The 72,089-nt window shown below is 47.1% G+C and overlaps 1 protein-coding gene across 1 annotated transcript; it reads left to right on the forward strand.

The window, feature by feature from the left end:
* The first annotated feature begins 23,497 nt into the window (after positions 1 to 23,497).
* LOC125548067 (UDP-glycosyltransferase 73C11-like) lies at positions 23,498 to 25,556 on the forward strand. The gene has a single exon (XM_048711756.1). It carries the CDS (start codon positions 23,887 to 23,889, stop codon positions 25,468 to 25,470), a length of 1,584 nt encoding a protein of 527 aa, XP_048567713.1. The 5' UTR covers positions 23,498 to 23,886; the 3' UTR covers positions 25,471 to 25,556.
* Positions 25,557 to 72,089: the final 46,533 nt, after the last annotated feature.

Below are 72,089 nucleotides of genomic sequence, written 5' to 3' on the forward strand. Positions count from 1 at the left end.
CGGCTCCGGCGAGCTCGATGGAGCGGTGGGGAGGCGAGGGGAAGTAGATCCGGCCTCTCCCGGCCGGATCCGGCGGCGGGGAGGGGTCCGGCGACCGCGGGGGTAGCGAGGAGGCGCAGGGACGGCCGGCGACGAGCTCCCGCCGGCGAACGGAGAGCGGGGCGGCGGCCGGCGACCTGGGCGGCGGAGGCGGCGACCGGACGCGGGGAGGGCGAGCGGCTCCCGGGCGGCAGGCGACGGTGGGTGCGCGGGCCGGGGAGGGCCCCGCGCGGGCCTGGCGGGCCGACGGCGGAGTGGCGGCGGCGCGACACGTGGCAGCCTCTCAGTGGCCGCGGGCGGCGGCGGACGGGGTGTCCGGCGCGGCAGACATGTCCGGTGCGGAGAGGGGTGATTTTAGGGTTTCGGGGGAGAAGGAGATCCGGATTTCGGAGGGGGTCTTTATATAGAGGTAGAGGGAGCTAGGAGTGTCCAAATGAGGTGCGGTTTTTGGCCACGCGATCATGATCGAACGCTCTAGATGATGGAGAGGCTTTTGGTGGGTTTTGGGCCAACTTGGAGGGGTGTTGGGCTGCCATACACACGAGGCCTTTTTGGTCCCTCGGTTAACTGTTGGAGTATCAAACGAAGTCCAAATGGTACGAAACTTGACAGGCGGTCTACCGGTAGTCAACCAAGGCCGCTTGACAAGTCTCGGTCCAATGCGGAAATGTTTAATCCCCACACACGAAAGAAAGGTAGAAATGACCACCGGAGGAGAACGAAGCGCCGGAATGCAAAACGGACAACGGGGAAAATGCTCGAATGCATGAGATGAACACGTATGGAAATGCAATGCACATGAAGACATGATATGAGATGCATGACAACGAGAACAACACACGGAGACAAAAACCCGAACCCGAGAAAATAAAATAACTTAACGCCGGAAATGGCAAGAGTTGGAGTACATATTGGGTAAATCACATCCGGGGTGTTACAACACTCCACCACTACAAAAGGATCTCGTCTCGAGATCTAGGACTGAAAGAACGACGGGTAGTCAGAACGGAGGTAATCCTCACGTTCCCAGGTAGCTTCACGGTCGGAATGGTGTGACCACTTGACTTTGAGGAATTTGATTGACTTGTTGCGAGTCTTGCGTTCGGTCTCTTCAAGAATAGCAACGGGGTGCTCACGATAAGAGAGATCTTCTTGGAGCTCAATGTCCTCGAAGTTGACGGTGCGGTCAGGAGTCTTGAAGCACTTTCGGAGCTGAGAGACATGGAACACGTCATGAACATTTGCAAAGTTTGAAGGAAGATCGAGTTGATAGGCGAGATCGCCTCTCTTGCTGACGATCTTGAAAGGTCCCACATATCTAGGGGCAAGCTTCCCTTTGATACCGAAGCGGCGAGTACCTTTCATAGGAGAGACGCGGAGGTAAACATGATCTCCGATCTCGAAAGCCAAATCATGGTGCTTACTGTCATAGTAGCTCTTCTGGCGGGATTGGGCTGCTTTGAGGTTATCTCGAATGACTTTGCACATTTCCTCTGCCTCTGTGATTAAGTCATTGCCAAGAAGCTGACGTTCACCGGTTTCAGACCAGTTGAGAGGGATACGGCACTTCCTGCCATACAGAATTTCAAATGGGGCCTTGCCTGAACTTGCTTGAAAACTGTTGTTGTAGGAGAATTCAGCATATGGAAGACAATCCTCCCACTTCATGCCGAAGGAGATCACACAAGCCCTGAGCATATCTTCGAGAATCTGGTTGACACGCTCGACTTGACTGCTAGTTTGAGGGTGGAAAGTTGTGCTGAAGCGGATGTTGGTGCCCATGGCCTTCTGAAAAGAATCCCAAAACTTGGAGGTAAAGATGCTGCCACGGTCTGAAGATATCACTTGAGGAATACCATGCAGAGAGACAATTCGAGAGGTATAGAGCTCCGCCAATTGAGCTGCAGTGATTGACTCTTTGATAGGCAGTAAATGAGCCACTTTGGTGAGTTTGTCGATGACAATGAATATAGCATCATTGCCACGCTTGGACTTTGGAAACCCAGTCACGAAGTCCATCTCAATGTGGTCAAACTTCCATTCTGGAATGGCAAGAGGTTGGAGGAGACCAGCTGGCCTTTGGTGTTCTACCTTCACTCTTCTGCAGACATCACACTCATTCACGAACTGAGAAATCTCGCGCTTCATTCAAGTCCACCAATAAGCCTGCTTGAGGTCCTGATACATCTTCGTGCTCCCAGGGTGAATGGAGAGGAGAGAATTGTGAGCCTCGTTCATGATCACTTTACGAAGGTCACCTTTGGGCACAACAATACGATCCTCGAAGAAGAGGGTATCCTTGTCATCAAGGCGGTAGCACTTGTACTTGGGTTGACTCTTGGCAATCCCAATCTTCACCTTTTTCACCATAGCATCAAGAAGCTGAGCTTGGCGAATCTGGTCTTCCAAGGTAGGAGAGACTTGAAGGTTGGCGAGGAAACCTTGAGGAACAACTTGCAGATTAAGTTTGCGGAAAGCTTCACAAAGCTCGGGTTGATAAGGCTTGAGAATTAGACTGTTGCAGTAAGCCTTCCTGCTCAATGCGTCAGCAATCACATTGGCATTGCCTGGAGTATACTCGATACTCGGATTATACTCTTGAATCATTTCGACCCATCGAGTTTGCCTGAGGTTGAGATTAGGCTGAGTGAAGATGTACTTGACACTCTTGTGGTCAGTGAAGATGTCCACTTTTCTTCCCAATAAGAGATGTCTCCAAGTCAAAAGAGCATGCACAACTGCCGCCAACTCGAGGTCATAAGTGGGGTAGTTCTTCTCGTTGGGCTTCAACTGGCGAGAGGTATAAGCCACAACTTTCTTCTCTTGCATCAACACTGCGCCAAGACCTTGGAGAGAGGCATCACAAAAGACCTCGTACGGCTTGGATTCATCAGGCGGAGTCAGAACTGGAGCAGTGACCAATTTCTCTTTCAAAGTGTTGAAAGCAATGTCACACTCCAGAGACCAAACGTACTTGACGTGCTTCTGAAAGAGATTTGAGAGAGGCTTCGCGATCTTAGAAAAGTTTTCAACGAATCTTCGACAGTAGCTTGCGAGACCGAGGAAGCTACAGAGTTGCTTCATGTTCTGAGGAGGTTCCCAATTCACAATTGCAGACACCTTCTCAGGATTCACCGCAATGCCCTTGGCAGAGATGATATGACCAAGTTAAAGAACCTCATCGAGCCAAAATTCGCACTTGGAGAACTTGGCATAGAACTGGTGTTCCCTGAGCTTATCGAGTACCAAACGCAAGTGCTTGGCATGATCTTCCTTGTTCTTCGAAAAGACCAGAATGTCGTCGAGATAGACCAAAACGAAGTCATTGGTGTAGGCATTGAAGATGAAGTTCATCATGCGAGAGAACGTCGGAGGAGCGTTGACGAGGCCAAAAGACATGACAGTGTATTCATATGAACCATGACTTGTCCTGAAAGCCGTCTTGGGAATATCTTGCTCACGAATTCGAATCTGATGATAACTGTTGGGGAACGTAGTAATTTAAATTTTTTTCCTACACACACGTAAGATCATGGTGATGCATAGCAACGAGGGAAGAGTGTGATCTACGTACCCTTGTAGACCGACAGCGGAAGCGTTATGACAACGCGGTTGATGTAGTCGTACGTCTTCATGGCCCGACCGATCAAGCACCAAAACTACGGCACCTCCGAGTTCTAGCACACGTTCAGCTCGATGACGATCCCCGGACTCCGATCCAGCAAAGTGTCGGGGAAGAGTTTCGTCAGCACGACGGCGTGGTGACGATCTTGATGTACTACCGTCGCAGGGCTTCGCCTAAGCACCGCTACAATATTATCGAGGATTATGGTGGAAGGGGGCACCGCACACGGCTAAGAATATGATCACGTGGATCAACTTGTGTGTCTATGGGGTGCCCCCTGCCCCTGTATATAAAGGAGTGGAGGAGGGGAGGGCCGGCCCTCTCTATGGCGCGCCCTAGGAGAGTCCTACTCCCACCGGGAGTAGGATTCCCACTTTCCTAGTCCAACTAGGAGTCCTTCCATGTAGTAGGAGTAGGAGACAAGGAAGGGGAAGAAGGAAGAGAAGGAAGGAGGGGGCGCAGCCCCTCCCCCTAGTCCAATTCGGACTAGGCCTTGGGGGGCGCGCGGCCTGCCTCTCCCTCTCCCCTAAAGCCCAATAAGGCCCATATACTTCTTCTCCCGTATTCCCGTAACTCCCCGGTACCTTCGAAAATACCCGAATCACTCGGAACCTTTCCGATGTCCGAATATAGTCGTCCAATATATCGATATTTACGTCTCGACCATTTCGAGACTCCTCGTCATATCACCGATCTCATCCGGGACTCCGAACTCCTTCGGTACATCAAAACTCATAAACTCATAATATAACTGTCATCGAAACCTTAAGCGTGCGGACCCTACGGGTTCGAGAACAATGTAGACATGACCGAGACACGTCTCTGGTCAATAACCAATAGCGGAACCTGGATGCTCATATTGGCTCCTACATATTCTACGAAGATCTTTATCGGTCAGACCGCATAACAACATACGTTGTTCCCTTTGTCATCGGTATGTTACTTGCCCGAGATTCGATCGTTGGTATCTCAATACCTAGTTCAATCTCGTTACCTGCAAGTCTCTTTACTCGTTCCGTAATACATCATCTCACAACCAAGTCATTAGTTGCAATGCTTGCAAGGCTTATGTGATGTGCATTACCAAGAGGGCCTAGAGATACCTCTCCGACAATCGGAGTGACAAATCCTAATCTCGAAATACACCAACCCAACATGTACCTTTGGAGACACCTGTAGAGCTCCTTTATAATCACCCAGTTACGTTGTGACGTTTGGTAGCACACAAAGTGTTCCTCCGGCAAACGGGAGTTGCATAATCTCATAGTCATAGGAACATGTATAATTCATGAAGAAAGCAATAGCAACATACTAAACGATCGAGTGCTAAGCTAACGGAATGGGTCAAGTCAATCACATCATTCTCCTAATGATGTGATCCCGTTAATCAAATAACAACTCTTTGTCTATGGTTAGGAAACATAACCATCTTTGATTAACGAGCCAGTCAAGTAGAGGCATACTAGTGACACTTTGTTTGTCTATGTATTCACACATGTATTATGTTTCCGGTTAATACAATTCTAGCATGAATAATAAACATTTATCATGAAATAAGGAAATAAATAATAACTTTATTATTGCCTCTAGGGCATATTTCCTTCAGTCTCCCACTTGCACTAGAGTCAATAATCTAGTTCACATTGCCATGTGATTTGACACAAATAGTTCACATCATTATGTGACCAACACTCAAAGGGTTTACTAGAGTCAATAATCTAGTTCACATCACTATGTGATTAACACCCAAAGAGTACTAAGGTGTGATCATGTTTTGCCTGTGAGAAAAGTTTAGTCAATGGGTCTGCCATATTCAGATCCGTAAGTATTTTGCAATTTTCTATGTCAACAATGCTCTGCACGGAGCTACTCTAGCTAATTGTTCCCACTTTCAATATGTATCTAGATCGAGACTTAGAGTCATCCAGATCTGTGTCAAAACTTGCATAGACGTAACTTTTTACAACGTATGCTTTGTCACCTCCATAATCGAGAAATATTTCCTTATTCCACTAAGGATAATTTTGACCGCTGTCCAGTGATCTACTCTTAGATCACTATTGTAGTCCCTTGCTTAACACAGTGTAGGTTATACAATAGATCTGGTACACAGCATGTCATACTTTATAGAACCTATGGCTGAGGCATAGGGAATGACTTTCATTCTCTTTCTATCTTCTGCCGTGGTCGGGCTTTGAGTTTTACTCAATTTCACACCTTGTAACACAGCCAAGAACTTCTTTCTTTGACTGTTCCATTTTGAACTACTTCAAAAACTTGTCAAGGTATGTACTCATTGAAAAAACTTATCAAGCGTCTTGATCTATTTCTATAGATCTTGATGCTTAATTTGTAAGCAGCTTCACCGAGGTCTTTCTTTGAAAAAAAAAACTCCTTTCAAACATTCCTTTATGCTTTGCAAAATAATTCTACATCATCTCCGATCAACAATATGTGATACATATACTTATCAGAAATGTTGTAGTGCTCCCACTCACTTTCTTGTAAATACAGGCTTCACCGCAAGTCTGTATAAAACTATATGCTTTGATCAACTTATCACAGCATATATTCCAACTCCGAGATGCTTGCACCAGTCCATAGATGGATCGCTGGAGCTTGCATATTTAGTTAACACCTTTAGGATCGACAAAACCTTCTATTTGCATCGCATACAACTCTTCTTTAATAAATCCATTAAGGAATGAAGTTTTGTTTATCCATTTGCCAGATTTCATAAAATGCGGCAATTGCTAACATGATTCGGACAGACTTAAGCATAGATACGAGTGAGAAACTCTCATCGTAGTCAACACCTTGAACTTGTCGAAAACCTTTTTCGACAATTCTAGCTTTGTAGATAGTAACACTACTATCAGCGTCCGTCTTCCTCTTGAAGATCCATTTATTTTCTATGGCTTGCCGATAAACGGGCAAATCCATCAAAGTCCATACTTTGTTCTCATACATGGATCATATCTCAGATTTCATGGTCTCAAACCATTTCGCGGAATCTGGGCTCATCATCACTTCCTCATAGTTCGTAGGTTCGTCATGGTCTAGTAACATGACTTCCAGAACAGGATTACCGTACCACTCTGGTGCGGATCTCACTCTGGTTTACCTACGAGATTCGGTAGTAACTTGATCTGAAGTTACATGATTATCATCATTAGCTTCCTCACTAATTGGTGTAGTAGTCACAAGAACAGATTTCTGCGATGAACTACTTTCCAATAAGGGAGAAGGTACAATTACCTTATCAAGTTTTCTACTTTCCTCCCACTCACTTCTTTCGTGAGAAACTCCTTCTCTAGAAAGGATCCATTCTCAGCAATGAATAACTTGCCTTCGGATCTGTGATAGAAGGTGTACCCAACATTTTCTTTTGGGTAACCTATGAAGATTTACTTCTCCGATTTGGGTTCGAGCTTATCATGTTGAAACTTTTTCACATAAGCATCGCAGTCCCAAACTTTAAGAAACGACAGCTTAGGTTTCTTGCCAAACCATAGTTCATACGGTGTCGTCTCAACGGATTTAGATGGTGCCCTATTTAACGTGAATGTAGCTGTCTCTAATGCATAACCCCAAAACGATAGCGGTAAATCTGTAAGAGACATCATAGATCGCACCATATCAAGTAAAGTACGATTACGACGTTCGGACACACCATTACACTGTGGTGTTCCAGGTGGCGTGAGTAGTGAAACTATTTCACATTGTTTTAACTGAAGGCCAAACTCGTAACTCAAATATTTTACTTCTGCGATCATATCATAGAAACTTTTATTTTTGTTACGATGATTCTCCACTTCACTTTGAAATTCTTTGAACTTTTCAAATATTTCAGACTTGTGTTTCATCAAGTAGATATACTCATATCTGCTCAAATCATCTGTGAAGATCAGAAAATAATGATACCTGCTGCGAACTTCAATATTCATCGGTCCACATACATCAGTATGCATGATTTCCAACAAATCTGTTGCTTGCTGCATTGTTTCGGAGAACGGAGTTTTAGTCATCGTGCCCATGAGGCATGGTTCGTAAGCATCAACTGATTCATAATCAAGTTATTCCAAAAGTTCATCAGCATGGAGTTTCTTCATGCGCTTTACACCAATATGACCTAAACGGCAGTGCCACAAATAAGTTGCACTATCATTATTAACTTTGCATCTTTTGGTTTCAATATTATGAATATGTGTATCACTATGATCGAGATCCAATGAACCATTTTCATTGGGTGTGTAACCATATATGTAAACAGAACAACAATTTATTCTCTTACTTAAATGAATAACCGTATTGCAATAAACATGATCAAATCATATTCATGCTCAATGCAAACACCAAATAACACTTATTTAGGTTCAATACTAATCCCGAAAGTATAGGGAGTGTGCGATGATAATCATATCAATCTTGGAACATCTTCCAACACACATCGTCACTTCACTCTTAACTAGTCTCTGTTCATTCTGCAACTCCCGTTTCGAGTTACTACTCTTAGCAACTGAACTAGTATCAAATACTGAGGGGTTGCTATAAACACTAGTAAAGTACACATCAATAACATGTATATCAAATATACCTATGTTCACTTTGCCATCCTTCTTATCCGCCAAATACTTGGGGCAGTTCCGCTTCCAGTGACCAGTCCCTTTGCAGTAGAAGCACTTAGTCTCAGGCTTAGGACCAAACTTGGGCTTCTTCACTTGAGCAGCAACTTTCTTGCCGTTCTTCTTGAAGTTCCCCTTCTTCCCTTTGCCCTTTTATTGAAACTAGTGGTCTTGTCTACCATCAACACTTGATGCTCTTTCTTGATTTCTGCCTTCATCGATTTCATCATCATGAAAAGCTCGGGAGTCGTTTTCGTCATCCCTTGCATACTATAGTTCATCACGAAGTTCTACTAACTTGGTGATGGTGACTAGAGAATTCTGTCAATCACTATCTTATCTAGAAGATTAACTCCCACTTGATTCAAGCGATTGTAGTACCCAGAAAATCTGAGCACATGCTCACTAGTTGAGCGATTCTCCTCCATCTTTTGGCTATAGAACTTATTGGAGACTTCATATCTCTCAACTCGGGTATTTGCTTGAAATATTAACTTCAACTCCTGGAACATCTCATATGGTCCATGATGTTCAAAACATCTTTTGAAGTCCCGATTCTAAGCCGTTAAGCATGGTGCACTAAACTATTAAGTAGTCATCATATTGAGCTAGCCAAACGTTCATAACGTCTGCATCTGCTCCTGCAATAGGTCTGTCACCTAGCGGTGCATCAAGGACATAATTCTTCTGTGCAGCAATGAGGATAAACCTCAGATCGCGGATCCAATCCGCATCATTGCTACTAATATCTTTCAACACAATTTTCTCTAGGAACATATCAAAATAAACACAGGGAAGCAACAACGCGAGCTATTGATCTACAACATGATTTGCAAAATACTACCAGGACTAAGTTCATGATAAATTTAAGTTCAATTAATCATACTACTTAAGAACTCCCACTTAGATAGACATCCCTCTAATCCTCTAAGTGATCACGTGATCCAAATCAACTAAACCATGTCCGATCATCACGTGAGATGGAGTAGTTTCATTGGTGAACATCACTATGTTGATCATATCTACTATATGATTCACGCTCGACCTTTTGGTCTCCGTGTTCCGAGGCCATATCTGTATATGCTTGGCTCGTCAAGTATAACCTGAGTATTCTGCGTGTGCAACTGTTTTGCACCCGTTGTATTTGAACGTAGAGCCTATCACACCCGATCATCACGTGGTGTCTCAGCACGAAGAACTTTCGCAACGGTGCATACTCAGGGAGAACACTTCTTGATAATTAGTGAGAGATCATCTTAAAATGCTACCGTCAATCAAAGCAAGATAAGATGCATAAAAGATAAACATCACATGCAATCAATATAAGTGATATGATATGGCCATCATCATCTTGTGCTTGTGATCTCCATCTTCGAAGCACCGTCGTGATCACCATCGTCACCGGCGCGACACCTTGATCACCATCGTAGCATCCTTGTCGTCTCGCCAATCTTATGCTTCCACGACTATCGCTACCGCTTAGTGATAAAGTAGAGCATTACAACGCAATTGCATTGCATACAATAAAGCGACAACCATATGGCTCCTGCCAGTTGCCGATAACTTAGTTACAAAACATGATCATCTCATACAATAAAATTTAGCATCATGTCTTGACCATATCACATCACAACATGCCCTGCAAAAACAAGTTAGACGTCCTCTACTTTGTTGTTGCAAGTTTTACGTGGCTGCTACGGGGTTAAGCAAGAACCAATCTTACCTACGCATCAAAACCACAACGATAGTTTGTCAAGTTGGTGTTGTTTTAACCTTCGCAAGGACCGGGCGTAGCCACACTCGGTTCAACTAAAGTTGGAGAAACTGTCACCCGCTAGCCACCTTTGTGCAAAGCACGTCAGGAGAACCGGTCTCGCGTAAGCGTACGCGTAATGTCAGTCCGGGCCGCTTCGTCCAACAATACCGTCGAACCAAAGTATGACATGCTGGTAAGCAGTATGACTTATATCGCCCACAACTCACTTGTGTTCTACTCGTGCATATAACATCAACACATATAACCTAGCTCTGATACCACTGTTGGGGAACGCAGTAATTTAAAAAAAAATTCCTACGCACACGTAAGATCATGGTGATGCATAGAAACGAGGGAAGAGTGTGATCTACGTACCCTTGTAGACCGACAGCGGAAGCGTTATGACAATGCGGTTGATGTAGTCGTACGTCTTCACGGGCCGACCGATCAAGCACCGAAACTACGGCACCTCCGAGTTCTAGCACACGTTCAGCTCAATGACGATCCCCGGACTCCGATCCAACAAAGTGTCGGGGAAGAGTTCCGTCAGCACGATGGCGTGGTGATGATCTTGATGTACTACCGTCGCAGGGCTTCGCCTAAGCACCACTACAATATTATCGAGGATTATGGTGGAAGGGGGCACCGCACACGGCTAAGAATATAATCACATGGATCAATTTGTGTGTCTATGGGGTGCCCCTTGCCCCTGTATATAAAGGAGTGGAGGAGGGGAGGGCCGGCCCTCTCTATGGCGCGCCCTAGGGGAGTCCTACTCCCACCGGGAGTAGGATTCCCACTTTCCTAGTCCAACTAGGAGTCCTTCCATGTAGTAGGAGTAGGAGACAAGGAAGGGGAAGAAGGAAGAGAAGGAAGGAGGGGGCGCAGCCCCTCCCCCTAGTCCAATTCGGACTAGGCCTTGGGGGGGTGCGCGGCCTGCCTCTCCCTCTCCCCTAAAGCCCAATAAGGCCATATACTTCTTCTCCCGTATTCCCGTAACTCCCCGGTACCTCCGAAAATACCCGAATCACTCGGAACCTTTCCGATGTCCGAATATAGTCGTCCAATATATTGATCTTTACGTCTCGACCATTTCGAGACTCCTCGTCATGTCCCCGATCTCATCCGGGACTCCGAACTCCTTCGGTACATCAAAACTCATAAACTCATAATATAACTGTCATCGAAACCTTAAGCGTGCGGACCCTACGGGTTCGAGAACAATGTAGACATGACCGAGACACGTCTCTGGTCAATAACCAATAGCGGAACCTGGATGCTCATATTGGCTCCTACATATTCTACGAAGATCTTTATCGGTCAGATCGCATAACAACATACGTTGTTCCCTTTGTCATCGGTATGTTACTTGCCCGAGATTCGATCGTCGGTATCTCAATACCTAGTTCAATCTCGTTACCTGCAAGTCTCTTTACTCGTTCCGTAATACATCATCTCGCAACCAAGTCATTAGTTGCAATGCTTGCAAGGCTTATGTGATGTGCATTACCGAGAGGGCCCAGAGATACCTCTCCGACAATTGAAGTGACAAATCCTAATCTCGAAATACGCCAACCCAACATGTACCTTTGGAGACACCTGTACAGCTCCCTTATAATCACCCAGTTACGTTGTGACGTTTGGTAGCACACAAAGTGTTCCTCCGGCAAACGGGAGTTGCATAATCTCATAGTCATAGGAACATGTATAAGTCATGAAGAAAGCAATAGCAACATACTAAACGATCGAGTGCTAAGCTAATGGAATGGGTCAAGTCAATCACATCATTCTCCTAATGATGTGATCTCGTTAATCAAATAACAACTCTTTGTCTATGGTTAGGAAACATAACCATCTTTGATTAACGAGCTAGTAAAGTAGAGGCATACTAGTGACACTTTGTTTGTCTATGTATTCACACATGTATTATGTTTCCGGTTAATACAATTCTAGCATGAATAATAAACATTTATCATGAAATAAGGAAATAAATAATAACTTTATTATTGCCTCTAGGGCATATTTCCTTCAATAACCCATACGGAGATCAAGCTTGGAGAATACTTGGGCACCTTTGAGTTGTTCGAATAGCTCGTTGATGTTGGGAAGTGGGTATTTGTTCTTGATAGTCTTCTTGTTCAATGGACGGTAGTCAACACAAAGTCAGTCCATTCCATCCTTCTTCTTCACAAAAAGAACACCACAACCCCACGGAGAAGAACTAGGTCGGATGAGACCCATTCTCTCTTGAATATTGAGTTGCTTCTTCAGCTCCTTCAACTCTTCAGGTCCGAGCTTGTAAGGACGCTTGCACACAGGTTCCATACCCGGCTCAAGATCAATGACGAATTCAACTGGCCGGTGCGGACGCATTCCTGGAAGCTCTTCTGGAAAGACGTCTTGATATTCGCAAACGACTAGAATTTGCGAGATAGCATCCAGTTCACCCTTCTCATTGAGAGAAAATAGAGGGATGGTATCATCACGAGCGGCAAAGACAATTACATCCTCAGACGAATGAGTCAATTGAATCTGCCTGGCTGCACAATCAAGATGCGCCTTGTGCTTAGAAAGCCAATCCATTCCGAGAATAAGATCAATATTCGAGTTACCAAGAACCGTTGGAGAAGCCAGAAACTTGTAGTCACCCAAGGTGATAGTAACATCCAGAATGATGGAGTCAGCATGCATGCGCTTACCGGGAGAGACAACTGCTAGCGGACTAGGCAAAACTTGCGAAATCAATTCATGCCTAGATGTAAACGCTCTCGAGATGAAACAATGCGATGCACCAGTGTCAAAAAGAACTTTAGCTGGAATATCGTTAACAGGAAGGTTACCCATGATGACATCTGACGAGTCCTCTGCCTGAGCTGCATTCATCAAGTTGACCTTGGCGTGCTTGGGGTTATGCTTGACCACAGCTGTACTTGCCGATCTCACAGGAGGAGGAGGGAGACGCCTCTGGTTGAAGCATTTGTTGGCATAGTGGCCCTTCTATTGGCACTTGTTGCATGTGACCTCTGAAAGCGGACGGTGATACGGAGCACTCGATCTTGGAGGTTGAGACGAAGTCTTGTTCTGAAAGCCAGGGTTGGGTGGGTGGGAAGATCCACTGCCACCTTTGCTCTTCTGCTGATACGGCTGACGGAACGGAGGAGGAGGAAGCCAATACTTCTGCTGCTTGGCCACTTGAGTAGAGGAAGAAGGAGTAGTGTCTCTGACTCGCTTCTTGGAAGCATCACACCTTAGTTGAGCGGCCTCTTGCTTCAATGCCATGTTGTAGAACTCATCGTACTTCAAGGGCTCAAAGAGAACAAGAGCTAGCTGGATTTCCTCTCTGAGACCACCCCTGAACTGGTATATCATGCTCTTCTCATCAGGGACGTCCTGCTTAGCATAGCGGGCGAGCTTCTGAAACAACTTTTTGTAGTCATAGACAGACAAAGAGCCTTACTTCAGGTTGCGGAATTCCTCACGCTTGCTTTCAACCACGCTCTGAGGGATATGATGAGCTTTGAAGTCTTGACGGAATTCATCCCAGGTAATCACACCTCCTCCTCTGGAATCCTTGTACTGCTGAAACCATTTTGCAGCTTGGTCTTTGAGTTGGAAGGAAGCGAACTTGACGAAGTCCTCAGGCCTGACGTTACTGCACTCGAAATGCTTGCACAGATCCACGAGCCAATCGTCAGCATCAGTTGCCTCAACACAATTGTCGAAAGTCTTTGGCCCGTTAGCAAGGAACTGGTTGAGTGTAGCAAAGTGATTCTGATTGTTGCCTTGGTTGCCTTGGTTCGCTTGATTGCGCTCTTGAAGAATTTGCATGATCAACTGTGTGTTTGCATTGGTTGCGGAGGAGGTGGAGGTGGTGGCGGATCCTGATTCTGATTCTGATTGGTGCTCTTAGCGGGAGCCATCCTGAAGAGGGTGACAACCGTTAGCACATTGACAGATAAAATGAAGTTGAATCCAACGGAATGAAAATTGCAACATAAAGTCTTCACATCCGAACATAAGAACGAATGCATTCCTCTTGAAATGGTCACATATCCATAAATTGAGAAGCCACTTAGAATTAAGGTAGAGGAATAAATCAACAAGGTACGGATCAAGAACGAATACTCGGTAAGAAATCACAATCTCAAACCAAATATCCGTGGAAGAAGAACTAGAGCTACAAGAATTCCCACCTATGAAACTCCCGAACCTTTCCGGTTATGCAATCAGGTGTTGGGGATACAGGGGAAGCATAATATCTCACCCAAATCTAGCAAATTCTACATCCAGCTGTATCCATCCTTCAACACATAACCGAGAAAAACTTCGAAAACCATCTACCTCAACCTTCGAAAAGCATCCGTTATACAAGTTATGGCGATACTCCCGAACTCCCGCCCCAGTACTGGGTGGCATCGAGGTTATCTCACCAACGAACTGCATAAAAGAGATTTTCGATGTCGGCGTACTAAATTCAGATATTCCAGAACTGCAACGATAAAATTGTGACGACAACACCTTGGAGCTCAACTCCCCGGGACACTGCCACAACCCCTAAAGACAGGAGGCACCAAGAACAATGTTCTCGTCACAAAACCATCGGAACGATTCCAAGATACCCGCGTGATCCTAAAAAAAAATTAGTGAAATTTGAGAAGAGAATAGTCAAAACTCTACGTCAGGATGCCTTACCAGAGCGATGAGGAGACTGGGGAGTAAAAAGAATTCCTAAACTCTCCGATATATAATTCCTAAATGACTCAAAACATTTTTCTAGAAACAACTCGGCCGCTAAAAACGATCAAGGAATGGGGCTCCTAAGGTCGGGGAAGGCTCTGATTACCAACTTGTAACGCCCTCGATGCGGCTATATCTCCCACGTGTCGAGGCACGACTTAGAGGCATAACCGCATTGAAAGCAATGTCGCAAGTTAGGCAATCTTCACAACATCCCATGTAATATAGATAATAAAAGGGGAGATACATAGTTGGCTTACATTCGCCACGTCAATCAAAGTACATAAATAGCATTACAACAATCAAACACTCATGGCCCGACTACGGCGCCAAAATAAAAGATAAACCCAACATGCGACACGGTCCCGATCACCCCAACTGGGCACCACTACTGATCATCAGGGAAAGACACGTAGTATCGGCGTGAATCCTCGTCGAACTCCCACTTGAGCTCAAGCGCGTCATCAGGAACGGAATCATTAGGCCCTGCATCTGGTTTGGAAGTAATCTGTGAGCCACAGGGACTCAGCAATCTCGCACCCTCGCGATCAAGACTATTTAAGCTTATCGGTAAGGCAAGGTTATATATGTGGAGCTGCAGCAAGCGACTAGCATATGTGGTGGCTATCCTGTTCGCAAAAGAGAGCGAGAAGAGGAGGCAAAGCGCGAACGAACAACTAAAGGGCAACCTGCGGCAAGCATTACTCCAACACCGTGTTCACTTCCTGGACTCCGCCGAGAAGAGACCATCACGGTAACTCACACAGTTGATTCATTTTAATTAATTTAAGGTTCAAGTTATCTACAACCGGACATTAACAAATTCCCATCTGCCCATAACCGTGGGCACGGCTTTCGAAAGTTCAAATCCCTGCAGGGGAGTCCCAACTTAGCCCATGACAAGCTCTCACGGTCAACGAAGGAATAGACCTTCTCCCGAGACGTTCCGATCAGACTCGGTATCCTGGTTCTTCAAGACACTTCGACAAGTTAAAACAAATCCAGCAACACCGCTCGAATGTGCCGACAAATCCCGATAGGAGCTGCACATATCTCTTTCTCAGGGCACACTCAGATTGTCCTAGGTACGGGTAGGCTAGCCCAGAGTTGCCCCTGGTGGCCACCGGCAGCTGACAGGTGGACCAACACTCAGAGGAGCACTGGCCCGGGGGGTTTAAAATAAGATGACCCTCGGGCTCCGGAAACCCAAGGGAAAAAGAGGCTAGGTGGCAAATGGTAAAATCAAGGTTGGGCATTGCTAGAAAAGCTTTAATCAAGGCGAACTATCAAGGGGTTCCCATTATCACCCAACCGCGTAAGGAACGCAAAAATCCGGGAACATAACACCGATATGACGGAAACTAGGGCGGCAAGAGTGGAACAAAACACTAGGCGAGAGGCCGAGCCTTCCACCCTTTACCAAGTATATAGATGCATTCAGATATCATGGCAATATAATGATATCCCAACAAGTAAAATATTGTTCCAACAAGGAACGGTCTCCAATCTTCACCTGCAACTAGCAACGCTATAAGAGGGGCTGAGCAAAGCGGTAACATAGCCAATCAACGGTTTGCTAGAACATGGTGGGTTAGAGGTTTGACATGGCAATTTGGGAGGCATGATAAGCAAGTGGTAGGCATCGTAGCATAGGCATAGCAAAAGAGCGAGCATCTAGCCAAGCAAAGATAGTAGTGATTTTGAGGGTATGATCATCTTGCCTGCAAAGTTGTCAGAGTTGACTGGATCCTCGAAAGCAAACTCAACGGGCTCCTCGTTAGCGAACTCGTCTCTCAGCTCTACCCAAACAAGATAAACAAGCAACAAGGACACAATCAACCACGTGCAAACTCAAACAACATGATGCGAAGATGATATGCTATGCGGGATGCGATATGGGATGCGTATGCAAGATTTGACAAGGAATGCATGAACATGGCCTCAACTTGGAAATTCATGTGTGTCACTGGAAAGGTGAGATGAAATCTCTTGAAAACGATATAAAGAACGCCGGAATCGGAGTTACGGTTTGGAAATGGCAAGCAATTCAAATATGACCACGTTCTGCGATTTACAGCAAGTAGCCAACTAGATGCAACAAGATGAACATGCTACAACACCCAAACATGGCATCAAAATACATGGCAGAGATCCATTCATGAAGCTTAACAAAAGACTAGCACTGGGCTACGTCCAATTCATCCATTAACAGGTCCAAGCAAGCATGGCAAAAATGCATTTGGTAAACAGATTTCAGACTTAGTGAAATTAACACTTGTCTGGAATTTCAGATCAGATAGCCCACTTTGGAGCAAGAAAACAATATCCTACAGGATCTGAACATGGCAAAGTAAAGCATGGCATGGAGCTACTCAAAGAGCTTAACAAAAGTCCCTTAGTGACCTTGAGCCAAAAGGGATCAGAAAATACATTTGCAAGCATGTGAACATGGCAAAACCATAATCAGTTCTCAGACTTAGTGAAAACTGGAGCATGCTGAAACAGATATCAAGTAGGCATGTTTACGAGCTCGATGCACTTACTACAGAGCAAGTAATGACAATCTAAGCATACACCCATCAAGAATACACAAAATACAAGCTAGACATGGCAAGAACAAAAACATAGCATGCACGGATCAACTACAACATCCTCGGCAAAATTGCTAACAAGTAGACAATCTGCCCAGATTCACGAAATAGCAAAAGTAGAGCTCGATTGACTCAAGCTAGGGTGCTCCATAATTGCAAACAAGGACATGGATGGGTAGAGCACTACAAGATTAACAAAACATCCTTACTGATCATCCTCAAAAGAGGCACGGATCACTAGAAAACAACATGAACATATGGCATATTGAGATAAACAGTTCAAGGACTTAGTGGAAATGCTAAGTCCCTGAAATCAGCATTAACGAATGCTCCACTTTGTAAGCTTGTGCTAGTCACCACACACATCACAAAAATACATGGGTTGCACCTCTGGATAGATGGCAAAACATATAACAAAACTCATGTAGAGCTCAGGGGCATATCATGCACACATTAATCATGGCAAAAATGACAAATATCTAATTGGAGCAGCAGATCTGACAATTATCTCAAATAGCCTTCTTCTAACAGCATTTCGGGCATCAAGATGAACTCAAATGAAAATGATGCAGTGAGATGAAATGATGTGCTCTCTGAGACGAACATTTTGATTTGCTATATGCTCAAAACGGATCTATAGATGTGGAGATACAACATGATGAACATAGCCAAAATAACTAGGGACTTAGGGAAAAAGAGAGGTCAACCCTTCTCAGATCTAGGGTTTCACGCCGGCGCACGAACCGAGGCAGAACTCTGGCGAGCTCCCGCGGCTCCGGCGAGCTCGATGGAGCGGCGGGGAGGCGAGGGGAAGTAGATCCGGCCTCTCCCGGCCGGATCCGGCGGCGGGGAGGGGTCCGGCGACCGCGGGGGTGGCGAGGAGGCGCGGGGACGGCCGGCGACGAGCTCCCGCCGGCGAACGGAGAGCGGGGAGGCGGCCGGCGACCTGGGCGGCGGAGGCGGCGGCCGGCGACCTGGGCGGCGGAGGCGGCGACCGGACGCGGGGAGGGCGAGCGGCTCCCGGGAGGCAGGCGACGGTGGGTGCGCGGGCCGGGGAGGGCCCCGCGCGGGCCTGGCGGGCTGGCGGCGGAGTGGCGGCGGCGCGACACGTGGCAGCCTCTAAGTGGCCGCGGGCGGCGGCGGACGGGGTGTCCGGCGCGGCGGACATGTCCGGTGCGGAGAGGGATGATTTTACGGTTTCGGGGGAGAAGGAGATCCGGATTTCGGAGGGGGTCTTTATATAGAGGTAGAGGGAGCTAGGAGTGTCCAAATGAGGTGCGGTTTTCGGCCACGCGATCGTGATCGAACGCTCTAGATGATGGAGAGGGTTTTGGTGGGTTTTGGGCCAACTTGGAGGGGTGTTGGGCTGCCACACACACGAGGCCTTTTCGGTCCCTCGGTTAACCGTTGGAGTATCAAACGAAGTCCAAATGGTACGAAACTTGACAGGCTGTCTACCGGTAGTCAACCAAGGCCGCTTGACAAGTCTCGGTCCAATCCGGAAATGTTTAATCCCCACACACGAAAGAAAGCTAGAAATGACCACCGGAGGAGAACGAAGCGCCGGAATGCAAAACGGACAACGGGGAAAATGCTCGAATGCATGAGATGAACACGTATGCAAATGCAATGCACATGAAGACATGATATGAGATGCATGACAACGAGAACAACACACGGAGACAAAAACCCGAATCCGAGAAAATAAAATAACTTAACGTCGGAAACGGCAAGAGTTGGAGTACATATTGGGTAAATCACATCCGGGGTGTTACAAGGCATCACATCTGAGACAAGTAGACCGACTCCTGCCTGCATCTACTACTATTACTCCACACATCGACCGCTATCCAGCATGCATATAGAGTATTAAGTTCATAAGAACGGAGTAACACTTTAAGCAAGATGTCATGATGTAGAGGGATAAACTCATTCAATATGATATAAACCCCATCTTGTTATCCTCGATGGCAACAATACAATACGTGCCTTGCTGCCCGTACTGTCACTGGGAAAGGACACCGCAAGATTGAACCCAAAGCTAAGCACTTCTCCCATTGCAAGAAAGATCAATCTAGTAGGCCAAACCAAACTGATAATTCAAAGAGACTTGCAAAGATAACCAATCATACTTGAAAGCATTCAGAGAAGATTCAAATATTGTTCATAGATAAACTTGATCATAAACCCACAATTCATCGGTCTCAACAAACACACCGCAAAAGAAGATTACATTGAATAGATCTCCACAAGAGAGGGGGAGAACTTTGTATTGAGATCCAAAAAGAGAGAAGAAGCCATCTAGCTAATAACTATGGACCCGTAGGTCTGAGGTAAACTACTCACACTTCATCGGAGGGGCTATGGTGTTGATGTAGAAGCCCTCCATGATCGATGCTCCCTCCGGCGGAGCTCCGGAAAAGGCTCCAAGATGGGATCTCGTGGATACAGAAAGTTGCAGCGGTGGAATTAGGGTTTTGGCTCCGTATCTGGTAGTTTGGGGTACGTAGGTATATATAGGAGGAAGGAGTACGTTGGTGGAGCAACAGGAGGCCCACGAGGGTGGAGGGCGCGCCTAGGGGGGGTAGGCGCGCCCCCTACCTCGTGCCTTCCTCGTTGATTGCTTGACGTAGGGTCCAAGTCCACTGGATCATGTTCATTCCGAAAATCACGTTCCCGGAGGTTTCATTCCGTTTGGACTCCGTTTGATATTCTTTTTCTGCGAAACCCTAAAGTAGGCAAAAAATAGCAATTCTGGGCTGGGCCTCCGGTTAATAGGTTAGTCCCAAAAATAATATAAAAGTGTATAATAAAGCCCAATAATGTCCAAAAAAGAATATAATATAGCATGGAACAATAAAAAATTATAGATACGTTGGAGACGTATCAGGCCTCTACCCAGCACTGGGCCCGGCCCAACTCTTTTCTCTCTCTGAAGCCCGCCGAGAATATTGTCTTTAACCTCCAACCAACGAAACCTGTATCTGAAAACTGAAAACTGAAAACACAGACACAAAGAACTCCCAATTACCCATCATACTTGTTGATTTAGGCTACGAATCGCGTGGACTTCAATGTGAAATTCGTAGATCTCTTCATTATGAATCCATTTTAGTTGAGCATGCAACTTACTGTACAAAGATGAAGGATATCGATGCAAGTGTCCTATCTTGAAGTCGGCGCTGTCCAGAGCCTATGGCCGTGGCTAGAAGCTCGGCCAGCAGAACAGCGGGCAGCAGCGGCTGCTATGGCCGAGACGTGTAGAGGACGTGGTCGTTGATGGGCTGCCGGGGAGGCAGGAATCCCATGGAGACGTTTGGAGGAGCTCCTGCACCGGTGAGTGTTGGTCGTGGAAGGAGCTGCTCGCCGGAGCAGCAGGCTATGGCGGCGACTTGAGGAGGCGCTGGTGCTCAAGGGGTGCAAGGGAATAGGTCGTTCGATTGAAGCTGCTCATGGCCGGTCAATGCGTGCTCGCGGCGCCATGCCTGGGCGCTCGGGCGTAGGAGTTGCGAACGAAGGAGATGCATATTGAGCGATTGCTAGATCTGACGGCGCTGTATGCGGTAGATCGTTTTACAATCTGCCACATGGTTGCCAGATACATATTTCGTTTTAAAAATGTTAAATGCGTATAGAAAAATGTTTCTAATGTATATGAAAATATATACATAAATATATAATCTCTACTCCTACAAAAAGCAGAGTTGGTGATGATGGTGTGCTTGCCTTCCTGCAATATAGGCCATCCGATCTATATCTAACGGATAGGAAGGAAACTATGACAATTTACCCGCACTCCTCTCCACATTTGCAGATAAGGCCTTCCCTCGTTCATTCTTTTCTCCCACAAGATTAACTACTCATACAAATACATCTTGATGTTCCATGCAACGCACGAGCATCTTGCTAGTGTATATGAAGAAAAGCTAATCATGTATTTTAAAAATGTAATAAAGCTTTTAAAAAAATGACAATCTAAAAATAATAATCAAGCATTTGAAAATGTTAAATGTGTATAGAAAAAACCAACACATATTAATGAAAACTATACACATAAAAATATAATGTGTACCATTAAAAAATGTTAAATGAGTATTAAAATGTTCTTACTATGTATGTAAAATGTACAACTTACATTAAATAAAATTGGATATAAAATATTTCATTTAAAATGTTGATTATGTATTTAAAATAATGTTAAACACGTATATAAATTTTCCATATGTATATGAAAAGTATACATTGTGTGTGAAAAAATGTATACAGCCATTAAAATAATCAACATTTTAGTACAATGTCTAGCGACTGTTCCCGCTCGCTCGCTCGTGTTTTTTATGTGTTTGCTGCTGCGAGTTTTCTTTCTTTTTTCTCTTTTCCTTTTTCTCTTTCGCTTTTCTTTGTTTCTTCACGGTTTTCTTTTTTTTCTTTCGTATTTTTGCCTTTTTCACTGGTTCTCTCCATTTGTTTTTCTCAATTTTTACTGGATTTTTCACTTTTTCATCTTTTCTATGATCTCTTTGGTTCCTTGGTTTTCACTGCTTTTGCTCTCTTATTTTTTTTCTGTGGTTCACTTTGTTTTTTATTCTTTTTGGTTTCTTTTATTTTCCTTTGCTCACTGTTTCCATTCTTTTGCATTCGATTTCTTTGTTTTTTTCCTTTATTGGTTTCATTTTTTTTACAACTTTCGCTGTTCTATTTCGTTTTTATTTGTTTATTTGTCGATCTTTCATCGGTTACATTTATGTTACCACATGTTTGCGTTTTTTCAAACATACTGTATAGTTTTAGTATGATGTGAAACCATTTTTGTTAAATACAAGTTTTGAACATTTTTTTTGAGTACATGGTTAACATTTCTCAAATACACAGTCAACTTTTATATTTCATACACATTAGAAAAAAATATACATGTTTAGCATTTTTAAATACACAATTAACATTTTATAATTATATGTTTTTATTTATGTCTACTTTTCTTTAATGTGCATTCTACATTTTTCATACAGAGACTCTTTGTATACATGTTCAATATTTATTACAACATTTTTTGCAATGTCTAATTTTTTCCATCTACGTTGTACATTTTTCATACACATTACATTTTTTTACACATTTAACATTTTTTACAATATTTTTTGACACCTACTTCTTACTACAGATTGTATATTGTTTATATTTTTTTCGTATGTATGAGAAACATTTTTTTTCTAAACACATATAATATTTTTCAAATATTTTATGTAAAGTGTTTTATGTAATATATTCGGAAGTATCAACAAAAGTAAAAAAACACTGTCGCCTCGTTAAATTTTTTTCCACGGTTTTTCATGTTTTATGTAGAGTATTTTTCATGGTTTTCACTCATTTTACTTAAACACCCCCCCCCCCCCCCCCCATAAAAGTTTGCACAAATCTTAAAATTACATTTAGAGCTTGTCGTCATATTACATTTTCTTAAACTGCTCGGTGCCTTGACAAGAGAGAGGACTCATGCCGGCGGCGAGCAGTGGTGTTACGCCAACGGTGAGCAGCGGGGTTACGCCGGCGACGAGCGGCTTGGCCTCGACGGCGGGTGTGAGCAGCATGATTCTGCTGGCGTCGAAAAGTTTGGCCGCGACCGACAGGGCAAACAGACTCGAAGGACGCTTGGTGAGCAGGGGAAATCGCACGGACGGCAAGAAGCATAGCTCTATCGGCCGGCGGTGGCAGAGCACCAGCGGCAGGTTTGGGATCTCAATTATGAAGGGAACGAAACAATGGTTGGTTTTCACAACAGAGAATCAGAGAAGAAGGTACCTCGATGCATTGAGATTCACACTGCCACGTGCCAATCAGCTGAGGGCATGTACAACAATGTTTAGTCAGCCGTCTGCAGCTCAGCCCACGTAGAAAATTAGATGATGTGGGAGGAAAGAGAAAAAGAAAACGGCAAAGTCCGTCGGTAAGAATAACGACGGTCTATTAGCGTGAAAATCGTTGCTTATCGACAGTCTGTTTCTTGTACCGAGAGGGTCGTTGGATAGGCTCCCATCTTCCACGGAAACCACCTCTGCCGTTTCCATAAAATCTGGTGATTATCGACAATCAAATAGATCCGCTGTTGTATAGGCTGTCTCTAACTATGTCTATACGTGACATGGACAAGTTTTATAGACACCCAGCATCGAAACGATTGTACATGCCCTGAGTGGGTCTCCCGATCAAAACCATACGACCCGGTCGTATAGGAATTTTTTCCCTAGCGGATCAACCGCAAGCTGAGCCTCCACTTGGTGCCCACGATCGTTTTTTTTACCACGCATTGCTTCCTACTATCACGTTCCGTTCATTGCGTTTTCCCCACGTCTAATCTCCACCGCCTAATTTGATCCATTCATTGCGTTTTCCCCACGTCACGTCACCACGAACGTCACCCAGCTGCTGATATAGCCTCGACATCGGCCGTGTAGGCGCACCATGAACGTCACACACTCGCACTCACTAAGTAGCTAGATTCGGATCGAGCCGCCATTGATGGCGATCTGGGAGGAGCTGCACTTCGTGCTGGTGCCGCTGGTGGCGCAGGGCCACATCATCCCCATGGTGGACGTGGCGCGCCTCGTCGCCGCGCGCGGCCCGCGGGTCACCGTGGTCACCACGCCCGTCAACGCCGCGCGCAACAGGGCCACCGTCGACGGCGCCAGGAGGGCCGGTCTCTCCGTCGAGTTCGTCGACCTCCCCTTCCCCTGCGCGCAGCTCGGCCTGCCGGAGGGGGTGGAGGCCATCGACCAGATGGCGGGGCTCGAGCCGCCCATGTACCTCAGGTTCTTCCAGGCCATATGGAAGATCGCCGAGCCGCTGGAGGAGTACCTCCGGGCGCTGCCGCGCCGGCCGGTCTGCCTCGTCACCGACGCGTGCAACCCGTGGACGGCGCCGGTGTGCGAACGTCTCGGCATCCCCAGGCTGGTGATGCACTGCCCCTCCGCCTACTTCCAGCTCGCCGTGCACCGCCTGTCCAGCCACGGCGTGTACGACCGCGTCGGGGAAGACGTGATGGCGCCGTTCGAGGTGCCGGACTTCCCGGTGCGGGCCGCCGGCAACATGGCCACGCTCCGGGGCTTCTTCCAGTACCCCGGCGTGGAGAAGGAGCACCGTGAAGCGCTCGATGCCGAGGCCACCGCCGACGGCCTGCTGTTCAACACGTTCCGCGGCATCGAGGGCGCCTTCGTGGACGCGTACGCGGCGGCCCTCGGCAAGAGGACGTGGACCGTCGGGCCGACCTGCGCCTCCAGCAGCATGGCCGACGACGCCGACGCCAAGGCCGGCCGCGGCAACCGCGCCGACGTCGACGCCGGGCACATCGTCACGTGGCTCGACGCCCGGCCGCCCGCGTCCGTGCTGTACGTCAGCTTCGGCAGCATCTCGCAGCTGACGGCTAAGCAGCTCGCCGGGCTGGCGCGCGGCCTCGAGGCGTCCGGGCGGGCGTTCGTGTGGGCCATCAAGGAGGCCAAGGCGGACGCCGCGGTTCGGGCGCTGCTGGACGAGGAGGGGTTCGAGGCGCGCGTCAAGGACAGGGGCCTCCTCGTCCGCGGGTGGGCGCCGCAGGTGACCATCCTCTCGCACCCGGCGGTGAGCGGCTTCCTCACGCACTGCGGCTGGAACGCGACGCTGGAGGCCGTCTCCTACGGCGTGCCGGCTCTGACGTGGCCCACCATCGCCGACCAGTTCTGCAGCGAGCAGCTGCTCGTGGACGTGCTCGGCGTGGGCGTCAGGTCCGGCGTCAAGATCCCCACCATGTACCTCCCGAAAGAGGCCGAGGGGGTTCAGGTGACGAGCGGCGACGTGGAGAAGGCGATCGCGGAGTTGATGGGCGGCGGGGCGGAGGGGGAGGCGAGGAGGGTCAGGGCCAACGAGGTCGCCGCGGAGGCGAGGGCGGCCATGGAGGAAGGCGGGTCGTCGCACTCCGACCTGATGGACATGATCCGCTATGTCACGAAGCTGTCGAAGCAGAGAAGCCAAGGGAGGGACGCGAGCTCGACGGCCCCGCCTTCCGAGCTCGGTGAGAAGAACGAACAGGATGCTGTGCTGTCGGTGCAAATGGCGCAAGATAGCATTTAGGATCTTCCGTTTCCCGGAATAAGTCAACGTTGGACCATGTTGTATGCGCAATACAAAACTCCCGGAATAAATCAACGTTGTCTGTATATAATTGCACTGGAACGAAATTTCTATCTCTTTTTTTTTGGGTGCGAAATGTCTATCTCTTCACTTCATGAATAAAATTGTCCTCGTCACAATTTTATGTTAGATGTGGCTAGGTCTCAGTCGACTGAGACTTAACCAAGTCTAAGTCAAGTGATATAATATGTAAAAAGAAAAAAAACTAAAAAGAATTTTTTGCACGAATCTTCATGAAAAATTAAAGGAAGATACTATCGACTGAGACATAACGAAGTCTCAGTCGATTGAAACTTAGCAAACTGTTTTATGTTCACGTTGTATTTTGGGCAATGATATGCGCCGGCGGACTGACCCAAATTTCGGCCTGTCAGCACACGCACATTGGATCAAGCCGTCCTGCGTCGTTAGATTTCTTTGTCTCCCTGTCTTGAACCTCTGATCTGAACACACGCAAAAAAAAATCCCGCACAGCTCGCTGGTCCAACGCGCCGCCCGCTCTTGCCGGCCACTGGCGCCCGCCGGCGCTTGTCCTCGACTAGCCGCGCCACCCGCACTCGCCAGACACCATGCTCCATGTTGGAGAACGTAGATCAAATCGTCAGAGTGTATGTCCTACGTGCAAAGCTAACTTACAAGCAAGCAGGCAAACAACTTAATTGATCTACAGTACCACATGCACGATGAGCTAGCTTCAACTGGATTCGAGTCGATCGTTGGAAACTCTAGGCGGAAGCTCTCGTAAACAGACATGGGCGACAAAATCACTCGACGGTTGCTGCTTTTTTGCACGCCGGTCATAGCTTCTGGGCTCGTCGGTGGTAGCTTTTTTGTCGCCGGTTGCAACTTCTGTGCTCGATGGTTGTAGCTTTTTTCGTCACCGCTCGCAGCTTCCGTGCTCGCTGGTCACAAATTTTTTCATGCCGGATTGTAGCTATGAATTGCACGGTTGCAGCTTCGCCATCATCGTCCGAAACATCATTGTAGCATTGGTCTTTGCCAGTTCCAGCACCCGCCAATGCCGGTTGCAGCTTCCGTGGAAACGCGAGCCTCTAAGAAGCTTTTTTCCATTGCCAGTCATTGGTTGAAGCTTTATTATCTACGGTTGAAACTTTTTCTACCAATGGTTGTAACCTTTTCTGTTGCACACTGTCTGGTTGAAACTTTTTTCATCTAAGGTTGAAGCTTTTCTGTCAACGGTTGCAACTTTTTCCGTTGCATAGTGCCTGATTGAAGCTTTTTCATATATGGTTGAACCTTTTTCTATCAACGGTTGCAGCACTGGCCGCCCCCCAGCTTCCGACACATCCGGTTGAAGCTTTTTCGTAGACGGTTTTAGCTTTCTTAGGTGCCGGTTGCAGCTTTGCGGTTGCACAGAGCTGGTTGCAGCACACACGTAGTAAAAAAAGCAACACTAATTCCAACAAAAATTGTTACAGATTCTAACAAAAGATCTCTCCGGTTGTAGCATCGGCGGGGGCAGTATGAGGTGCTTGGGGAAGAAGATGCTTGCAGCGTTGGTGAAGGGGATGCTCACAGAAGTAGCAGGAAGTTGTGCCGTCGGCACTGACGAGCTTATTATGTGTAACAAGAGAGGAGAGAAGCAATAAGACAAGAGGAAGAAGAAAGCAGAAAAAAAAATTAGCGAAAGATATAATAAAAGGGACATCTCGCTTGAAGGCCCATCAAACTCGTGTGGCCCAGTCCGCTTCCGCTTATACAAGCGAGCGAGGGGCGACCAGCCGAGCGCTCGGCCGGTCATCCGTCTGGAAACGTTTCCCTTGTATTTTCCATCTTTATCTGAGCATTGATGTCCGTTTGATGTGCTCATGTGCACATGAAGCAATTCGTTTCCTCATATCAAAAGTGCCATGGTGTTTATATGTAAGTTGTCAGGTCTACAACGTACTACCGTGCTATTTACAGAGAAGTTAACCGGGGCTATGTTTCAACCCCCCCCCCCCCTTTCCTCTCCCCGGTCAAAAGTTACCAGGTTTTTGTGTGTAAGTTATTTTGGTCCGTGGTGTGCAAATTATCATACTATTGACACAGAAATTATTGGTATATTTTAACAACAATTTTGCCTAGATCAAAAGTTACCTTGATATTTGTATGGAAGTTTACATGCCCGTGGTGCGTAAATAACCATGCTATTTAGACAGAAAGTTATCAAAGTATGTTTTAGCAAAAACAATTGTCGGGTCAAACAGTAGAGTACATATTTGATTGGTTAGTCTAGTTTATTGCTGGAGTTACTTGATAGTGATGTATTGACTTCAAGTCCCACCTCTAGCAGTGGTCTTGCCCTGGTTCTCCTTGAGACGTCCGCCACCTCTTCATCTTTTCGACATCTTTTATACTTCCTTCGTTTCGAATTACTTGTCTTAGATTTGTCTAGATACGGAGATATCTAGCACTAAAATGAGTCTAGATACATCCGTATCTAGACAAATCAAAGACAAGTAATTCGAAACGAAGGGAGTAGTTGCCAACATGATGTTAATGACGCGCTTAAAAAAACTGACACACGGTAGTAGGTAAACGTCGATGATGCTTTAGGGAAGCACAATAAAACAACCTTTTATACTAGTGTATGTAGTAAAAAAAAGAGTTAGTTTTCATCTTCTAGTAAAAAAAGGGTTAAAAATCTTGATTTTCTATGATGAACAAGAACCAAAAATGATATCGTGCTAGCGAAGAGAGAAGAAAACCACGATAATTTTGATAATGCGGTTAAAAGAAAAGTCAACTGGATAGTTTTTCTGTTAGTGGGCAACAACTACCACGTGGCGCAGTTGGTCAGCGCGCTGAAACATAACTCGATCCACTCGCATTTGAAACATGGTGTTGCGCTTTATTTTTCTTTCCTGGCATACAAAAAAATGTTTACATGTGTTGAACAAAAAATAAACCAATGAAAATCGACAAAGTAACAAAGAAAAACAAAGAAAAAAACTAAAACAGAAAAAACCCAATGCAAAAGAATGGAAATGAAAAATAAAACAAATCAAAATATAAAAACCCAAATAAAAAAGGAAAATAAAAAGACAAATCAAAAAGGAAAACCCAAATCCAAAAATAAAATGAAAAGCGAAGAAACCCAAATCAAAATATAGAAAACCGAGAGGAAACAAATGAGAACAAAGAAAAAGGAAGAAAGAAAGAAATGCAAAAAATCAATAAGACATAGAATGAAACTAAGAAAAATAAAGTAAACAAGAAATAAAATAAATAAAAGGCCAACAAAACCTGTGAAAGAAAGAAAGAAACTGATGAAAAAACAAAGAATAACATAAAATGAAAGAATAACAAGTAGAAAACAAAAGAAAATCAACAAATCCCCCAAAAGCGATAATAATCAATACACATAATAGAAACAATTCCCTGAAAAATTACAAATCACACCCGCAACAACCCATAATCGGTGAGGCCAGTAACACCCGATGAAGAAAAAAACCTTAAGGCAAGCTGGATGGTGGCGTCGCACTAAGTGTCAGTTCGTTTGGCAACTTACAAAAGAAGCCACCGTCTCCCCAACTTTTTTCACAAGTTTGCTCTCTTATTTATTAGGCCTTCAAAAATAATTATGTATTGGAATTTTGCTATTAGGCCTTTGGCCCAAAGCCTAACTAAAATTCTGAAATTCTCTTGACCCATTCATGCACACATGTGAGTGGAGTGAGTGAGGCTAAAGTTTAGTCCCACCCCGGAAGTTGAGAGAGAGTTGCACCTCTTTATAAGGTGAGCTCTTCTACCACTTGTATGAGCATGAGAAGAGGAGACCTACACGCTCGCCTCGCCACGCCTCGCCTGTCACGACGCGCCGCGGGTTGCGGGATTGAGCCGAGCCAAGGATAGAGCTATGCAGGTTGTCTATATTTTTGCTGCATGGGAAAATTAATGAGTCATTAATTAATAATTAACGGACGCGTTAATTACTGAACCGTTTCCGATTCTTTTGGATCGTGATGACTCGGACGTGGGGTTTACTCCCACGACCTATCCGGCCCGCACTATATAGTCAGGCAGACGTCTACCCTAACCGCCGCCGCCGCTTCGTATGGTTTCTCACCACCGTTCCAGATCATTGCGCCGCCAAGCAAGTCTTCTCCATCCCTCCTTCCGGCATGCACCGCGAGAAGGGACAGCAGGCCTCCGGAACCCCGCCTCTCGTGATCCTGTACGGGAGAGGGGCGATCAGGTTTTTGGGGAGCGCACTCGCGCGACTGCTGGCAGCGACGACTTCGCGAACGACGACTTCTTCCCCGACCTTGGCAACCTCGTCCTCGACGACATGGGCGACAACGTCAACGCCGGCGGTGCTGCACCCGCTGCACCGTATGTGATTCTATCCTTCCTGTTCGAGATCGTGGTAGAACTCATGCTTCTAGTATGTGCCCTAGATGTGATATGTTCATCTGCTATGCTAGTTCGCATGATTAGTTTAATCTCTGCTGATGTGGTCATGATTTATCTTCTGTTTATTCGGACTAAATCTCGTAGTAATTTGCTCATATTTCGAACAATCCAAAAACCTGATTATAGGCAATTTACTCCGAGTGGTTTTGCTGCGCATCTGAAGCCGCCTGCCTTTAAGGGGGCGCAATATAAGAGGTGGCGCACGAGAGCAGTCTACTGGTTTCAGACCATGGGCTGCTATGATGCCACCAAGGGCAAGCCTGAGGGCGATCTTAATCCAGCACAGCTGGAAGCTTTTGAGAAGATCGATACCCTCTTTAAAGGCGCTCTTCTGAGTGTTCTTGATGACTCCATTGTGGATTCGTATATGTCGTTTGACAACGGCAAGGACATGTGGGCTGCGCTCGAGGCCAAGTTTGGTGCCTCGGACGCCGGCAACGAGTTGTACGTCATGGAGCAATTCTATGACTACAAGATGACTGATGAGCGCCCTGTTGTACAGCAAGCTCATGAGATACAGTCGCTCGCAAAAGAACTTGAGTACTTCAAGTGTGTGTTGCCGGACAAATTTGTTGCCGGAGGCATCATTGCCAAGTTTCCACCTTCGTGGAACAATTTTGCTACTTCACTGAAACACAAGAGACAGGAGTTTTCCGTTGCAGATCTCATTGGTACTCTTGATGTTGAAGAGAAGGCGAGAGCAAAGGACACACATGCTCGAGTTGCTGAGGGAGGTTCTAGTGCCCACATGGTACAGAAGAAGAACTCCCAGCCCAACAAGTTCAAAAACAATAAGAACAAAACTCAGGGCAAAGGCAAGTTTGATACAAAGAACAAGCCATCACATTCTACCAACTTCAAGAAGAATTCTCATAAGAAGGGGAAGGTACTTTGCCATGTCTGCGGTGATCCTAATCACTGGGCTCCGAAGTGTCCTAACCGCTTTGAGGAGCGTGAACATGAGAAGAGCGGCAAGTCTGCTAATGTTGTCATCGGTGATACTGATATGAAGGAATCAGGGTACGGTATTTTTCCTACCATCCTTTCAGTATTTCAATCCCCTGATTGGTTAATTGACACCGGTGCCAATGCACATGTTTGTGCTGACGCCTCCATGTTTTCTTCTTACCAGGCAACAGGGACTTCACCCGCGCTGATGGGGAACGGGTCACATGCCATCGTTCGAGGTGTTGGTACGGTCGATCTGAAGTTTACTTCGGGGAAGACTGTGCGTCTGAAGAACGTTCATCATGTGCCGTCCATCAATAAAAATCTCGTTAGCGGTTCCCGTTTATGTTGAGATGGTTTTAAGTTGGTTTTCGAATCCAATAAAGTTGTAATCTCTAAGTGTGGACAATTTGTTGGAAAAGACTATGAGTGCGGAGGCTTGTTCCGCCTATCTTTGTCAGATATTTGCACTAAAGTTATTAATAATGTTTGCCATAATAATGAGTCTGATATTTGGCATTCACGACTCTGTCATATTAACTTTGGTTGCATGACGCGGTTAGCCAATATGAATTTAATTCCGAAAATCTCTATTGTCAAAGGCTCCAAGTGCCAAGTATGTGTGCAAGCTAAGCAACCTCGCAAGTCCCATAAGACTACAGAGGCAAGAGACTTGGTGCCACTTGAGCTTATACATTCTGATCTTTGTGAGATGAATGGCGTGTTGACAAAAGGTGGAAAGAGATACTTCATGACGTTGATTGATGACTCCACTAGATATTGTTATGTGTATCTTCTGAAATCAAAAGATGAGGCTTTGACTTTCTTTAAAAACTATAAAGCTGAGCCAGAGAACCAACTTGATCGAAAAATTAAACGGCTTAGGTCCGATCGTGGTGGAAAGTATTTTTCCAATGAATTTGATCTGTTTTGTGCGGAACATGGTATAATCCATGAGAAGACGCCTCCCTACTCACCCCAGTCAAATGGGGTAGCCGAAAGAAAGAATCGAACTCTAACTGATATGGTTAACACCATGTTAGACACTTCGGGTCTATCCAAGGAATGGTGGGGGCAGACGCTAATGACTGCGTGTCATGTCCTAAACCGAGTTCCCACAAAGCATAAGACCATGACTCCATTTGAGGAATGGGAAAGGAAAAGGTTGAAACTCTCTTACCTACGTACTTGGGGTTGTTTGGCGAAAGTCAATATACCAATTCCCAAGAAGCGCAAGCTTGGACCAAAAACCGTGGATTGTGTTCTTCTGGGCTATGCTTTTCATAACATCGGCTATAGATTTTTGACAATAAAATCTGAGGTATCCGACATGCATGTTGGTACGATTATGGAATCAAATGATGCAACTTTCTTTGAGGACATATTTCCTATGAAGGATATGTCGAGTTCATCAAATCAGGAGATACCTACTCCATCTAGTGAGGAATTCACTGTAATTCCTGAACCCACCATTGCGATGGAACACGTTGAGAATCCTGTTGAGGGTAACAATGGAACTCCTATGAGGAGTAAGAGACAGAGGACTGCAAAGTCTTTTGGTGATGATTTCATTGTGTACCTCGTGGATGACACACCCAGGACTATTTCAGAAGCCTATGCATCTCCTGATGCTGACTACCGGAAGGAAGCTGTACGTAGCGAGATGGATTCCATCTTAGCTAATGGTACCTGGGAGATCACTGACCGTCCTTATGGGTGCAAACCTGTAGGATGTAAGTGGTGTTGGAAATATGCCCTAGAGGCAAAAATAAATTGATTATTATTATATTTCCTTGTTCATGATAATCGTTTATTATCCATACTAGAATTGTATTGATAGGAAACTCAGTTACATGTGTGGATACATAGACAACACCATGTCCCTGGTAAGCCTCTAGTTGACTAGCTCGTTAATCAATAGATGGTTACGATTTCCTGACCATGGACATTGGATGTCGTTGATAACGGGATCACATCATTGAGAGAATGATGTGATGGACAAGACCCAATCCTAAGCATAGCACAAGATCATGTAGTTCGCATGCTAAAGCTTTTCTAATGTCAAGTATCATTTCCTCTAGACCATGAGATTGTGCAACTCCCGGATACCGTAGGAATACTTTGGGTGTGCCAAACGTCACAACGTAACTGGGTGGCTATAAAGGTGCACTACGGGTATCTCCGAAAGTGTCTGTTGGGTTGGCACGAATCGAGACTGGGATTTGTCACTCCGTGTAAACGGAGAGGTATCTCTGGGGCCCACTCGGTAGGACATCATCATAATGTGCACAATGTGACCAAGGAGTTGATCACGGGATGATGTGTTACGGAACGAGTAAAAGAGACTTGCCGGTAACGAGATTGAACAAGGTATCGGGATACCGACGATCGAATCTCGGGCAAGTACAATACCGATAGACAAAGGGAATTGTATACGGGATTGATCGAATCCTCGACATCGTGGTTCATCCGATGAGATCATCGTGGAACATGTGGGAACCAACATGGGTATCCAGATCCCGCTGTTGGTTATTGACCGGAGAACGTCTCGGTCATGTCTGCATGGTTCCCGAACCCGTAGGGTCTACACACTTAAGGTTCGATGACGCTAGGGTTATAAGGAATAGATATACGTGGTTACTGAATGTTGTTCGGAGTCCCGGATGAGATCCCGGACGTCACGAGGAGTTCCGGAATGGTCTGGAGGTAAAGATTTATATATGGGAAGTCCTGTTTTGGTCACCGGAAAAGTTTCGGGTTTTATCGGTAACGTACCGGGACCACCGGGAGGGTCCCGGGGGTCCACCAAGTGGGGCCACCAGCCCCGGAGGCTTGCATGGGTCAAGAGTGGGAAGGGACCAGCCCCTGAGTGGGCTGGTGCGCCTCCCACAAGGCCCAAGGCGCAGCTAGGAGGAGAAGGGGGAAACCCTAGGCTCAGATGGGCCTAAGGCCCACCCTAGGGCGCGCCCCCCTCTCCCCCTCTTGGCCGCCCCCTCCATCTAGGGCTGCCGCCTCTCTAGGGGTGGGAACCCTAGAGGGGGCGCACCCTCCTCCCCTCCTCCTATAAATAGTTGAGGTTTGGGGCTGCCCAACACATGACGATTTGATCTCTCCCTGGCGCAGCCCTACCTCTCTCCTCCTCGTCTCTTGCGGTGCTTGGCGAAGCCCTGCCGGAGTACCACGCTCCTCCACCACCACCACGCCATTGTGCTGCTGCTGGATGGAGTCTTCCTCAACCTCTCCCTCTCTCCTTGCTGGATCAAGGCATGGGAGACGTCACCGGGCTGTACGTGTGTTGAACACGGAGGTGTCGTCCGTTCGGCACTAGGATCTTCGGTGATTTGGATCACGACGAGTACGACTCCTTCAACCCCGTTCTCTTGAATGCTTCCGCATAGCGATCTACAAGGGTATGTAGATGCACTCTCTTTCCCCTCGTTGTTGGTTTCTCCATAGATAGATCTTGGTGACACGTAGGAAATTTTTTGAATTTCTGCTATGTTCCCCAACAGTGGCATCATGAGCTAGGTCTATTGCGTAAATTCTATTCACGGGTAGAACACAAAGTAGTTGTGGGCGTTGATTTTGTTCAATATGCTTACCGTTACTAGTCCAATCTTGATTCGGCGGCATTGTGGGATGAAGCGGCCCGGACCGACCTTACACGTACTCTTACGTGAGACTGGTTCCACCGACTGACATGCACTAGTTGCATAAGGTGGCTAGCGGGTGTCTATCTCTCCCACTTTAGTCGGATCGGATTCGATGAAAAGGGTCCTTATGAAGGGTAAATAGCAATTGGCATATCACGTTGTGGTTTTTGCGTAGGTAAGAAACGTTCTTGCTAGAAACCCATAGCAGCCACGTAAAACATGCAAACAACAATTAGAGGACGTCTAACTTGTTTTTGCAGGGTATGCTATGTGATGTGATATGGCCAAAAGGATGTGATGAATGATATATGTGATGTATGAGATTGATCATGTTCTTGTAATAGGAATCATGACTTGCATGTCGATGAGTATGACAACCGGCAGGAGCCATAGGAGTTGTCTTTATTTATTGTATGACCTGCGTGTCATTGAACAACGCCATGTAATTACTTTACTTTATTGCTAACCGGTAGCCATAGTAGTAGAAGTAATAGTTGGCGAGCAACTTCATGGAGACACGATGATGGAGATCATGGTGTCATGCCGGTGACAAGATGATCATGGAGCCCCAAGATGGAGATCAAAGGAGCTATATGATATTGGCCATATCATGTCACTATTATTTGATTGCATGTGATGTTTATCATGTTATTGCATCTTGTTTACTTAGAACGACGGTAGTAAATAAGATGATCCCTCATAATAATTTCAAGAAAGTGTCCCCCCTAACTGTGCACCGTTGCAACAGTTCGTTGTTTCGAAGCACCACGTGATGATCGGGTGTGATAGATTCTAACGTTCGAATACAACGGGTGTTGACGAGCCTAGCATGTACAGACATGGCCTCGGAACACATGCAAAACACTTAGGTTGACTTGACGAGCCTAGCATGTACAGACATGGCCTCGGAACACAAGAGACTGAAAGGTCGAGCATGAGTCGTATGGTAGATACGATCAACATGAAGATGTTCACCGATGTTGACTAGTCCGTCTCACGTGATGATCGGACACGGCCTAGTTGACTCGGATCATGTAATCACTTAAGATGACTAGAGGGATGTCTATCTAAGTGGGAGTTCATAAGATGAACTTAATTATCCTGAACATAGTCAAAAGGTCTTCGCAAATTATGTCGTAGCTCGCGCTTCAGTTCTACTGTTTAGATATGTTCCTAGAGAAAAATTTAGTTGAAAGTTGATAGTAGCAATTATGCGGACTAGGTCCGTAAACTGAGGATTGTCCTCATTGCTTCATAGAAGGCTTATGTCCTTAATGCACCGCTCAGTGTGCTGAACCTCGAACGTCGTCTGTGGATGTTGCGAACATCTGACATACACATTTTGATAACTACGTGATAGTTCAGTTAAACGGTTTAGAGTTGAGGCACCGAAGACGTTTTGAAACGTCGCGAAACATATGAGATGTTTCGAGGGCTGAAATTGGGATTTCAGGCTTGTGCCCATGTCAAGAGGTATAAGACCTCCGACGATTTTCTTAGCCTACAAACTAAGGGAGAAAAGCTCAATTGTTGAGCCTGTGCTCAGATTGTCTGAGTACAACAATCATTTGAATCGAGTGGGAGTTGATCTTCCAGATGAGATAGTGATGTTTCTCCAAAGTCATTACCACCAAGCTGCTAGAGCTTCGTGATGAACTATAACATATCAGGGATAGATATGATGATCCTTGAAATATTCGCGATGTTTGACACCGCGAAAGTAGAAATCAAGAAGGAGCATCAATTGTTGATGGTTAGTGAAACCACTAGTTTCAAGAAGGGCAAGGGCAAGAAGGGATACTTCATGAAACGGCAAATCAGCTGCTGCTCTAATGAAGAAACCCAAAGTTGAACCCAAACCCGAGACTAAGTGCATCTGTAATAAGGGGAACAGCCACTGGAGCAGAATTACCCTAGATACTTGGTAGATGAGAAGGCTGGCAAGGTCGGTTGGATATACATTGTGTTAATGTGTACTTTACTAGTACTCCTAGTAGCACCAGGGTATTAGATACCGGTTCGGTTACTAAGTGTTAGTATCTCGAAATAAAAGCTACGAAATAAACGGAGACTAGCTAAAAGGTGAGATGACGATTTGTGTTGGAAGTATTTCCAAGGTTGATCAAATATCGTACGCTGCCTCAACCATCAAGATTGGTGTTTGCGTTGAGCATAGACATGATTGGATTATGTCTATCGCAATACGGTTATTCATTTAAGGAGAATAATGGTTACTCTGTTTATTTAAATAATACCTTCAATGGTCTTGCACCCAAAATGAATGGTTTGTTGAATCTCGATCGTAGTGATACACATGTTCATGCCAAAAGATATAAGATAGTAATGATAGTACCACCTACTTGTGGCACTGCCACGTAAGTCATATCGGTAAAAAACGCATGAAGAAGCTCCATGTTGATGGATCTTTGGGCTCACTCGTTTTTGAAAAGTTTGAGACATGCGAACCATGTCTATTGGTGTATATGCATGAAGAAACTCCATGCAAATGGACCGTTTGAACTCACTTGATTTTGAATCACCTGAGACATGCAAATCATACCACATGGGCAAGATGACTGAAAGCCTCATTTTGAGTAAAATGGAACTCGAAAGCAACTTGTTGGAAGTAATACATTTTGATGTGTGCAGTCCAATGAGTGCTGAGGCATGTAGTGGATATCGTTATGTTCTTACTTCACAGATGATTTGAGTAGATGTTGAGTATATTTACTTGACGAATCATGAGTCTGAATTATTGAAAGGTTCAAGTAATTTCAGGGTGAAAGATCGTCGTGACAAGAGGATAAAAGATCTATGATATGATCATAGAGATGAATATCTGAATTACGAGTTTGGCACAGAATTAAGACATTGTGGAAATTGTTTCACAACTAATATAGCCTGGAACGCCATAGTGTGATGGTGTGTCCGAACATCATAACTGCACCCTATTGGATGTGATGCATACCATGATGTCTCTTATCAAATTACCACGATAGTTTATGGGTTAGGCATTAGAGACAACCACATTTACTTTAAATAGGGCACCACGTAATTCCGATGAGATGACACTGTATGAACTATGGTTTAGAGAAACCTAAGCTGTCATTTCTTAAAAGTTTGGGGCTGCGACGCTTATGTGAAAAAGTTTCAGGCTGATAAGCTCGAACCCAAAGCGGATAAATGCATCTTCATAGGACACCCAAAAACAGTTGGGTATACCTCCTGTCTCAGATCCGAAAGCAATAAGGGATTGTTTCTAGAATCGGGTCCTTTCTCGAGGAAAAGTTTCTTTCGAAGGAATTGAGTGGGAGGATGGTGGAAACTTGATGAGGTTATTGAACCGTCACTTCAACTAGTGTATAGCAGGGCACAAAGAGTTGTTCCTGTGGCACCTACACCAATTGAAGTGGAAGCTTATGATATTGATCATGAGACTTCGGATCAAGTCACTCCCAAACCTCGTAGGATGACAAGGATGCGTACTACTTCAGAGTGGTACGTAATCCTGTCTTGGAAGTCATGTTGCTAGACAACAATGAACCTACGAGCTATGGAGAAGCGATGGTGGGCCCGGATTCCGATAAATGGCTCGAGGCCATATAATCCGAGAGAGGATCCATATATGAAAACAAAGTGTAGACTTTGGAAGAACTACTTGATGGTCGTAAGGCTGTTAGGTACATATGGATTTTAAAAGGAAGACGGACAATGATGGTAAGTATCACCATTAAGAAAGCTCGACTTGTCGTTAAGATGTTTTCCGACAAGTTCAAAGAGTTGACTACGATGAGACTTTCTCACTCGTAGCGATGCTAAGAGTCCGTTGGAATTATATTAGCGATTACTGCATTATTTATGAAATCTTGCAGATAGGATGTCAAAACATTTTTTCCTCGACGATTTTCTTGAGGAAAGGTTGTATGTGATACAACCGGAAGGTTTTGTCAATCCTGAAAGATGCTAATAAGTATGCAAACCTCCATCTATCCTTCTAAGGACTGGAGTAAGCATCTCAGAGTTGGAATGTATGCTTTGATGAGATGATCAAAGATTTTGGGTGTATACAAAGTTTATGAGAAACTTGTATTTCCAAAGAAGTGAGTGGGAGCACTATAGAATTTCTGATGAGTATATGTTGTTGACATATTGTGGATCAGAAATGATGTAGAATTTCTGGAAAGCATATAGGCTTATTTGAAAAGTGTTTTTCAATAGAAAACCTGGATTAGGCTACTTAAACATTGAGCATCTAGATCTATGAGGATAGATAAAAAACGCTAAATGGTACTTTCAAATGAGCACATACCTTGACATAGTCTTGAAGGTGTTCAAGATGGATCAGTCAAGGAAGGAGTTCTTGCCTGAGTTGTAAGGTATGAAGTTAAGACTTAAAGCTCGACCATGGCAGAAGAAAGAGAAAGGACGAATGTCGTCCCCTATGCTTTTGTCATGGGCTCTATACGTATGCCATGCTGAGTACCGCACCTGATGTGTGCCTTGCCACATGTCTGGCAAGAGGGTACAAAGGCGATCCAGGAGTGGATCACTAGATAGCGGTCAAAATTTTCCTTGGAGTAATAAGGACATGTTTCTCGATTATGGAGGTGATAAAGAGTTTGGCGTAAAGGGTTACATCGATGCAAGCTTTAACACCCATCCGAATGACTCTGAGTAGCAAACCGGATACGTATAGTGGAGCAACCATTTGGAATAGCTCCAAGTGGAGCGTGGAAGCAGCATTTATAATATGACCTAGAGATTTGCGAAGTACATACGGATCTGAATGTTGCAGACCCGTTGACTAAAACCTCTCTCACAAGCAAAACATGATCAAACCCAGAACTCATTGAGTCTTAATCACATGATGATGTGAACTAGTTTAGTGACACTAGTAAACTCTTGGATGTTGGTCACATGGCGATGTGACCTGTGAGTGTTAATCACATGGCGATGTGAACTAGATTATTGACTCTAGTGCAAGTGGGAGATTGTTGGAAATATACCCTAGAGGCAATAATAAATTGATTATTATTATATTTCCTTGTTCATGATAATCGTTTATTATCCATGCTAGAATTGTATTGATAGGAAACTCAGTTACATGTGTGGATACATAGACAACACCATGTCCCTGGTAAGCCTCTAGTTGACTAGCTCGTTAATCAATAGATGGTTACGGTTTCCTGACCATGGACATTGGATGTCGTTGATAACGGGATCACATCATTGGAGAATGATGTGATGGACAAGACCCAATCCTAAGCATAGCACAAGATCATGTAGTTCGCATGCTAAAGCTTTTCTAATGTCAAGTATCATTTCCTCAGACCATGAGATTGTGCAACTCCCGGATACCGTAGGAATACTTTGGGTGTGCCAAATCGTCACAACGTAACTGGGTGGCTATAAAGGTGCACTACGGGTATCTCCGAAAGTGTCTGTTGGGTTGGCACGAATCGAGACTGGGATTTGTCACTCCGTGTAAACGGAGAGGTATCTCTGGGCCCACTCGGTAGGACATCATCATAATGTGCACAATGTGACCAAGGAGTTGATCACGGGATGATGTGTTACGGAACGAGTAAAAGAGACTTGCCGGTAACGAGATTGAACAAGGTATCGGGATACCGACGATCGAATCTCGGGCAAGTACAATACCGATAGACAAAGGGAATTGTATACGGGATTGATCGAATCCTTGACATCGTGGTTCATCCGATGAGATCATCGTGGAACATGTGGGAACTAACATGGGTATCCAGATCCTGCTGTTGGTTATTGACCGGAGAACGTCTCGGTCATGTCTGCATGGTTCCCGAACCCATAGGGTCTACACACTTAAGGTTCGATGATGCTAGGGTTATAAGGAATAGATATACGTGGTTACTGAATGTTGTTCGGAGTCCCGGATGAGATCCCGGACGTCACGAGGAGTTCCGGAATGGTCCGGAGGTAAAGATTTATATATGGGAAGTCCTGTTTTGGTCACCGGAAAAGTTTCGGATTTTATCGGTAACGTACCGGGACCACCGGGAGGGTCCCGGGGGTCCACCAAGTGGGGCCACCAGCCCCGGAGGCTTGCATGGGCCAAGAGTGGGAAGGGACCAGCCCCTGAGTGGGCTGGTGCGCCTCCCACAAGGCCCAAGGCGCAGCTAGGAGGAGAAGGGGGAAACCCTAGGCTCAGATGGGCCTAAGGCCCACCCTAGGGCGCGCCCCCCTCTCCCCCTCTTGGCCGCCCCCTCCATCTAGGGCTGCCGCCCCTCTAGGGGTGGGAACCCTCGAGGGGGCGCACCCTCCTCCCCTCCTCCTATAAATAGTTGAGGTTTGGGGCTGCCCAACACATGACGATGTGATCTCTCCCTGGCGCAGCCCTACCTCTCTCCTCCTCGTCTCTTGCGGTGCTTGGCGAAGCCCTGCCGGAGTACCACGCTCCTCCACCACAACCATGTCGTTGTGCTGCTGCTGGATGGAGTCTTCCTCAACCTCTCCCTCTCTCCTTGCTGGATCAAGGCATGGGAGACGTCACCGGGCTGTACGTGTGTTGAACGCGGAGGTGCCGTCCGTTCGGCACTAGGATCTCCGGTGATTTGGATCACGACAAGTACGACTCCTTCAACCCCGTTCTCTTGAACGCTTCCGCATAGCGATCTACAAGGGTATGTAGATGCACTCTCCTTCCCCTCGTTGCTGGTTTCTCCATAGATAGATCTTGGTGACACGTAGGAATTTTTTTGAATTTCTGCTACGTTCCCCAACAAGTGGGTGTTCAAGAAGAAGCTTAGATCTGATGGTACGATTGAAAAGTACAAGGCACGGCTTGTGGCCAAGGGTTATACCCAGAAAGAAGGTGAAGACTTCTTTGATACTTACTCACCCATGGCTAGACTGACCACAATTCGGTGCTACTATCACTAGCTGCCTCACATGGTCTTCTCGTTCATCAAATGGACGTTAAGACGGCTTTCCTCAATGGAGAGTTGAAGGAGAAAATTTATATGGATTAGCCAGATGGTTTTGTAGTACCTGGTCAAGAAGGAAAGGTGTGCAAATTATTAAAGTCTTCATATGGCCTTAAACCAGCTCCTAAGGAGTGGCATGAGAAGTTCGAAAGAACATTAACTGCTGCCGGCTTTATAGTAAATGATGGTGACAAGTGCGTGTACTATCGCTATGGTGGGGGCGAAGGAGTTATTCTTTGTCTGTATGTCGACGACATATTGATCTTTGGAACCAAACTTGATTTAATCAAGGAGGTTAAGGATTTCTTATCTCGCTGTTTTGAGATGAAGGATCTAGGAGTAGCTGATGTTATCTTAAACATCAAGCTGTTGAGAGATGAGAATGGTGGGATCACACTGCTTCAGTCTCATTATGTGGAAAAGGTCTTGAGTCATTTTGGGTATAGCGACTGCACACCTTCTCCAACTCCATATGATGCTAGTGTGTTGCTTCGAAAGAATCGACGGATTGCTAGAGATCAACTGAGGTATTCTCAGATTATTGGCTCGCTTATGTATTTGGCGAGTGCCACGAGGCCTGACATCTCTTTTGCTGTGAGCAAGCTGAGTCGGTTTGTGTCAAAACCGGGAGATGATCATTGGCATGCGCTTGAGAGAGTTATGCGCTATTTGAAAGGCACTGCGAGCTATGGGATTCACTATACCGGGTATCCAAGGGTACTGGAGGGTTATAGTGACTCAAACTGGATATCTGATGCTGATGAGATTAAGGCCACAAGTGGTTATGTTTTTTCACTTGGTGGTGGCGCTGTTTCCTGGAAGTCTTGCAAGCAGACCATCTTAACGAGGTCAACTATGGAAGCAGAACTCACAACACTAGACACTGCCACTGTTGAAGCAGAGTGGCTTCGTGAACTCTTGATGGACTTACCTATGGTTGAAAAACCAATACCCCCTATCCTGATGAACTGTGATAATCAAACTGTGATCGTCAAGATAAACAGTTCTAAGGACAATATGAAGTCCTCAAGGCATGTGAAGAGGAGACTAAAATCTGTCAGAAAATTGAGGAACTCTGGAGTTATTACGTTGGATTATATCCAAACGTCGAAAAACTTGGCAGATCCCTTCATAAAGGGTCTATCACGTAATGTGATAGATAATGCATCGATGGAGATGGGTTTGAGACCCACCGCATGAGTTGTCCATAGTGGTAAACCACTCTATGTGATCGGAGATCCCGTGAAGTAGAAGTGGGAGACAAGCTGTTGGTCAGCTGGGAGGAGAGTATCCCTATATTAATTATTCCACTCCGTGAAGATGCAATACTCTCCTGATCTGCATGGCAGGTTGATACTTATCTTAATGTGTTCCAAGTGGCTTATTCGGGTAAGCAGAGATGTTGTCCTGCAGAACATCTTCTGAGGAACACACCTATATGAATTTGACTGTTAACATCGCAGTCTGTGAGAATTGGGTGTTCTCTAATAAATTCATGAAAGGCCCTGGAGTATGACGTATACGCTCCACCCGCGGGGAAGCCTTGCGGCAGCCCAGTATTGGTCAAGAATTTGTGTGAAACTAGTTTCACAGAAAACTTGTAGTTCAAGGCATAGTCCACTATTCAAGTTGTGATCTAGTGTAGCATAAATTTCTAAGTGGAAATTCAACTTCACAGTCTCCACTAAGCACCGATATATAAAACAATGTTTTGGAACTAAATGATGAGATGTGCCAATGAGACTTTGTGGGGGATTGTTGGAATTTTGCTAGTAGGCCTTTGGCCCAAAGCCCAACTAAAATTCTGAAATTCTCTTGGCCCATTCATGCACACATGTGAGTGGAGTGAGTGAGGCTAAAGTTTAGTCCCACCCCGAAAGTTGAGAGAGAGTTGCACCTCTTTATAAGGTGAGCTCTTCTACCACTTGTATGAGCATGAGAAGAGGAGACCTACACACGCGCTCCTCCTCCTCGCTCGCCTCGCCACGCCTCGTCACGACGCGCCGCGCCGCGCCGCGGGTTGCGGGATTGAGCCGAGCCGAGGACAGAGCTATGCACGTTGTCTATATTTTTGCTGCATGGGAAAATTAATGAGTCATTAATTAATAATTAACGGACGCGTTAATTACTGAACCGTTTCCGATTCTTTTGGATCGTGACGACTTGGACGTGGGGTTTACTCCCACGACCTACCCGGCCCGCACTATATAGTCAGGCAGACGTCTACCCTAGCCGCCGCCGCTTCGTATGGTTTCTCACCACCGTTCCAGATCATTGCGCCGCCAAGCAAGTCTTCTCCATCCCTCCTTCCGGCGTGCACCGCGAGAAGGGACAGCAGGCCTCCGGAACCCCGCCTCTCGTGATCCTGTACGGGAGAGGGGCGATCAGGTTTTTGGGGAGCGCACTCGCGCGACTGCTGGCAGCGACGATTTCGCGAACGACGACTTCTTCCCCGACCTCGGCAACCTCGTCCTCGACGACATGGGCGACAACGTGAACACCGGCGGTGCTGCACCCGCTGCACCGTATGTGATTCTGTCCTTCCTGTTCGAGATCGTGGTAAAATTCATGCTTCTAGTATGTGCCCTAGATGTGATATGTTTATTTGCTATGCTAGTTCGCATGATTAGTTTAATCTCTGCTGCTGTGGTCATGATTTATTTTCTGTTTATTCGGATTAAATCTCGTAGTAATTTGCTCATATTTTCAACATTATGGAATAACTAATTTAGAAATCCTAACAAATTTAGAGGGCAATTTATTTTTTAAGCTGCAGAGAGACAACTTATTTTCTAAGCCGCCCAAAGAAACTAGCCCTAAGCGAGATATAGTCGCTGTGTGGTCATGATTGTGGCGCTACTTTTTCTCGCCTGCTGCAAGTTGAATGATACGCTAGTCTCAAGTGCAACCTCAATGGGTCGGGCTAGCACGGTTGGAGTTGCTCTCGAGCACATGATTTTTCTTTTTTTTTTCTACTTTTGCTGAAATTTTATAATAGAAATGTGTCCTTAATTTTTTAAAATATCCATCATGCAAAAATATCTATACAGTATAAGAAAATCATGTAGTTTTTTTGTGTGAGAAGATCTCCATATTATATTGAAAATAAGTAGTCGTACAATGCAACCCTAGAAAAATACAAAATTACAAATAGCACCCCGGGGAACCAATCTAGCCACACCACCAACGTGGGATGAGGGCGCGCCACCGTCGCTGCTCCCTGCCGGAGATAAGCCAGATTAGAACTGCGCCGCCAGTTGCGCTAGATTGGAATAAAAAAACAATGTTTATACAGTGTAAAGAGAATATTTGCCTCATTTCAGGAAAAAAATCATGAATTTTGAAATGTTTGCAATCAAAAAAATGTGTAATACAAAAAGTAAATTTATAAAATGTAAAAAGTTTATACAATGCATACAAATGTTTATACAATGTAAAGTTTCTTTTAATGTTTATACAATGTTAAAAAAATATTTCGTAATTTAAAAAATATTTCATACGATTCAACAAAATGTACGCAACATTTTGAAAAAAATTAAGCATGTAAAAAGATGTTTATGACATTTTAAAATGAATGTGCAATGTAAACAAATGTTCTTGTAACTAGAAAAAAGTTTCGTACCATTAAATAAATGTATTATAGATTTTAGAAAAATAAATATATTTTAAAATAAATGACAATATCTATACAATGTAAAACTATGTGCGGGTAGTTAGTTTGCTTTTTCATATGACTCAAAAATATTTCAACATGTATTTAATATTTTTAACACATAATGGAAACAATGTTCAAAACATGTATTTGAAAAAATGTGAACCATGCATTTGAAACATACTCAACGTGTATAAATAAAATTTGATGCATGTATACAAAATGTACAATGTGGATTTAAAATAGTAGACATCTCGTATAAAAGAAAAAAACAAAGATTTTTCTGAAAAACATTAGAAAGAAGCAAAGAAACCAAAGAAAAAAACCCAAAGAAAACTGATAAAAACAATGAAACCCAGGAGGAAAAACACATTAAAAAGAAAATAAAACTCCCGCTAGACCAAGCTACAGTACTGGGCCCCGTGGTGAGAAATAGCTCCTGGCGCTGTTGTCGCCTGAGGCCCAGCATGCATGCGTGGATGGCGAAGTCGACTACGTCGATTGCAGTGTCTCAAAAAAAAAAGACTACGTCGATTGCATCGGTCCCTGGTGGTGCCAGCGAAGGTGCGAACTTTTGCCTGGCGACTCGCGAAAATTTCGACCAAGGGTTGCAGAATCTGACACATCATCCATGTCTGAAGGTTTTCTCGCTTGCGTCACATTTATATCTTCATCGGGTACGAGTTGCAACGGATCGGATGGCTACAGTTTCTCATCTGAAGGAAGCTCTCCTTGGACCATCATCCATGACTTTCAAAGATATTCAAGCAAGGCAAGTATGTGTGTAGAACTGAATATAATGACCGAAGCTTTATCTGACAAGTATCTCGGTTCTACGGGACTTTAGCACGACGACTTCCCGACTGTCTAATACAACAAAGTTTGCCCGGCTCTGGCAAGGGAGGAGTGATGACAGCGGCGCGCCTTCGGCTCGCTTCAGTGCTTGTAGTCGTCGCTAGGTGGTCTATGGATCTGAATGCAATTTTTATTATTTTTAGTGTTCGTTGTACTACCATGATTGAAGATGAATAGATCGGAAGTTTATCCCGCAAAAAAAAGACAAGTATCTCGGTTTGCCTGCTATGGTTGGAGTGGACATAAGTGATAGTTTTGCCTACTTGGTGGAGAGGGTGATTGCTCGGATAAAGGGCTGGAAGGAGAAGCTTCTTTCTCTCGGAGATAAAGAAATCCGACTTAAAGTAGTCATTCAGTCTCTGCCAGTTTTTGCAATGGGAGTCTTTAAGATCCCAAAGAAAATATGTAAGGAAATTACAGATGCCATGGCTAGTTTTTGGTGAGGTGACGAAGAGGATCAGAAAATGATGCATTGGTGGGCATGGTGGCGAATGTGCATACCAAAAAATGAGGGTGGAATGGGCTTCCGTGACCTTCATGCTTTTAACCTTGCGATGCTAGCGAAACAATGTTGGAGATTGATCTCTAATCCAGATACGTTATTTGCTCGTGTGCTTCGCGCGAAATACTATCTGGATGGTAATATCTTGAAGGCAGGGAACAAAAAAGGATCTTTCTTTACTTGGCAGTCTATTGTTTCTGGAATCCAAACTTTCAAGAGAGGTCATATTTGGCGCGTTGGGACAAGATCTGAAATCAATATATGGAATAACTGCTGGGTGCCAAACGGCCCAACTAGAAAGGTTTTGACACCTAAAGAGGCTTGTTTGCTGACTAGAGTGGAAGAATTGGTTGATCCGTACTCATGATAGTGGGATGAAACACTCATCAGAAACAATTCTTCCCTATAGATGCTGAGAGGATTTTGAGAATTCCAGTAAATGTTCAGGTGGTGGAGGATTTTGTAGCATGGATCTTTACTAAATCATACGCCTTTATAGTTCGCTCGGCGTACTATGTAGAGTGGCACCACCAGCATGATTCACAGGTAAGACGAAGTGATGGACAGGGGTCCTTGACGACTAATCCGTTGTGGGAGATTCTTTGGAAATTGAAAGTGCCAAGTAAAGTCAAGATATTTGCGTGGAAAGATCTACATGGTGTAGTTGCTGCTCGATCCATTTTAGCAAACAAACACATTAAGGTGTCTCCGCAATGTCCTTTATGTTCAGAGGAAGCCGAGGACATCAAGCACTTGATATTTTCCTGTCGGCATGCGAAGGAAGTTTGGAATGCATTTGGTATTTCAGAAGTTATAGGTAATGCGTTGAGGGTAGATCGATCTGGCAGCATAGTTCTGGAGGAGATAATTCGAAACAAGTCAAATATTAGACCGATTCTCCCAAACCTTGGTGTTGCAGAATTGGTTGTCGTGGGCGCTTGGTATATATGGTGGCAGGGGAGAGAGTTTATGAAAGGAAACCAAGTGACTTTGCCCAGCAGGACAAACTTTCTATCAATGCAATCACATCGAACTTTGCAGCGGCTCAGAGTGCGGTACAGTCACAAAAAATACCATGGCAGGAACCTCCTGTTGGCAGCTACAAGATGAACGTGGACGCATCTTTTTTCCAAGATGGGTCAGGAGCAGCAGCGGCAGTGATTCGGAATTACAGGGGGAGGCAATAGCAGGTGGCTCATGGCTTTTGAATAACGTGTATGATGCTAGCACAGCTGAAACTTTAGATTTGCAAAACGGGCTGATATTGCTTGAAAATATAGGCTGCAATGGGGTTGTCATGGAGTCTGATTCACTGGAATTAATCCAAGCGTGCACTGGTGTGAATGAAGTTTTAAGCCCAGCCACGACGATACTTGCAGATTGTTTCACCAGCGAGCAACAAGACTAGGTACAGTGAGCTTTTAGCACTGTCCTAGGGACGTCAATAGGGCCGCACATAATTTAGCGAGGCACGTTTATGATTCTAAAGTTGTAGTTTTTTGGGATGGTGATCCTCCTAGTTTTATTCTTCCAGACATAATCTTTGATGTAACTGGGATTTGAAAGTAATAAAGCTCGCCCTAGGGCATTTCCCCTCAAAAAGCATGAAAGTAGTGCATGAAATCCGAGAAGCAAACTTTGAAGCACATGAATTTGCGAAGGCTGCAGTTTCTCTAGCTGTAGGCCGACACATTTGGTTATCCTCCACTCTTGAAATTTTTTCTGTAACAAACATTATTGAGTCTTAATAAAGTGTGGAGTTCTAAAATTTTCTTTTTACCTAAGAATCCTATAAAAAGAAATAATAGCAGCAAGATTGTACAGGCTGTGATCCCGAAAAGAAAACTTAGTCTCGTCAGAGATCATGTGGCGTGATATGATTACGGGACGAGAGGATATTTCCATGCATAAGTCAGTACCCGGCTGAATTTATGTGTTATATGCTTGCTCCTTTCTACGGTACTGGGCAGGTCTCTAAGACGAAGATGGAAGAGTGATGATGGTGAAGGAAATATGCCCTGGAGGCAATAATAAAGTTATTATTTATTTCCTTATATCATGATAAATGTTTATTATTCATGCTAGAATTGTATTAACCGGAAACATGATACATGTGTGAATACATAGACAAACATAGTGTCACTAGTATGCCTCAACTTGACTAGCTCGTTGGTCAAAGATGGTTATGTTTCCTAGCCATAGACATGAGTTGTCATTTGATTAACGGGATCACATCATTAGGAGAATGATGTGATTGACTTGACCCATTCTGTTAGCTTAGCACTTGATCGTTTAGTATGCTGCTATTGCTTTCTTCATGACTTATACATATTCCTATGACTATGAGATTATGCAACTCCCGTTTACCGGAGGAACACTTTGTGTGCTACCAAACGTCACAACGTAACTGGGTGATTATAAAGGTACTCTACAGGTGTCTCCGAAGGTACTTGTTCAGTTGGCATATTTTGAGATTAGGATTTGTCACTCCGATTGTCGGAGAGGTATCTCTGGGCCCACTCAGTAATGCACCTCACTATAAGCCTTGCAAGCATTGTAACTAATGAGTTAGTTGCAGGATGATGTATTACGGAACGAGTAAAGAGACTTGCCGGTAACGAGATTGAATTAGGTATTGCGATACCGACGATCGAATCTCGGGAAAGTAACATACCGATGACAAAGGGAACAACGTATGTTGTTATGCGGTTTGACCAATAAAGATCTTCGTAGAATATGTGGGAGCCAATATGAGCATCCAGGTTCCTCTATTGGTTATTGACCGGAGACGTGTCTCGGTCATGTCTACATAGTTCTTGAACCCGTAGGGTCTGCACGCTTAAAGTTCGGTGACGATCGGTATTATGAGTTTTTTGTGTTTTGATGTACCGAAGGTAGTTCGGAGTCCCGGATATGATCACGGACATGACGAGGAGTCTCGAAATGGTCGATACATAAAGATCGATATATTGGACGACCATATTCAAACACCGGAAGTGTTCCGGGTGGTTTCGGAGAAAAACGGAGTGCCGGAGGGTTACCGGACCCCCTCGGAGAATAATGGGCCTTATGGGCCTTAGTGGAGAGAGAGAGAGAGTGGGCTGGCCTAGGGCAGGCCGCGCGCCCCTCTCCCTCTGGTCCGAATTGGACTAGGAGAGGGGGGCCCCTTTCCTTCTCCCTCTCCCCCTTCCTTTCCCCCTCCTAGTAGGAGTAGGAAAGAGGGGAGTCCTACTCCTACTAGGAGGAGGACTCCTCCTCCTGGCGCGCCATAGAGGGCCGGCCGGCCTCCCCCTTTGCTCCTTTATATACGGGGGCAGGGGGCACTCCATAGACACAACAATTGATCATTGATCTCTTAGTCGTGTGTGGTGCCTCCCTCCACCATAATCCACCTTGATCATATCGTAGCGGTGCTTAGGCGAAGCCCTGCGTCGGTAGCATCATCATCACCGTCACCATGCCGTCGTGCTGACGAAACTCTCCTGTGAAGCTTTGCTGGATTGGAGCTCGCGGGACGTCATCGAGTTGAACGTGTGCAGAACTCGGAGGTGCCGTGCGTTCGGTACTTGGATCGGTCGGATCATGAAGACGTACGACTACATCAACCGCGTTGTGCTAATGCTTCCGCATTCGGTCTGCGAGGGTACGTGGACACACTCTCCCCTCTTGTTGCTATGCATCACCATGATCATGTGTGTGCGTAGGAAAAATTTTGAAATTACTATGTTCACCAACAGATGGATCTATGTGCAGCACGACTACAACAAGAGGAGCTGGCGATGCATGCTGCCCCTGAAGCCAACGCAGGGAGGGCACCCCTCATGTTGAGGGACACAGAAGCAGGACAGAAAGATGTTGATGATGATACGGTGTTGCGAGAAGAAGAAGAAAAGAAGGAGGATAACGCAGGATCTTCCTAGTGCTGGATAGAGAAATGTCTTAACCCGCTGGTTGGCACCCCCATGTGCGATGTGTGACTTAGATTTGCATTGGGGAGGAGAGGGGACAAACCTATGTCCCTTCACCCATTGGTTCTGGCCTCGTCCCTCGTGGTGCATGCGGCAGTGTGATGCCAAGAGAACATCTAGTGAGAGGTCCCGTTTACTTCCTGCAGTTGCGCCCGGACGCTTTTTGTTTTGTCGCTGTTGTTCCGTTATCTCAATGATAGTGAAACCGGATCCATTTTGGATAGAATGGGAAAAAAGGTCAGTACCCTGCACCCTAACATGTAGACACCACAAGCCCTCACACCTCCTTTCCTTTCTTTCTGCTGCTAGAGAAGCACGACATCCTGTATACATGCGAAAATCCTAGACACACGGGCAGTTTACAGAGCATTACGGGTTGTTTCCAAACTACCCCCCTCCCGAATTTCAGCGGGGATGGGCCCTTCAGTTTATTATACACAATCAAAATTAGCCAGGTAAGCCACATCGTAATACTCGGTAAACATAATTCGTGTGTGTAGCATTGCTCGTATACATTCCATTTATTTTGCAGACACTCTGATCCCCCACCACCCGTGGCTCCCATGTCATCCCCAGCGGGCGACCCGGGGGCGACTAGGGTTTCCCCCCGCCGCCGCCACCCCTTCCTACATCTCCTTCCCTCGCCGCCACCTGAGGGATGCCTGGCAAGCCCCGGCGGCCGCCGATGAAGGTGGCGGCGAGGCCTCTCGTCGCTTCGTTCCCGCGCGAAGGACCCCGGACACCGGGGCGGCGGCCCCGGACGGCGAGGCGACGCAGCCTCTACGACAGGCGGTGTGCGCGGGACGTGATGGCCGGTGTCCTCGGCTGCTCGGGCGGCGTGGATCCGACGGGTGGTGGTCGTGGCACGGTCTTCTTCCGCTACAGATCTGAAGGTCGAGTTGCTCCTCCTCCTCTGCTCACTCCTCCTCTCCGGCTGTGTCCGATCTGCAGCTTTTGCTGCCACTTCCGGTGCTGGTGCCGGTGGCATATCTCGAGTCCGGGGGAAACCCTTGGTCGGATCTCCGACCACGGCGATGAGGGCGCGTGCGCGCATCGCCTTTCTCCTTCGAGGCACCGCTGAGGTCCCCCATATCCATCTCCGTCCTAGATCCCGGGTGAAAGCCCAAAACTCGTCTCGGGTTGGGCGGTGGCGGCGTTCTGCACGTCGTTCCCTCCTTGGAGGCGCCGCCTTGGGTTGTATGGTTCTCCGGGTGAGTGGTGCCGAGGTAGGAGAGCGCTCGTCGGATGCGAGTCCAAGCAGAGGCTTCCCAAGCTTCGCCCTTGGGTCTTTGCAGTTTGTTTCTTCGACAATCCTCCCAGCGGTTTTCCTTCTGCTCTCGGTGGCCTCGGGCAGGTGGTAGTGCAGCTAGTGGTGTGCCTACGGCGTGGTGAGGACTGTGAGCTATGCCTGCTCTGGGTTTCGACCGGCACCTGCTCTTGCTCTCGGGTGAGCGCCCAACGACCCGACGGTGCGGCGCCTTCGAGCCTAGGCGAGAGGATTGGGGTCTTCTTCGGCGTTGGAAAACAGGTTTCGTGATCCCAATCCCACGATCCGGCTGCGCGCACTTCTTGCAGGCCTTTGGCTGATCCTTGACGCTACTCTGCTCCCTTGCTCTTGGTGCCGATGTGCAGCGGGTTTCGACATTATTTGCAGGTCTTTCATGTGTATTTCTATGTGTGCAGTAGTGTGCGTTGCGTCGTAAACTGCTTTTTCAGCTCCCTTATATCTTTCGGTCGCTCTTGCTTGGTGGTCTTGTGTAATCCTGCCTGGTTGATGGCTTTGTTAATTCAAAGTCGGGCTCCCCTTGAGCCTTCGTTCTAAAAAAAATGTCATTTATTTTGAGTTTGAAAACAGGAGATTGATTCCTTATGATCAAGTACTACCCCCATCAGGTTTTAAGCGTGCAGTCAATTTTGGAGATCTTCTGGCCGATGGCATGCTATGAGCCACTCCATCAAAAACTAGTAGTATTAAACACCAGTAGACTTGAATCCGCCATCAAAAAGCGTTCCTCTCTTGTAATTACATTCGTATACTGTTTGTTCAGCATGGAGGATGTTTATTTATTTTTCTGCCGGGAAAGGATGTTTATTTATTTTTCTGCCGGGAAAGGATATTTATTGTGGCATGGTGATATACACCTGTACGTAGTTGTTGGGGATTGAGGTTAACCAAGGAAAATCCCATCAGGGCAGTGTTTGGGATCATACAAGTCGGCGGTCAGAGGCATGGCCTACTGGGCAAAAGTTGGCCAAAGGTGCCAGGAGAAATCCGTTTCAAAAGGAGGGTAGGCCAGAAGGCAAAAACATGGCAGAGACTGCCACCTCCGATCTCTTGTCCGCACCTGCCGCAGCAACAGCAGCTGCCGGTTGGTTTAGTACAAGATCCATCTGCTCATTGATATTTTTAGTCGTTTTCTCCGACACTGTTGAATATATGGTTTTTGTGCATATATATTGTATAGTCCGGCCCATTTCCTAGTCATTGTATAGTTAAGGTTGTGGCCCATCTTGTATTCCATATATACGTGCACTATGCACCGATCAATACATTGAGTTGCATTGTCAAAATATTTATTTTCAATATGGTATCATACCTACGATCCTAACTCTAACTCCTGCCGCCGCCGCCGCCGCGATTCCATCGCCGCCGCCGCCGCCACCCGCAGCCGTCGCCACTTCGTGCCGCCGCTGCCGCCGCGTCTCCTCGCCGCCGTGCCGCCGCCCTCCCCTGTGTGCCGCCGCCTCGTGCTTCCGCCCGCAACCCGCAGCGCCGCCACCCGCGCCGCGCCGCCATCCCTCCCGCCGCGCCGCTTCACCACACGCCGCCGCCCTCCCCTCTCGGCCATGGCCTCCCCCGGTTCCATCGGTACCACCCGCAGCCGCCGCACCAACCCCTTCGACGGCCCCGATCCCGTCGTCATCCGTGATCTCAATATCCTCGCTCGGGTTCCCGTCGTCCTCGATCAACTCACCTCCACCTACTATGCCTGGAAGACGTACTTCTCCCTTGTGTTCCGTGAGTACAATCTCCGGAATCACATCGATGGCTCCGTGGACTCCCGCTTCATGGAGGACGATGAGGAGTGGACGTCCATCGACGCCACTCTTATCCGCTGGTTCTACACCACCATCTCGAAGGACCTCTTCCACACGGTGGTCTCCGCCGATGATGACGCTCACACCGTTTGGACTAAGCTCAACGGCCTCTTCACCGACAACGCGCTCCAACGCAAGGTCTTTTTGCACGGCGAGTTTTTTGGGTGCCAGCAGCTTGATTCGTCGGTCGACGATTATTGCATGCGCCTCAAGAAGCTTGTCGACGAGCTCCGTGACCTCGGCGAGAAGGTCTCCGACGAGCTCCTCCTCAGCACTCTCATCGCCGGCCTGAACGAAGACTTCGGGAACGCCGCCTCCAACATCCCTCTCATCACCAACTCGACCTTCCCCAAGATCGTCGCGCACCTGAAGCTGGAGGAGAAGAGGATGCGAATGTCGCGCGCCCGGGCCACCCATACGGCTCTCACCGCCGGAACCCGCGGTGGTGCGCCGCCCACCGCTCCGGCTCCCCCGCCACGGCCCGCTCAGGGGGCCCTCCACGTGCAGCCGCCGCCCGGGTTCCCATATCCCGCGCCGCCGCAGGCCCCTCCGCCGCCCCCCGCCGAGCAGCAGCAGCGCCGGGGCGGGCGTTGCGGCCGAGGTGGCCGCAAGCAGCAGCAGCAGCCGCTAGCTGTCCACGGTGGGGCGCCGCGCCAGCCGCAGCACCCGCTCCCGCTGGCGCCCTGGCAGGCCGGCCAGAATCCCTGGACGGGGGTTGTTCACGCATACTCCATGCCCATACCGCGCGCCCCGTCCTCGGCGTTTTTGGCGCCCGCCCGGCTCCTCATCAGGCTTTGTACGCGGCCCCTCAGGCGTATCCGCCGGTGCCGCTCTACGACCCCTCGGCGGCCTATGGGCTGCCTCCGGCCGGTGGGCTCGTGGCGCCGCCGCCACAGCCTCTGCCGTCGGCCCCGGCCCTCCCGCCAGCACCATGGGACCCCGCGCTGCTAGCGGCCCTCCACACCGCCCCCACGCCACAGCAAAACACCGGCGGTGGCGACTGGTACATGGACACTGGAGCCACGGCTCACATGGCCACCAACCCCGGTAACCTTCTTACCGCTCACCCTGTTCACACTACTGCTCGTATTACCGTGGGCGACGGTTCTTCCGTTTCATTACATCTTTCTAACGTACTCGTTTCACCTGACATCATTAAAAATCTTGTTTCTGTTCGTTCTCTTACACGTGAAAATTCTGTCACTGTTGAATTTGACATGTTTGGCTTTTCTGTTAAGGATGCCCGTACCCGGATGGTGCTCCACCGATGTGGCAGCCCCGACGATCTCTACCCGGTCCACTCCTCCACATCCTCCGTCGCTGCACCCATGGCGCTTTCCGCTGGAGTGGACCTTTGGCATGCTCGTCTCGGTCATCCCAACCCTGCCACCCTTCGTCATATTCTTCGCAGTTTTTCATTCACATGTAATAAGATCGACGATCACACTTGTCATGCTTGTCGTCTCGGCAAATATACTCGTTTACCCTTTAGCACTTCCTCGCATGTTGCTTCATACCCATTTGAGTTAATTCATAGTGATGTTTGGACCTCTCCTGTTGCAAGTAACACGGGTTATCTCTATTATCTTGTTATCCTTGATGATTTTTCGCACTATGTGTGGACCTTCCCATTGCAGCGAAAATCGGATTCTGTTGCCACTCTCACCGCATTCTACTCCTATGTCTCCACGCAGTTTGGTCGCCCCATTCATCCGTTGCAAACAGACAACGGGAAGGAGTTCGATAATCTTGCCATCCGCAACCTTCTCGCCACACATGGCACGATTTTTCGTCTCACTTGCCCGTACACTTCGCAACAAAATGGCCGCGCTGAGCGCGTGCTTCGCACTCTTAATGACTGCGTTCGCACCCTCCTCTTTCACGCCAACGTGCCACCACGTTTCTGGCCTGACGCGCTCGCCACCGCATCACTACTCCTCAACATCCGTCCTTGTCGCACTCGCGGGAATTTTGCTCCTCATCATCTTTTGTTCGGCACGCCACCTTCCTACACCGAACTTCGCATTTTTGGTTGCTTGTGCTACCCTAGCATCGCTTCCATTACTTCTCATAAGCTCGCACCACGGTCCGTGGCCTGTATTTTTCTTGGCTATCCCCCCGACACCAAAGGCTACCGCTGCTATGATCCTATCTCACATCGGGTCATCACTTCCCGACACGTTTACTTTGATGAGATGGTTTTTCCGTTTCAGCAGGTACCTTCGGATGTTGCGGCCTTGCCCGCTCCTGGTGAAGGCCGCTCTGGCGCTTCTCTCGGGCCGCCTCCTGGCTTTGAGGGTGCCCACCATGCCCCGGGTCGAGTTCCTCCCCGACCGGTTTCCTTAGGGGCTGCACCCCTCCCGGCGCCTGTGACGCCCCCTGCGCCACCATCGGCGCGGGCCTCCTCGGCTCCCCCCCGCCCTCACCGGCGGCCTCGCCCGCGGCGGCCTTCCCCGCGGCCTCGCCCGCGGCGGCCTCACCCGCGGTCTCACCCGCGGCATCAGTGGCGGCGGGCTCTTCTTCGTCCTCGCCCGTCGCCCCGGACTCGCTGTCCCGCCCGATGACTCGCTCTCGGGCCGGTACCTTCCGCCCGAGTACGCGGTACATCAGCGATGAGTATCTTCTCGCCGCTTCCGTCTCCGAGCCGTCCCCTCTCCCATCGTCAGCTCGAGCCGCCCTTCGGGGCCCTCATTGGCTCGCTGCGATGCAGGAAGAGTTCGATGCGCTCCAACGGAACCACACCTGGCAGCTTGTCCCTCGGCCACCTCGTGCCAACATCATCACGGGCAAGTGGGTCTTTCGGCATAAGACTCGTCCCGACGGGACTCTCGAGCGCTACAAAGCTCACTGGGTGGTTCGAGGCTTTCGGCAACATGCGGGCGTGGACTTCACCGACACTTTTGCTCCGGTTGTTAAACCGGGCACGATCCGCACCGTGCTTCAGCTGGCCGTCTCCCGAGCTTGGCCTGTGCATCAGTTGGACGTCTCCAACGCCTTCTTGCAGGGCTACCTCACCGAGCAGGTGTTCTGTGAGAAGCTCACCGGCTTCGTCTACGCCACACATCCGGACCATGTGTGCTTGCTCTCCCGTTCTCTTTACGGGTTGAAGCAGGCGCCTCGGGCCTGGTACCAGCGCATCGCTGCCTTCCTGCAGACGCTCGGATTTACATCGACCCGCTCCGACGCGTCCCTCTTCGTGTACCATCACTGGGTTGACACGGCCTACTTGTTGCTCTATGTCGACGACATCATCCTGACGGCTTCCACTGTCGCGCTTCTCCAGCGGCTTACTGCTTGTCTTCGCGATGAGTTTTCCCTGAAGGACTTGGGGCCTCTCCACTACTTCCTCGGCATTGAGGTGGTTCGACGGCCAGATGGGTTCTTTCTGCACCAGTAGCGTTACGCCCATGAGCTTCTTGATCGTGCCGGCATGCTTAACTGCAAGCCTGCTCCCACGCCTGTTGACACCAAGGCCAAGGTTTCAGCTCTGGAGGGCTCTCTCGCATCCGACGCGGCCTTCTATCGCTCCATTGTGGGTGCCTTGCAGTACCTCACTCTGACGCGCCCCGACTTGCAGTATGCCGTTCAGCAGGTCTGTCTTCACATGCATGCTCCGCGTGACTCTCACTGGACCTTGGTGAAGCGTATCCTCCGTTACATACGCGGCACTACGTCCATGGGACTTACACAGACGGCATCCGCCTCTACCGACCTCGTCGCCTACTCTGATGCGGACTGGGCTGGCTGCCCGGACACACGGCGCTCCACTTCGGGGTACTGTGTCTACCTTGGGCCGTCTCTGATCTCTTGGTCTTCCAAGCGACAGCCTACAGTCTCTCGCTCGAGTGCCGAGGCAGAGTATCGGGCAGTGGCTAACGCTGTTGCCGAATGCTCTTGGCTTCGCCAGCTGCTCCAGGAGTTGCTTTGTGATGTTCACAAGGCCACACTCGTCTACTGCGACAACGTCTCCGCTGTGTACCTCTCCGCCAACCCGGACCATCATCGACGAACGAAGCACATTGAGCTCGACATACACTTTGTTCGTGAGCAGGTGGCCCTTGGGCGCATCCGGGTCCTCCACGTCCCGACGGCGCAACCGTTTGCCGATGTTATGACAAAAGGACTGCCTACTTCTGTTTTCGAGGAGTTCAGGTCTAGTCTTTGCGTCTCCGGCGACGCTTCGACTGCGGGGGAGGGGGGGGGGTGTTGAATATATGGTTTGTGCATGTATATTGTATAGTCCGGCCCACCTCCTAGTCATTGTATAGTTGAGGTTGTGGCCCACCTTGTACTCCATATATACGTGCGCTATACACCGATCAATACATTGAGTTGCATTGCCAAAATATTCGTTTCCAATAAACACCGATGTGACTTTTAGTCTCAAACACCAAGTGGCCTTTTTTCGCGAAAAAACACCAACAATTTTATGTCAACAATACTTGAAAAATCTTGACTCTCACAAACAAACACCTTTATAAAATCATGATGTTTTTCTAGGACTATATAAAATCGTGATCTTGCTGAGAGAACCAATGTAGCCAACTGCTGTGTCTCTCAACCCGCATGTTTGTACTTCGTATACAATTGGTCGGGAGCGGTCAGCACTCACCAGGCCCATTGTGGCCTGACAGGCGCAGTCACGCACGGCGAAGGCAAAGTACAAAAGCTCCACCAATCCGTGGATGCACTTCACGTAGAAATTATCGAAGAGTATTCGCTAGAGTTTCATCAAACGCCAAGTTTCATGCCCATGATTTTGCATATATACACCCGGACCTAACTAATCCAGCTCCTAAATGTTTGGGTATCTCATTAGTAAATTCAAATCCATATTTTTTTTTGCGAATAAAGAACTTCCATTACTTAACCAGAGACACTATTACAGTCATGTTGACATAAAATGTCAACCTCAACAGGGGCACTACGGAGCCAAACAACAGTTTTAGGTAACAACCGACCCATTTGGGCGAGAGCATGGCTAACTTTGTTCTATTCTCGCCTAATTAACATGATTTTTTTGCGGACGGCTAGCTAAGAGCTACCTAATATCCCCAACCAGAACATTCCCCCAATCAACTGAGTAGGAAAAGTCCAATCCCCCCCTCCGCGCTCGCCCTCCCCTGGCGACACGGGGGTAACCGCACCCGTCGCCGCCGGGAACCCTCCCCTTCCGCCATCCCCGCTGCGCTGCCGCCGGAGGACCGGCCGGCGAAGCCACGCCGCGCCCCGGGATGGCGGCGGCGGGGCGGATCCGTTCCCCCGCAACCCCCCACGCGCTTCCCTGCCCCCGCCCTGCGCCCCCCAGATCCACCACCACCGGGGGACCCCCCTGCCCGCTTCCGCCAAGCCGCCACCGGAGGGCCGGCCGGCAAGGCCGTGTCGCGCTCCAGGAAGGTGGCTGCAGGGCGGATCCGTCCCCCGCGCGCCATCCACCCCCCGCCCCTGCCCCGGCTCCGCGTCCTGTTGCTCCTGCGCGGGGGCCCTCTTCCCAGCTGCTGCACGTCTCTGCCGGTCCGCGGCGGGCGCGGCGTGCCGGCCACGGCTGCTCGGCGCCGCCCCCTGCCGTCCTCCTCTCCTCCCTCCGTGCACGGCCCAGCTCTGCTGGTGCTGCTGGTCTTGGGTTGGACACAGGAACTGCGGCCGATCTCGGAGGTGCAGGCAGCCCCCTTCGTCACCGGCAGTCCTTCCTCTCCCCCCGAGCCACGGCGACGGCTCACGCGGTGGAAACGAGACTACAGTGTTAGTGGCAATCTTGAAGCCCCTCAAGGAGGGTACTTGCTGGAGCTGCTCCGGTCCCGGCGACCTTGGACCCGCGTCTCTCCGGTGTCCATGGCTGCCGGCGTCCTTCGGCGGGTGGCTCCGGCCTCGGTGACCCAGCGGCTGCGTTCCTTCCAGCTCGCGTGGCTCCCCGACGTTCTGGCGGCTATGGCCACGGTAGCTAGGATCTGCGTCCCTCCGGTCCTAGCTTGCCGGCGTTGCTGTTCGCCGTCGCCCAACCCTCCTTGTGGTCTGCTTCGCCTCCTGCCCTACTTTGTACACCTCAATGCTTCCCCTTTGCTAGATCCGTGCCCGTGGGTTCGGAGGCGGTGCCATCCTCCGACGGCAGATGCAGCCCCGCCAACTCCCTTCCGACATGGTGGCTCCGACCGACGTTGTCCTCCTCATCTTCATTTCCAAACATGGTGGCTATGGGATTGCTCAACCTCAGGCCAGGGAGAAATCCCTGCTCGGCTTACCGACGCTGGCAGCGGCGGCATCTGCGGATGTCGTTTCCTTCTTGGAGGCGTTGCCAAGGCCCTCGGCTGCGCCCCTCTTCGAGCTCAGGGGAAACCCTAGGTCTGGTTCCTCCGGACCGGATGGCGACGGTGTCTCGGCGTCGTCCTCCTTTTTGAAGGCACTATCTTGCTCGCTCGCGGTGTCCCCTGTTTCGGTTGTTTCGGTTCTAGAGATGTTGGTGCTCTTGTTGGTTCGGCATTGCCGTGCTTGGGTCGGGTTTGGTAGGTTTAGCTGTGATGTATCCCTCATTCGGGCTGAGCATCCCTTGTTCCCCTGCTCCGGGCATCATGTTCACGCCTATCTGCGTTCGTGTGATGTGTTGTACCCTTAACTGTACTCATTCTTCCTCCTATCAATGAAATGATATGTAATCTTTGCGTATTCGCGAAAAAAATAATATCCCCAACCATGAATGCAACTAGGGACCTATTGGCTTCAGTATCCATGATCATGCGCATCGCTACTGAGCAGTCCGTCTCAACGATCAGCCCGTCCGAACTCCGCTCGAGGGCCAGGTCCACTCCCTCCATGAGAGCTGCCATCTCGGCCTCGAGGGCGCTTGTGCACCGCTGGATGAAGCGACAAGAAGAAAATATTATAGAACCTATGTAGTCTCGAAGGACCATACCGGCACCTCCTGTGTCCTCCTCCTCTTTCCAAGACTCGTCCACATTCAACTTGACCCAACCAGGTGGAGGCTAGCTCCAAAAATTCAAATCCATATAATGTCACCCACATAAACTAAACTCACGTAGTACTACATTCGTCAAAAAAATCTTCTCCAGCTGGATTCTTCATTCTCAGCTCATATGTTTGAGTCGTTCAACACTCCCAAAACCATTTCATACATGAGGCACATTTGAGGCTGCCTGGATATGTTTGGACGTGTCCGTCATGTTGTACTGATAGTTCGGACCCACGAAAAAAAAGCAATAATCCCTTATTCTCGGCGCATATGTCTGAGCTGCCTGGTTTGTCTGCCCGCATTCATGGTGTTAGAGTTGTGTTGAATATTATTGTACAAGTTAGGTTACAGTTGGATTTGGAGTCGTACGGTGTGTAGACAGGATATGCAGTCATGTCCAAATAGGACACTTGTATCCTAGGCCTCTCATATATACCGAAGGTAGACACACGATGTAACCTATGCCAACATAATAGCACGGGCACGCGGGGGAGCCGGCGGCGTGTGCCGGCGTCCGGGCGGTCGGGGTGCGGTATTGTGATGGTGTCATGGGGAGGAGCGCCCGTAATCATGCCCCGAAGATGTAGCCATGATGATGAATCTCGTTAACAAATCTCGGTGTCGTGCTTATGTGATTGCTTGGTCCTCGGATGATCAACGGAGTGCCTCGAATTTATTTTAACAAGTGGTATCATGAGCAAGGTTACAAAGAGGCCACAGATATTCGTTGATTTAGAGGAAGGAGCGGAAAAGTTTGTGGAATCTGTCGAGTTGGGCGCGGACGGCGACGGGAAAATTCGACGTTGCAGCGAGACGTCTGCTCATGTAGCGATCTGGAGAAGCGTCCAGCGGTTTTCGGTAGATCCATTGAGAGAGGCAATTTCGGCAGATTGGATTGGATGGTGCTTCTCAGCGAGATCGGGAAACAGCGCCGTACGCGTTGACGTGGAGCAGCAGGAGACCGGGCACCGCAAGGTGGCAAGGGGCAGATAGGCCAGCATCAGGGGATCTGACAAGCCAGCCGTGGGCCCTGTTGGGTGCGTGGCGGGGTCAAGCCCAGGTCCAGGTGGACGCCCACGCGGGGCGTGCAAGGGCGCCGGCACGGGAGCAACCCATGGAGCGTGCAAGTTGTGCGGGCAAAGCGGGCGTTGCCCAGCCATGCATTAGTGCGTGCCTTGTGCGTGCAAGACTACTGCTGAATACGTAGAGGCAGATTGAGATTTGTGTGAAAAAAAAAGCGTTAGAGAACACCATGACGGGATGCATTAATGAGAAGCAGGAAAGGATATTGAATCAATTCTACGGTAGTCAGGTGTGATGGACATGGAGTTCTTTATACGGAATAGGCTACAAGGGATATTGGTTTGACTTTCTTTGCTTTATACTGTACATGGGTTGTACCTAATGGCAGCGTGGAGGTGTTGAGGCGCGGCGTCGCATGTTCGTATAAGATCATTTGGTCTAGTGGCTACATGTTTTTTCAAGTGTTGCATCAAGATGTTCGGTCTGTTGATGCGAAGGGTTGCTTGACTTTGTAGCAGAATGCCAAGTTGATGAAGATGGACTTGTGTGGCAAGGGCGGCGGGCGTATAAGGCTCGGGAAGAGTCTGGAGTGCGTCGTGAAGGATCATGCATATACAAGGCATTAGGCAAGGCATGGAGATGTGCAGGGCGAACACGACGCAGGGTGAAGCATGATTGTAGTCAGACGAGTTCGGCTGGGGTCAGACATTTAAGGCAGACGGCCTGGACAGTCTGGCGGACCGACGTGGATGTTGGTCAAAGCAGAAGAAGGTGGTGATTTCAGCGACAATGACATAGGAGCGTGATGCTGATGGTGGCCGACTTCTGGGGCGTGGAAACACGTGGTGCAGGCCTGAGGGCTTGTGCGGCTTCGACAGACTATGGCGCAGGGTTGATTCAAGACGGTGCACATGAGAGCTTGGAGTCGACAGGGCGCGGGAGGGTGGCACATACAACCACCATGAAGTCATGTTGAAGGTGGAGCTGGAGTCTAACGGATGACTACACTCTGTGCTGATGGAGGGGCTACGACGTAAGTTAACGGAGAGTCGAAGCATATTTCAGCAGGTAAAGCGAGAGACACGTGGATCGGACTGGGCGCCAGTGGTCTGATGGAGGTGTGATACTCGGCATCGGTCGGTGATGATCGATGGTTCTCTGCAGTGGGAGTTGAGACAGTGGGGGCTAGCTTCCCGGGAGACTCGACCAGGATAGCAGAGGCTCGACGCGATGATAGCGGCGAGGCGTGCGGTAAGCACGGGACACAGTGACAGGCCAGGGCACCGGTGGTCAGATATGTTGTTAGACAAAGTGTGCAGGGGGTGCTGAAGCTGTGTTGACGAGTACCGGATTCAAGTTGGTGACTAGGTCTATCGGTGCCGGTTGATGGACAGGAGTTGACCATGAAGAATATGTGAAAGTGACGGAAAGTCTGATATTGTTAAAAACAGAGAGTACATGGCCGTATATTCTGTGGTGTTCGGTGCACATGGCAAAGTGCGGGTGACAAGTACAGAAGGAGGTGGAGTGCTATAGCTGTGGGACATGTCAGAGACTGTCCGGGGAAAAGGGTGAGACAACTGTGAATTTGACTCAAAGTGACACAGGGCGACGGTGAAATTCCTTCAAGTTTCAGACAAGCAGTCAAGAAAGAGCGATGACGTTGAGTTCAGGTAACTCTTATATGTGGCGTCCAATATGTGAGGTGTTCATTTTTCACGCAGACAGTGGTCGGTGTGTGATGTCGTTGAACGGATACTCCGGAAGTTGGAAGCACAAGGTAGAGTAATGAGGAATTTAATTTTTCTCGAGTGTTGACTGTGAAGAAGACGAGAAGAGACTACAGTTGCAGGTGGAGTCATATGGAGTCTGGGAATAGCAGCGGTGCTCATGGCGTATCTCTAGTCCAATGTACATGGAGGTTCTATGCACGGATGAATTTAAGATGGTGAAGAATATTCGCCAAGGTGGAGTTTGTTAGAGTTGTGTCGAATATTATTGTACAAGTTAGGTTACAGTTGGACTTGGAGTCGTACGGTGTGTAGACAGGATATGCAGTCGTGTCCAAATAGGACACTTGTATCCTAGGCCTCTCATATATAACAAGGGTAGACACACGATGTAACCTATGCCAACATAATAGCACGGGCACGCGGAGGAGCCGGCGGCGTGTGCCAGCGCCCGGACGGTCGGGGTGCGGTATTGTGATGGTGTCATGGGGAGGAGCGTCCGTAGTCATGTCCTGGGGATGTAGCTATGATGGTGAACCTCGTTAACAAATCTAGGTGTCGTGCTTATGTGATTGCTTGGTCCTCAAATGATTAACAGAGTGCCTCAGATTTATTCTAACACATGGTGTGGCGGCGGCTAACACGGCACCTCAGGAGCCTAGCCCCACGTATTAAACCCAGATGACGAGGGCCAAACGCTAGCAGTCACCAACATTTCTCTCTTTCCCCCTCTCGTCCATGCCGCCATTGCGTCCTTGTTCCCTTGTCCGCCATGGTCCGTGACAAGGTCACGTATTACAAATTGATCACGCAGGAATGTTGTGTGGAGCCTGCCCCTGAAGGGTGTGCCTACCATGCACAGTGCGTGACCTGCATTACGGTAGGCGACGACTTGAGCTCGGAGGAGGAGGCATGGAGCTTGACCTCGCGTCGCTGGGTTTGAGTTGACCGACGCCGCGGCTAGCAGGGGCGATGACATCCGCCTTTTGTCAATAGAGGGCGCAGAGGAGCAATTTTGCCTCAGGCGGAGCACTTCACGGCGGAGGCGCGGCTCGAGGCCAAGCGTCGACGAGAAGATGCCCTCGATTCACCCCACCACCAACGACCAGGAGGACTCCGACTCCGACTCCCACATGTGGGTCATTGAGCTCTCCTCCTCCGGCGAGGAGTAGGTGTCGTGACGGAGTTACACCGGTTCAGAGCGTCAACGGTGAATAGAAGGTGCTGAACATGGCGAGCTTGAAGGCCTTGTTAAAACAGTTGAGGTCCAGGATGGAGGAGCGGACGACGTCCACACTCTGCCCAATCTCATTAATAAGCATGGCAGATCGCTGACTCGAAGAGCAACTAGAGCACTATCTTGCGGCTCACTTCGCCTGCGATGGCTGAGTGGTTTGGAAGTGAAGTTGCAACACCAGCAACAGAGAGACAGAGCAGGGTGTAGCGTCACAACCTTCGAATGAACCGACGTCGCAGTATCCAGCTGCACTCACAGAAGTAGCAAAGCCACCATTCTGATGCACGGAAAAAAGGGTAACTAAATGACACAGGGACATCATGACGGGCTAAGTGTAACAATCGTCTTGACCGATAGGGTTGTGCAGAAAAACCACAGACCAAAAATTGGATCGGAAAAACCTAGACCAAAGTCGAAATATGGAGATGATCTTACAATTAGTGTCATGTGAACAAATATCCTAAAGCTTTTTGAAACTAAAATCATAATCCTTTTTTTGGACTATAAATGACGATCGTGTTCAGAACACCAATATACGGAGTACCAGATATTTGATTCGATGATCTTCAATCTGGTTTGCCTGTATCTCTACCCACCTGGCAACTGCTGTCTCTCTGAACTTGCTTGTTAAGAGCATCTTCAACAGGTGCCCAAAAAAACTCCGCGCATTAAAAGTTTAGTTTTTTGGGCGCCGGACAGCTTCAGCAGAAGCTGTAGCGCTAAAAGTTTTTGAGCGCGCGCAGCATATTTTGGGCGTCGGATTGCGCTTGCTTCACAATTTGCATTGTCTGTTTTTTGAGCGCGCGTTTTGGACGCCTGCCAAAGCAAAGTCGGTACCGGCGCATTAAAAGTGCTACAATGGCGCGCTATAATGTTTATTGAGCGCGGAATTTTTGTGCGGCCGTTGGAGATGCTCTAAGATTCTCCCATACGACCAGGCAGGGGGGAAAAGCTGCAACTGTCCTGCGTCTGTGTCCCTACTGGGCTTTACTAGATCCACATAAAGTTACGTAAACGTTTTACGTAATGGCTGATGTGGAACAATATTAGTGGATCGGTGCCGGAGCATGAGGCCATCCCTGTTAAAATCAAGGGGCCCGATAGATTTAGATAGGAAACCTATATAACCCTTCGTAGCTTGTTTACGTAGATGTAGGATTATTGGTCCCTACTTCCCTTCTCCTGTACTTCTCATTGACAGCCTTTGCGCATTGGAACGTGGATTTACAAAGCTCAGGTTTTTGGACACCTTCTATTCTTACCTTTCAATGTTGCTTTAAGATTTGTGCTACACAACTAACTTACAATATAAAAATTTCTCTTTTTTGTTTCTTCAAAACAAAACAATATATGAACTTCAAACTTCATAGAACAACAAAACATTCTAACTAGAATGAGGGAAAAAACTTTAAGATTTTTTGGTCGAACACAAATATACAAAATGAGATTTCCTGAGCAAAAAATATTACTTTTTTGTATATATGATTCACGAAAAAATCTGAAAGTTTTTTCCCACATTCTAGTTAGAATGTTTTGTTGTCCTCCAAAGTTTCAAGTTCATATGATGTTTTATTTAGAAGAAACAAAAAAGACAAGATGTGCTTGCACGAATCGCGATGCAGAAATGAATGGCCAGATAAAGGGATGTATGAAAGCATATGCTTTCTCAAATGTTAAGGCCGTCCCCGAGGGTTTGCAGTAAGGACGAAGTAGCAACGAAACAAAACTCTTTCCGTTGTAGATACTTCCCACCTACAATTTCAAACATTTCAAGCACGGATAACCTAGAAAATTTTGAATGAGTATGATATATTGCATTCAAACTAGATGAAATTTAATTGAGTTTGATATATTACATCCAAATTTAACCGAACATAACATACACTAAACTAAATCGTAGCGCATGTAGTGGATGGTCACCTCGTAGGCATGGCCTTCGAGGCCGCTGGCGGTGCCATCGTCGTCGTCGTCACAGGGCAAGTCATGGAAGTTTTCCAAGACAGTCCAAAGTCGAGGCCCCCGCGAGCACCTGGTCGACAAGGACATGCGGTGGCGACATCTCTGTCATGGTGTCCTGACGCTGCATCGCTCTAGCGAAGAAGAATGGCCCCGGCGAAGTGTCTCCACGCCATGTAGTTTGGAGCGCAAGTTGCCGCCGCCGCCGTGGCTCGTCAAAGCGATAGCCGCCCAACATCCACCACACCCGACTACGGTCACACAACTCCTCGCTCTTTTTCTTTCCCATGGCGGGGTGGTGACAACTAGTCGTGGTATGGTGTGGCGGCGGCTAGGGTTTGGGAGGGAGGTGGAGAGAAAGTGGCGGTGATGTGATGTGATGTGTGTGTGTGTGTGTGTTATAAAAGGGAGTTATTTGCTAAAAATCACCATAGTTGGGATTAGGGTAACAACTAGGTACCACATTCATGCTAGGGTGCAAAAAACAACCAACTCTGTACCTAACCTATAACATGAAGCACCGACGTCTGATAAGCTTGTGAAAACAATGAAACTACAAGTTGGGCCCACCTGTCAGGATGATGTGGCATGCTTACATGGATAATATGTTGAGTTGGACGAGGGCCCCACCTGTTAATGACTCAAGTGTTTATATTATCTTTTTCCTTTTCTATTTCTTCCTTTTTTCCTCCATGGGCATTTCAAAGAACATGTTGTGAGCACCCTTTACATCTTCCTTGTCTCCAGCCGAGCTCCGCCGTTGTTGATTCTTCTCCATCGCCGAGCCTATGTGCGCCACCGGGCGACACATACACGCGGTGGCCGGCGTTCGACGCCATCCTCGCCGGTTGCGTAGTTGAAGTGGCAGTGGCTACCTCACTGGGCGTCACGCCACAAGACCAGGTTGCGTCCCAAGGCCACATCATGGAAATGGCCGCCTCCCTCGACATCACACAAGGTGTGCCCGAGGAGCCCCTGAAGCCACGCCTTCACTCCCTGGAGCGCTGACATGAGTGTTGTAGAGCTCTCCTACATGCACCTCGGACGTGCCCGCCGTCGTTGTTCGTAGGAGGAGGTGCGGCGCCGCGCGGCCCCTCCATGCGCTCCTCGAGCATCTCCATGAGGCGGGCGCGGCCATATCTGCTTGACCCGCTCACCATGGCAGAGTTAAACCACACGCGAGCTCCTCTGGGTGCATCCTGATTAGTCCAATTGATGTGATAATTTTACCAAGTATTTTGTGCCTACATAGTAGGTTTTGTGAAATTTTAGCGCATCCGCGCACCTCTTTTTGTTGATAATTCCTCAGGTAACGCTTTTTGGACCGTTTGGCATGCTATGAAAGAAATGCCCCAGAAATGGTAGTGGAATCACGTATTTAAAGTGACAAACACCTACCATGAAAGAATCAAACAATGAGGCCATAGAAGAAATCATCCCTGCGCCTCCAGTGTAAAAGACGGCGTTTATACGACCACGCCTTCTCGTATGGGTGGTCGTCTGGAGTTTCGCCGCCACCGGATCAACTATTTCCACCACGTGAAATCGGATCATGGATCAGACGCCCAGAGAGACCAGAAACTCATCTAGACGGCAACACCCTAGCCTCCAGAGTTCATCTGGAGGAGGGAATGGCAAGGAGAAGAGAGGGGGATCTTCCTCACTGCGCACAAGGAAGCTACAACATCAGCACCACTATCATCATCATCGTCATCCACACTATCATCATCATCATCATCATCATCCACATCCTTATCATTTGTAACATAAAGAACCCTAAGGAATCATTGATGTCACTTGAAGCTACGTCGGTATTTCACCAAAGAGGAAGGGATGATGTAGCATAGTGGCGGTAGGTATTTCCCTCAGATATGAAACCAAGGTTATTGAACCAGTAGGAGAACCAAGCAACACAACATAAATAGCCCCTGCACACAGATAACAAATCCTCGCAACCCACGTGTTAAAGGGGTTGTCAATCCCTTCCGGGTACGGCGCCTCAAGATACGCAAACGGACGTGAGATAAAATTGTAGTAGATTGATAGATCGAACGCTCAATAAAATAAATAAGAATAAATTGCAGCAAGGTATTTTTGTATTTTTGGTTTAATAGGACTAAAAATAAAAGAAAAGGAAAACAGATCGCAAAGGCAAATATATGAGAAAGAGACCCGGGGGGCGTTGGTTTCACTAGTGGCTTCTCTCGAGAAAAATAGCAAACGGTGGGTGAACAAATTACTGTTAGTCAATTGATAGAACTTCAAATAATCATGATGATATCCAGACAATGATCATTATATAGGCATCACGTCCAATATTAGTAGACCGACTCCTGCCTGCATATGCTACTATTACTCCACACATCGACCGCTATCCAGATGCATCTAGTGTATTAAGTTCATGGAGAAACGGAGTAATGCAATAAGAACGATGGCATGATGTAGACAAGATCTATCTATGTAGAGATAGACCCCCATCGTTTTATCCTTAGTAGCAACGATACATACGTGTCAGTTCCCCTTCTGTCACTGGGATCAAGCACTGTAAGATCAAACCCACTACAAAGCACCTCTTCCCATTGCAAGATAAATAGATCAAGTTGGCCAAACAAAACCCAAATATCGGAGAAGAAATACGAGGCTATAAGCAATCATGCATAAAAGAGATCAAAGAAACTCAAATACTTTCATGGATATAAAAAGATAGATCTGATCATAAACTCAAAGTTCATCGATCCCAACAAACACATCGCAAAAAGAGTTACATCATATGGATCTCCAAGAGACCATTGTATTGAGAATCAAGAGAGAGAAAGAGAGAGGAAGCCATCTAGCTACTAACTACGGACCCGAAGGTCTACAAAGAACTACTCGCACATCATCGGAGAGGCACCAATGGAGGTGGTGAACCCCATCCGAGATGGTGTCTAGATTGGATCTGGTGGTTCTGCACTCTGCGGCGGCTGGATCAATATTTCGTCGACTCCCCTAGGGTTTTGGGAATATTGGGGTATTTATAAAGCAAAGAGGCGGTCCGGGGCCCAGGCGCGCCCTGGTGGGTTGTGCTCTCCTCGGAGCACCCCCCAGGTGCAGCCAGGGCACATTGTGTTCCTTCTGGTCCCAAAAAATCTCCGTAAAGTTTCGTTGCGTTTGAACTCCGTTTGATATTGATTTCCTGCGATGCAAAAAACATGCAGAAAACAGCAACTGGCACGTAGCACTATGTTAATAGGTTAGTACCAAAAAATGATATAAAATGACTATAAAATGATTATAAAAATCCAAGATTGATAATATAACAGCATGGAACAGTCAAAAAATATAGATATGTTGGAGACGTATCAGCATCCCCAAGCTTAACTCCTACTCATCCTCGAGTAGGGAAGTGATAAAAACAGAATGTTTGATGTGGAATGCTGCCTAACATGTCATATCATATTCTTTTTTTATGGCATGGACATTTGGACTTTTATATTGTTCAAAGAAATAGTCTACTTTTGACATGATAATTTAAATACTCAAGCATATCAACAAGCAACCATGTCTTTAAAAATATCAACACTAAAATAATCTATCCCTAGCCCATCATACTCAGTCATTGATCCATTCATGAAACACACTCGCATATTAGCTACACCCAATACTCAAGTACGATCATATTGCCTCCTAGTTGGTGCTTTTATAAGAGAAGATGGAGAATCAAATTCAAAGATAAAAATTGCATAAAGTAAAAGAAAGGCCCTTCACGGAGGGAAGTAGGGATTTGTAAAGGTGCCAGAGCTCAAAGTGAAAAACTTAGAGATAAAAACATTTTGGGAGGTGTATCCATCCCACCAACGAAAACGACTTAGAGTTCCCAACACTTTCCATGCTAGATATATCATAGGCGGTTCCCAAACAGGAAATAAAGTTTATTTCTTTTTCCACCATACTTTCATTTCCCATGGCTAACCGTATCCACGGGTGCCTTCCATACCAACACTTTCCAAGGAATTTATTATTTGACAACATGAAGTAAATTCATTTTTTCATTTTGGGACTATGCTTCCCTAATACATTTGCCTTACTCTCGTGCAATAACAAGTGAATAAACACTCATCGTGAGAATAACACATCTAGCATGGAAAATATTAGCCACCCCTCACCGCTCCGTGAGCGAAACGAACACACAAAAGAGAAGTTTATTTTGAAAATTAGAGATGACACATGCAAATTTGCTTGGAACAGCAAAAGAATACCGCATATATGTGGATATAGTGGACTCATGAGGCAAAACTGGTTTAAAGAATTTTTGATGCACAAGTAGAGATCATACTTAGTGCAAAATGAAGGCTAGCAAAAGATTAAGAAGCGGCCAACCAAGAAACGGATAATCTCGTAAGCAAGCATTAAACACAATTAACACCAAATAATGCACCACAAGTAGGATATAATTTCATTGCATGACTATTGACTTTCGTGCTTGCATAGGGAATCACAAACCTTAACACCAATATTCTTACTAAAGCATAATTACTCATCAACATAACTCACATATCACATCATCATACCTCAAAACTATTACTAAGAATCAAGTTTATTTTGTCCAATGATCTTCATGAAAGTTTTTATTATATCCTTCTTGGATATCTATCACTTTGGGACTAATTTTCATGTGTTTTTTTCATAATCTCAAACAAATATAAGTGAGGATCATGAGCATAATATTTTTGTCTTTCTCTCAAATTAATTTAAGTGAAGCAAGAGAGAATTTCTTGAAAATTTTACTAACTCTCAAATAAATCTAAGTGAAGTAAGAGAGCATTTCTTCAAAAATACTAAAGCACATCGTGCTCAAAAAAGATATAAGTGAAGAACTAGAGCAAGTCCATAGCTCATAAAAGATTTAAGTGAAGCATAGAGAGCAATTCTAACAAGTCATGACATAATTTTGACTCTCTCTAATAGGTGTGTCCAGCAAGGGATCGAGACTTCAAACACAAAATAAAACAAGCAAAAACTCATATCATACAAGACGCTCCAAGCAAAACACATAGTATGTGTCGAATAAAAATATAGCTTCAAGTAAAATACCGATGTTCGTTAGAATAAAGAGGGGATGCCACTCGGGGGCATCCCCAAGCTTAGTTGGTTTCTCATTTTTGGATAATATGTTGGGATGCCAGGGCATCCCCAAGCTTAGGCTCTTCTACTCCTTATTCCTTCATCCATCGTAAGATAACCCAAAAATTAAAAACTTCAATCACACAAAACTCAACAAAACCTTCGTGAGATCCGTTAGTATAAGAAAATAAATCACTACTATAAGTGTTGTATCAAACCAATTCATATTTTGTTCTTGCATTATATCTACTGTATTCCAACTTTTCTATAGAAAAAACTCATCAAAGAAAGCCATACAACCACCGAAACAAGCACACAACACAAAGAAAACAGAATCTGTCAAAACAGAATAGTCTGTAGCAATCTGACTATTTCGAATACTTATGTAAGTCCAAAAATTCTGAAAAATTAGGAAGACCTGAGCAATTTGTATATTGATCTATTGCAAGAGGAATGGGTATTTTATCGCTCTCTTGTTAAAAATGAGA

The sequence above is a fragment of the Triticum urartu genome, chromosome 3 (assembly GCF_003073215.2).
Source record: "Triticum urartu cultivar G1812 chromosome 3, Tu2.1, whole genome shotgun sequence".
NCBI lineage: Eukaryota > Viridiplantae > Streptophyta > Magnoliopsida > Poales > Poaceae > Triticum > Triticum urartu.

Excerpts from the sequence above, each read along its gene's own strand:
- LOC125548067 (XM_048711756.1), top strand. The coding sequence starts at position 23,887 with ATGGCGATCTGGGAGGAGCTGCACTTCGTGCTGGTGCCGCTGGTGGCG.